At 40.3% G+C, this 72,089-nt stretch overlaps 1 protein-coding gene across 1 annotated transcript; it reads left to right on the top strand.

Moving 5' to 3' along the window:
- The first annotated feature begins 23,154 nt into the window (after positions 1-23,154).
- On the top strand, positions 23,155-45,135 carry LOC145400963 (uncharacterized). Its single transcript, XM_080273328.1, has 4 exons — positions 23,155-23,217; positions 39,066-39,263; positions 41,417-41,569; positions 43,269-45,135. Exons 2-4 carry the CDS (start codon positions 39,066-39,068, stop codon positions 43,410-43,412), a joined length of 495 nt encoding a protein of 164 aa, XP_080129454.1. The 5' UTR covers positions 23,155-23,217; the 3' UTR covers positions 43,413-45,135.
- The last annotated feature ends 26,954 nt before the right edge of the window (positions 45,136-72,089 follow it).

Genomic DNA, 72,089 nt, shown 5'->3' with positions numbered 1-72,089 from the left:
ATCAAAACAACCTTCCTCCCAATTCAAAAGTTGAAAAAGAAATACGAACACCCATTCAGAACAGACTCAAGTAACTTATTCAATGCCCCAACTGAAGCCACGAAACCAAATCAACCTTTATGTTCGAACACTCAACTCAAACCCCACAAACTGAAACAACAAACCAAATCAACATATATGTTCGAACAAAGAATCCATTATTTAATTTAGCTATACTGTTTTCAGGTGTATACTTTTCTATTAATAATTTTTCTCCTAGTAATGCGTCACATGAAGTGCTGAATTTTGCCCTAGCCTGAAAGTAATTATAAGAAAAATTGTGGTAATGAGGTAATGAATGCCCTCTAATAACTGCAAATGTCATCTGACGCAGCTATTGTCCTGTTAAATAGCTCCTCCGCGTATGTTCAGATATTCTTGTGCTCAATGAACAACTTGTACATCCAGTATACCTAGCCTGACCACTAAGACATGTAAATTTGTATACAGCACTGAACATCAAGGGGCAGGCATTCTAGTTTGGTGACTGAAAAAAAATAAAATAAACTTAGAGTCTTTAGTAAATATGATCCTAAAATTTACACATGGGAAGCTGTTTTTTAATTCTTCAAGTACGAATTACGAAACCGATATATAATCACTTTTTTACTTGAAAGCATATATATATATATATATATATATATATATATATATATATATATATATATATATATATATATATATATATATATATATATATATATATATGTGTGTGTGTGTGTGTGTGTGTGTGTTGACTGGCTGTGTTGAGCATAGTACAGCTGCCAGCAGGAACATATTAATTACCCTGTAAAAAAGTAAAATCTTTGTGGTTGCACCGTATCAGTTTAACATCTTCATTACATTGGATGTATCCGGTGCCAAATATAATCAGCTTGAGGAAAAAGATTTTTTTTTTTCTTTTCTACAGCAAGATGGAACCCAAGGATGAGGACGACAAAAGTTTTTCTTAAAGCTAAACAAAATTATAGCCAGATTCAAAGTTGGGGACCATTTAAAAATCAACTAATGATACGCCTAAGGCAACACAATTAAAAACAAAAATAGAATAGAATGAATAGAATGGATACAAGCTGACCAAAAGTTTGCACAACAGAGGTGTGCATACGAAACTGTACTCCATCTAGAACCATCATCGTTTTTTCTTCATGGATCAGCACTAAGTTAACCATGCATCATGCGTCGTGCCTTATGGGGCGTCGTGGTGGATGTCCCTGGCTTGTGGCGTTGGTGGTGGTGGTGGTGGTTGTGGTGGTGGTGGTCCTGAGGGGGTTGCAACCAGGTCTGTCTTACTCAACTGGATTTCCCCTCAAGTTTTTGCTGCTGCGATGAGGGACGCCATGTCAATTGTGGCCTGTGCTATTTTTCCTCTGTGTATGTGAGGTTTACATCAACTGTGCGTGGTGCGTGTATGTGCGAGGACGAGCGTGGGTGTGTGATTTAATGTGTCATCGTGTTACATTTTCAGCGTTTCATTTTCTTGCAGGCTGTTTTATCTTTTCTGTGTGTGTGTGTGTGTGTGTGTGTGTGTATGTGTGTGTGTGTGTGTGTGTGTGTGTGTGTGTGTGTGTGTGTGTGTGTGTGTGTGTGTGTGTGTGTGTGTGTGTGTGTGTGTGTGTGTGTGTGTGTGTGTGTGTGTGTGTGTGTGTGTGTGTGTGTAATTCTACAGGGTTTTATTATTTCTAAACAACAGGTCTGTAAGAGCAACTTTTTTAGCAGTGTTCATGAGGCTTTGTATTCAGCGATGAGACAATTATTTTCAACAACTTATTTACAAAGAAGGTACACAATTGTCTATTGAAAAACATTATTCCTGCTTGATGAGGCGTATGAACTAATGTTGTTTCAGTCAATTAGTTACATACATCACTCTAACCTGATTACCGATGGGCTTTTTCTAAGCTGTAGAAACTCGCTTAGCGATAAATAGAATGAGTCACTGAAGAAGACCCAAAAGAATGACATAAATAGAGAGAGAGAGAGAGAGAGAGCACGCACTTCATCCTGAATGATTGAGTGGATGATGCTGCAGGAGACATGTGAGTGAGAGGTGATGATGTAGATATTAGAGTCTAATATCTACATCATCACCTCTCAATAATTAGACGATACAGGAAAGGCCGAATAAATCTGGAAAAGCTCATACCTCCAAACACCCAGGCATTTTTCGTCCTCCCGTATTTGATCACCTGAGGTCGGTAATCGTCTTCCTTTGTACTGAAGTCACCTGGCAACTTGAAATGACCATTTTTTTTGTGTGTTAATCTGTTTGATCAGGAAACGGTATGTCATCCTCGCTCTTTGTTGCAGCTTTTGGTAAAAATTATATCTCTTATTTCTCAGAAGGTAAAATTCCGGGAGTAACTTTGTATGTTTTGACACTTTATGCATAAACTAGGAATCAATAAAGTCACTGTGCAGTAGGAGACGACATCACGCTTTATTTCACCACACTCACACCCTGAGAGAGAGAGAGAGAGAGAGAGAGAGATTAACGCTGTTGCTTATCATCCACCAATCATATCTTCCTATATCACCGTAATAGACTTTTTCCATATCAGTAACTGTTCTTCTCTATCAACTCACTATATGACTGTATTGGAAATAAAGCAAAAGTGAAAAAGATAGACGTGAATAATGATGCTACTCTCCTCGACATCACAGTATAATAATTATAATCCTTCTCTATCACCGAGCTAATCATAATATCTCCTCTATGACAGTCTCTATCACCATCTTTATCACTTTTTCCTTATCATTTTCTTTCGCCTCCGTCACTGAACTGGATATGGATAACCGTGACGTGAAAAGTATAAAACCCCAATAGGTGTAATTAAGCTCCTCGCCCATCCCTAATCTTCATTGCATAAATCCATTCCCTACCAAGGCGTTCCATTGAGTCAAGGATGTGGCGGATGGGTCTTCCCCAGCATCAGACGTGAATGTGTGGGTGTGCCTCTTCCCGGAACACTGTCTTTCCCCTTTCACTCTCTTCTGTCCATCTATGTGCTTCTGCCTCAAAATTTCAATCTGTATCCAACCTGAAAAATAATAACATCTGATGAAGTATACTTTAGTTCATAAATTCGTAGCAAAATTATCAATATAGATTTCAGATTTTTTGCGTTTGGTGCTCGTTCTCTGTGTAAATCAGTGACATAGAATATTAGAATAATAGCAGAAATGGATTTATTACTCCTTAAAACACATAAAAGGTGGTATTACATGACCAAGTGTGAATTATAGTCACTAAGCTATACATGATCCCCTTGCCGATGGAGGCCATCTTAATTTTTTGTCCCACACGGTTAGCGTAGGTGGAGTGTTTATAATGTTTGGTTTTTGACTTAGGAGACTTCTATGTAGCTTTCCTGAAAAAAATCAGTTTTCTCCAATTTTTTTCCAGGTGTATCCCTGATGCTCCTCGGCTATTAGTCACTCTCTTTCTCTCTCTCTCTCTCTCTATCTATCTATCTATTTCTCTCTCTCTCTCCACATGGCCAAACCACTTCAGTGTATTTCTCCTAATGCATTCTATCACATCCACATTCGCACTACAAAGTTCTTTCACTTCCTCATTGGTCAGTCTGTCTCTGCCTGTAGCTCCACATGCTGCTCTTAAATAACTCATTTCCACTGCTCTCAAACTTGACTTGTGTCCTTCCAACAAGGTCCAAGCTTCACTTCCATACCTTAGAGTTGGTGTTACAATACTATCAATGGTCGACTTTTTGACTTCCATGCTCACTTCCTTATTTCTTATCACTGCTTTCAAAGAACCAGCAATCTTTCTTCCCTGTTGTGCCTTTCAAGCACTTCATCCTCCAGATTTCCATCCTTACTCATCACACTACCTAAGTACTTAAATGCACTCAAATTTTCCATTTCCTTATCATCCCACCTCACTGTACATTAAGTGACTCCATTTCTCTCGAATACCGTACCATAACTTTACTCTTCCCTATCACCTTTAGAATCTGTTTCTTACACACTCTCCAAAAGTCATTTATCAAGCGTTGCAGTTCCCTTTCATCTTTATATACCTGTACAGTATCATCTGCAAACAACGGCATAGGAAGTTTTCAAACGCTGCCCTCTCTCACTAGGGCCGCTCCAACATCCATGTACTACCTTGTATCCTTTTCATAACCCCATCCATATACAGAGTGAACAGCCATGAAGACATGACAGATCCCTGTTTCAATCCAACATTCAGACAGAAAAATTCACTCAGTTCACTATCCACAAGCACTGCAACCTTAGCACCCTCATACATATTCTTCAGTCTTCAAGACATTCAAAAACTTATCATTTTCTCCATTTATTCTTAATATTTTCCAAATTTCTTGTCTATCCACTCTGTCGTATGCTTTCTCCAAATCCATGAAGGCCATATACAACTTCTTTTCCTTCTCTAGAAACTTTTCCACACCTAAAGATGAATATCTGATCGGCACAACCTCTTCAGTTCCTAAAACCTCCCTGTTCTTCTCCAACTAATTCCTCTGTTATTCACACTAACCCTGTCAATAAGTATCCTACCATACACTTTTCCTATTAAACTCAGAAGACGAATGCCCCTGTGATTACCACACACTTCCTTTTCCCCATTTCCTTTGTACAGGGAAATAATTATACCTGGCTTACAATCCTCCGAGACTCTACCTTCCTCCCAGGCCAATTTGCACATCGGCCATATCCATTCTACTACTATCTCTCCCCCATGCTTCAGCATTTTACCATACCCTCCATCAGTTCCTGAGGTATTCTCCTTTTTGACATTCTTCATTGCTTCTGCGACATCCATCCTACTAATTTCCTCCCTTCTCTCATCTCTCCTTTTCTCACCCATTCCCCAGCCACTTATACTCGCAATATTTTCATTCTCTGTGTTTAACAGTTCCTTAAAGTGTTCTCTCAATCTGCTCATTTTTTTCTACCATTTTTATGGTATATATATATATATATATATATATATATATATATATATATATATATATATATATATATATATATATATATATATATATATATAATTAGTAAATTATTTATCTGTCTATCTATCTATTTATATCACCATCATCATCATCATCATCATCATCATCATTTAATCCTTTGTTGCTCTATGGGGAGCGTAGGAGCCCGGGGCTGGGCAAGTTGGTCCTGACATTAAAGATGAGAGTGGCCAGCCTCACTTATCCCTGAGTGGCATTACATGAGCAATAAACCCCAACGACCCCTTGGATATAAAACTGCGCCGGCTCAATCCGACTGGAGTCCCCCACTGAACCTCCAGGCGCCATAATTTGGTTATATGGTTACCACCCAGAGTAGTAAATGGTTTCGTGGTGTACAGGAAGAAGAAAGAAGGAAAAAAGGAATAGAGGAAAGGGCAGTCAGCCAAGAGCAGCGCTACATCGAGTGAATGGATGGTGAGCGCTCCCACCTACCATATATATATATATATATATATATATATATATATATATATATATATATATATATATATATATATATATATATATATATATATTAGCGTGTGTGTGTGTGTGTGTGTTTGTTTAGCTACTGTGACCGACAATAAGAAATAGTACATAGAAATTAATTGAGCATAAACTGTGACCTTTAATTTAAAACTATTTCCAAAAAGTAACTACTGTAATTTGGCGTTCTGTTTAAACATGGGCATAAATATTGCTGTTAAGTGATCAAGCCCTTGAATTTAAATGATTAAATAGAAAATAACTACTTACACTACAGTATGTCCTTGAATATAAATTATTACATTAGCAATAAGTGCATAAAATTTGTGTCCTATAATTTCACTAATAACTCACGTCGAAAAGACCGAGGAGAGGGATGGGAGGAGCATTAGCTTATGAACCTAAGGTCAACACCGCCAAGCCTGTCACTCTAATCACCAGGGAACGATCGATCACGTCAATTACCATGTTGTTACCTCTCAACACAATCAATAACTACGAGAGACGACTTGGCGGCTACAAAGGATGAAGCAGAATGGGTTACAGAGTGAGGTGTTTGAGTGTGGGGAGAGAGGGAGAAAGAGGGGAGGGGATATCTAAATTTGTTGTAATCTTCCAAAATACGGGAGAAGTAGAAGTTACGCGCGGTATGAAGTGACTATTTTGAAGTTAGTTGTGATCTCCGTGAAGAGAGGCTAAGGAAAAGAGGTGGTGTACGTGCACTGACTCTATTGCTTATAGAAGAACGTGAGTGTGAAAACAAAATACAGCTGTGTCATAGCTTAAGAAAAGGGAGGGCGGGTTGAAGAAGTAGATCTATTATTAAGCGGGATGTGTAGGTGTGTGCAGAAGATATTTAGAAGCTTGTTATAACCTTCATGAACAAGGTGGAAGTGAAGGTGCAGGGGGAGAGGGTAACCTAACTGCATCGCGAAGTAGACGTGGTGGTGGTATGAGTGACAGACTCCAGTGATGAGTTGGCATGGAGAGAGTGCCTCGGAGAATTTAATCTTCCTGAATGTGGGTGAAGAAGAGGTGTTAGGGGCGAAGCTACTCCAGTGCTAAGTGAGGTACCGTTAATGAGAGCACATTTTTGAAACTCATTACAATTTTAAATACAAGCGAAAATATAGAGGAGGTGCTTGTATCTGTTAACCTCGAAGCGCCCGAAATATATCGTAGGAGAAGGCTAGACTACATCAAATGAGGCCATCGGATTCAAACGGGAGAGTAAGCCAAAAGTATTTAGTGAAAATAAAGTTGAATTTTCTTCTTTTTTAGTTGTTTCGTATATCAGTATCCTGTCGTATGATTGTCCATAAATTTACCTCAAAATATATAAAATTTGAGTCTTAAAAAGAAAATGTTGTATTACTGGGTCATTCTCTCTCTCTCTAAAAAAAAAAGAAAGTCAAACACCAGAGGATTGGTGATTCGCCCTTCTGTGTTCCGAGGGCCTCAGATTTTTCCTCTCCTCTGTCATCATCCTCATTTCCCAGCCTGTGTCAACCTCCTTTTACTTTTAAGAAAAGAAGAAGAAAAAGAAATAGATTCACGCATACTAATTGCCAGAGGCATATTATACAGGTATATTTTGCTAAGTTCTGGTCTCTCCGTGAAACATGTCCCTCAATAGAAGGCTGAGATTTATGCCTATCAACTGAACGCCAGTCATTAGATCAGACAATTTTTTTACAAAGTTCCAATTTTTCACTAGAAAGGGACTGGCAACAGTGAACAATACAGCTAGTCACCGGTTGCAATTTTGGTTGAACAATGAAGCAACAAATTGTAACCAAAAGTGCAAAGACAAAAACTACGAGTATTAAAGTGAGGCTCATTAGTGTTGCCGAAGTATTGTTTGCTTCAGTAATGGTGCGAGCAATCAGGGGGACCTTATCGTATCCCCCTCATCTAATATCCATATTTCAATTACCAAAGTAGGCTCCCCACTCACACTGTTTATCATATACCAAGGTTACTATACATTCACTTATATCATGATCTGAGCTGATGATCGGCTAAGTAATATCTGAATTCTGAACGATACCAGTTAGTGCTGCATTACTCTTTAGATACCTCCGAGGGACCCACAGTGCTAGATGACCTGAGGCTGAGCTACTGTAATACTTGCTATTTGACGGTAACATACTGATGTTCTGTTGGACAAACATGAACCTGGGACGGTGTATGTGGGAAGTAGAGGCCTAGTTACAGTTTTGGACGTCTATGCATTATAGTTATTTGGCCATTTCAACCAAGATTTGGCACTTGCGTTCATGCATGTCAGTGCCACCAAAAAACATATGATTATGTCATGGTTGTCAAGTGTACCAGATCCTAGACCCTGCTGCACTCTGATGCTGTTCAAGGTTCGTATGTTGCCAACTGCACACCCTGATATCATTGCATGATCGGAAAAAATTCCCAGACCCTCTGATAGTTTCAAAATTATATGCAATATCAGTAACTAGCGCCTTTAAGTTTGTATATCAATGGTATCATTCTTGAGTAGCTTGGAAAAATAATCCCGACTTACTGCAGTCGTCCAAGTGGTGTATATCATGTGGCTGTACGCATATATAATAAGTAAATATATATATATATATATATATATATATATATATATATATATATATATATATAACAGAACAACCGTGAGATTTTATTGCCTGTTTTATAAACGGTCATTGGTTTACTTTCGTATAATTCCTCGTTTCTCCACCCACTGCCTTCAGCAATGGCTAGGTCAGGGAACAATGGGTCCTTTATACCTTCAAGAAGCTATCAAATAGTACCCAGTCTTTCTGAACCCTCTTCACTCCGTTGACTTTTCCTTTTTTTCCTTTATATCTTACCACCTCTCTGTACTGTATATGATTTTAGTTAACCTTTGGTAAATCTACTACAGTAAAGTAATTATTCATAGTCTCTATTGATCTTCTTTGTCATTATGGTCTTATCGAAGCTAAATAACATTGTCTGTTCGTAACAAGAATAAAAAAAAAAAAAAAAAAAATCCTCGATCTTACAGGGCTAAATAGCATGAGTGTTGGAATTTCGCTTTGTACCTTCAGTTCATACCATTGAAAATAATGATAATGATGGTGACGAGTAACAGTTTCCAGAAGCTATTTTATTGTTTCCGACTCTTTGCATAGCTTAACAGCCCGTTCCCTGGGGCCCAGGAGCCCTCCTGTGTTTCACAGAGTTCCACATGTCACCATTTCGGCACTAATACCCACCGTCAATCTTAAGTAAATGATTAAGGGGTCCCATTTAGTACCGGTGCACAATGTTAGGGGGTATATTTTTATTACATGTCAGTGAGTATTGTAGAAGGGTCAGCAAAATCTGTTTTATTGAAATTTAATTAATCAAACTCTTTCCTGCCCCAGCCTAGGATCGAACCCTCTTCATTTCAAACAGCAGGCGACCTTTAACAACTCGTCCGGGATGAAAGGCAGGCGTGGTAGGGGAGGGGTGTTTGGAGTAGCAGCGGTGGCATTGCTGGTCGTCTGTCGCTGGTCTGAAGCTTCCGCAACACCCACCAGCAACAACAGTGGACACCAGGGTTAGTGAAGATTATCATTTTCGTTAGTACCATTACCAATAAGGTCTTTCCTAAGTGACGTATTTGCAGCTGCTATAAAGCTCAAACTGGGAAAAGTTATATAGTAGGCTACCATCTCAGCACTTTTGCGGCTCCTCTGTTTGGGTTACCACTCCTAGAATGGTAGTCAACTTGTACCAAACCTGCTCGTGGTGACCTCCCAGACACCTTTTTTTTTTTTTTTTTTTTTTCCTAATTTAGGGTGACACAAATGGGGGAGGTGCTACCCGGGTTTATCCCGGGTAATATATATATATATATATATATATATATATATATATATATATATATATATATATATATATATATATATATATATATATATATATATATATCTTTTTTTTTGCCTTTTTCACGAGCAAACAACACCAGTGCCCTCGATGCAGTAAGTCTGTGGCAAAAAGTGCACAAGCACTGAAATGCGCTTACTGCAGTGAGTGGGTTCACGTAGTATGTCAAAAGTATGCATGCAAACGACTATCCATTTATGAAGAGCCAACGGCTGGGCTTTCCATGACTGTGTAGCCAATGTGTTCTACCTGCAGATGAGGTCTTTGCTTGTGAAGGAAGCAGAGTCACAAAGGAGGTGGAAGATGAGGTAGTTGGGCCTATTTTTCAGGCTATCTTTGATGCTTCAAACAGACTGGAGGCTCTAGAGACCAAGATCTCATCACCCATGGCTGTCATCCAAGACCAGGCCAAGTCATCTGCGGATGTTGTTCGGGGATCTCTCGTGAGGGATATAAAGGAGTGCTCAAGGCCAGAAAAAATGGCCATCCGTAGTCAACAGGTACTGAGCGCAAAACCTAAAAGCGGTGCTGGCGCTCCAACGAGTCAAATGGGACCAGATGACATCAAAGTGTTGAAATCAAGAAAAATAAGTCGTCTTATTCTGAAAGAGTTGAAAATCTACTCCATTTACCGCATTTCCTCTCTGTTCCTACTGTTTGCCGACGATTATATTGAGTCTGGGGAGACATTTTTGAACTGGAGGGGTTGGATAATACCTTCATTGACCCCTGCATTAACACAGGCTCTTTCTTACAAAAAAAAAAAAAATAAATAAATACATAAATAAAAGTCGTTTGAAGTTAGTAAGAAATAAAGTACAAAAGGAGGTTCTCGTGGTGAAAGTATCATCAATATCCCACTAACAGGCTGGTCTGTTTACTCCTTAAGAGGTGAGAGTGAAATTAATCGATGTATAAACATGAACCCTTGATCCAGTGACGTCATATTTAGTTTATTCTTGGTATATTAGGAATGTTTTATTCAACTCTGAAGATCCCCCTCCAAGTGAAGGGTTTATTCAAGGCTACAGCTAACCCCTTAAATCCAGAATGTTTCTCCAAAACTAACAAAAATCCTGTGGAAATAGCAGAAATTTAGTTAAAACACACACACACACACACACACACACACACACACACACACACACACACACACACCTAGGCAATGCATAACCCCTAAAGCACGAAAAATCTGTCCAAAGCCGAATCAGATCGTCTAAACATTTCAGGAACATAATGTAAAATGCATCAATGTTTTATATCTCACTCCCATCGACAATCTGGCCCATCAGATTCGAAAAGAATCTCCTTGAGGTTGAATAAAATCTCTCAGAACATTTAGGAATATAATGAATAAATATGTCAACGATTAATGCCTCCAATCTCCAAGGCTGGGTCGTGTACTCGCTGTGGCCGGGGCAAGGAGAGGGTGACAATGAGACCCGACTGAAGCTCCGACTAGGAGATGATTCGAATCCCGTGACGCCTTCAGCCCTGCCCGCCTTCACCCTGTGCTTCTGGTTCCGGGCAATAACTTTCCTAGACGCCAGTACCCTCGTCAGCTACGCCATTTCAGATGACAATGACGACTGCATCAGAATCAGTGAGTTTTTGATAGTGTCTAGGAAATGCATCCATTTACTCTGATTTTTTGAAGCATAAAGACATGGAATTGTCTAGTAAGTCAGGACTGTTTTAAAGGCATTGATTTTACTCCTGGATGGTAGGTGGTGCCGACCATCATCCACTCATTTGATGTAGTGCTGCCTACTTCTTCTTGCACCTTTATCATTATTTTTCTTTGTCTTCCCTCCTCTCTTCCTACTTCTCCCATCTGTCCTGTCTCATTTTAGTACTCTTCTTTCCTTTTCAGGTGGCTTTATATTAAGTAAGAAACCTAATGGTTTCCTGTAAGCCAGGAAACCATTTACAACTTTGGGTGATAACCATATTACCAACCCATACGTGTTCCATATGTGTCAACCAGTGGGTTGGCAGAGGGTTAGTACCCCTCCCAGTAAATCAACTAACTCAAAGACAAACGGCCACCCCTTACAAGATTATAGCGTCTGGCTATAGATAGATAGAGAGACAGAGAGATAGATTTTACTTCTTTTTGTTTTTTGCTGCCATAGACACAGCTTTTTTTTCTTACCAGATAATATTATACAGCTGATCAACATCCTTACATTGAAGGAAATTTATCTTGCATCCATCAATACTTTCGTTGTTTTGAACACATTTAGTGAGTACAACGTTCAGACTAACTTAAGCATGAATAGTAGCATCAAAAGGTTAATAGCAAAGCGATATCAATCATCTGTGGCTGTTCACACTTACACTTTTTGCAGAACGAATTGAACTAAACTGACTGTGAATTACATTATCAGGATTCCTTCTATATACAACACTAAGTGGACAGTAATGTATTTTGTAGTGCTAAGAAAGTTTTTTTTCTATTTTCAGGACTAAATGCTCAGGAATTGTCCATTAAGTACCGTGGAAAACTTTTGGATGTGACACAAGAACTCTTAAGCGTCACACCGCTGCGTTGGCACTCACTCTGCCTGGTGGTGGAGCCAGACGGATGGGCAGTGTGGGTGGACGAGGAAGCTGTTAAACTGCAGGAGACCCTTTCGCCTCTCCCACTCACCGGTCTCATGGTCCTAGGGCAAGACCAGGTGCAGTAATCGTAAACTTTCTTGAGCCGCAGTTATATATAAGATTGCTTGTTTGTACCCTAATATTACACTGCTACCTAGAACTTCACAACAAAACTAGAGAAAAATAAATAGTACGAGGAAAGGGCTACTTTTATCCGTACTCATATACTAGAGTTAATAATACAGTAAAAAGTATGCAGACAGATTTTTTTTTCTTGTCCAGACACATTTAGCTACCAGATACTTCACACTCAAACTAAAGTGAATAATGAAACAATTTTCCCCTAAACTGTATTATTTTTTTAACTTGATATTGTCTTCTCGTTTTCCGTTTCTATTCCAATGTTAGTTATAAATCTTTGCTTTGAATTGTTGCCACACGCTCCAATAATAATTAAAACTAAAATTATTTGTTTCTCGTACACACTGGCTTAGACCCTTTATGATTACTACCCCAGGATGAGGTGGACGGAGGGTACACCAAAGAGCAGTCCTTCGTGGGGCAGATGACGGGCCTCACCTTGTGGCAGACGGCCCTCACCACACAACAACTCCTAAGCTGGGCCACGTGCATTCTGCCTGACACCCCACCCTTGTTGTCCTGGAATAATCACCAAGTCATCCCCCAAAATAACACTGGTGGCATTACGATACAGCCTGAAGGACCATGTAGTAAGGAAAACGAGGTTAAGAGGAACATATTTTTATTCACTTTAAGACTGGTCCCCAATGACGCAAACGCATACCTCGACAAGTACGGATTAGATTTCATTATTCCTAAGAATGACGAGGATGTCAATGTTATATCATCTCTTATCACAGCAAATAAAGAGCATTGTGAAGTCAAAGTTAAGAATGAATATGGCGCCTGGATAGGTATTGCATATGACAGTCAAAACGACATCTTTACTGACTTCCATGGCAAAACACTTTCGTACGAAGAGATCGACGAGAGAGTAGAAGAGAAAAGGTGGAAGCCAAACTTAATACAAACTAACAAAGGCCAGTGGATTCAAGTCCAAAGTGAACTGAAGCAATGCTTCATAGGAAGACAACGAAATAAGCTTTCGGTTTTTCGATTACGGGGGCTAGAAGAGGAGAATTTCGAACTCCTCTCTACTGCAGCGCTATCGTTTGTCCTGGCGTCGGACCTGGGCAATGGCATATATCTCCATGGTTTCAAGGACCTGCACATCAGGAAACGTGAGAATTACCTATGGTGTCTTTCAGGGGTTCAGCTGGAATCAGGAATTTGCATCACAACCATAGGTCCCCCGATAGGACGGCAAATATGGAACATACGCCCATTAAACCAAGACATTTCAACCTCATCCACTCTTACCCTTACCCTCAGCAAGTGTTCGGACGAAGAGTACACGTGCTCGGATGCTGCCTGTATAGACCTACGAAGACTGTGCAACAGGAAGTTTGACTGTAATGATAGATCGGACGAAATCTCTTGCGCCACGGCCAAAATACCTGACGGGTACCTCCATAATTATCCTCCGTCCGAACCACTTCCCCTTCTTGCAGAGATAAATATACTTAGGATCACGAAGTTTGACCTTCTGAGCATGATCTTTCACGTCAACCTCAAGATGACGCTGTACTGGTTTGACTCCTGGGTAACCTTCTTTCACCTTGGGCACGTAACCAGAAGCAAAGTTGTAACAGCAGACTCTGAAGGGGTTAGTAACACGTCTTATGCGCACCAGTTTGTCCACCTTAACCTGGCTGAAATTTCATCGTTTTGCAGAGTATTTCCAGCAACTCAGTGACGTAATAGACAATATAATGGTTCCATATCCCTTCCATGGAACTTTCTTATGACTAGCACCATATGTTAATCTTTTCCTACAGTTCAACATTTAAGTTGGAGAGATGGCAATTTTAGACTAAGTTAGACATAACATTCTTAGAGCAGACTCCAATGCATTCGTTAATATACATAGTATGGTCTATCCCGATTGAAAGCCACTTACCACAGCATGACGTAAACTATAATTAATCCTCTCAACCCGACGATGTCGTTGTAAATTCATTCTTTGTAGCTCCAGATATTTTTCTTCAACTAGGAAAGGCAGCGGCCCTTGGAGAGTATAGATACACTCATCATTAACCCCTTCGTTACCAAAGTGCTCTCCTAAGGTAAATAATATCGTCTGGTAGTAGTAAAAACATGCTTGAAATATGTCACTGCGGTAAAGGAAGTAAAATGAATAAATCTAATGTTAGACTCCGGGAGTTTCAAAAAAGCTCTTGATGGAGAGGCTAGCCTTTTTCAATATATACGCACGCTGTTGACAGTTTCTTCTTTTTGTGCTCTTTCTTTTCTTATTTTCTGGCTCCTTCCTGAAGAGGGAAAAAGATAAATTTTCACACAGGAAGCTGATAAATTTCCCTCTCAACTTTCCAAGCCTTCAGATTGATTATGTCTTTTACACGTTATTCATGCAACCTCCGGACTATATTATTCAGCTTAGGATAGACTTGTCATACAGTCAGTATTACCTTCTGTAACTCCTTCACTACCAGGCTGCTCTCCGAAGGTAAACAACATAGTCAGGAGGTAGCAAGAATGGACTAAAATAAATAAATAAATAAATAAGACGTCCTGGTAGTGAACGGGGAAGGTGGTCGTGAGATTAGCCCATATGCTGTTCCTGACTGTTAATAAACCTCTTCCATTCAAGAACCCGGATTTTGTATTCGTGCCATTATGGACATTTCATTCAGCTCAGAGCAGTATTTTCGAAATGGGGGAGTTAAAAAGCTCCTTCATTAATCCCTTCTACAATATAAATTAGTTTGCAATCCTACTACGGATTTTTAAAGTCATGATACCTCCAAATCATTTTATTCAACTGAAGGAGATTTTTTTTTTTTTTTTTGCATTAGTGGAATAAACCGAAAAAAATGTCCTCGGGTTGAAGAGTTATAGTTTCCCTATCATTGACATTTTTTTCTGCCCAGTGGAAGATGTTTAGCTTAGACAAGGAAATCGGTAAGAGTGGAAATGCGAAAAAAATAAAAATCGATTTAGGTCAGTTGACATAAACCATAGCAGTATGAAAATAAAAATCCCTATAAATTTTCTTTTGGTCTGCAATAATGTTTCAGGTGTGGCGTCCTGAAGTGACAGTGATCAACAACCTAGAAGGAGGAGATGTGTTGTATGAGCTGGAGGTGGAGAGGCGAGGGAGAGGAAAGCCGACAGAAAAGGGTAAGTTGGGTAGCTCGTTTGTTTCTCTCTCTCTCTCTCTCTCTCTCTCTGGTACCTTTGTCAACATATCGAGCCCACAACTAGAAGATCCTGCATTCGATTCTCAGGCCAGTAAACTCTTGGACAAAGGCCTTAGAAAGTATTAGTTGTCTGCCTTACTCACTCTCTTGCAGTCGATAGGCACTGATCTAAGCCTTATTCTTCTTCTTCCTGCCAGGCTTCATGTACGCCGGCTCAGAGAATCCCTTGGTGGCGACGGTGACGGTGAAGTCTAACATTTACTGTGATTATAAGCTGCACTGGTACCCCTGGGACGAGCAGCACTGTTACATCAAGCTCAAGGTGGGTGCTGGGAGATGTAGTGTGATAGTGGTGGTAGTTGTAGTGTATTGGTGGTGTTAGCTGTAGTGTAGTCGCTGTGGTAGTACTGTGGTTGCGTGGTAGCTGTGATGGTAGTTGTAGAGTAGTGAGGTGGGCGTTGTAGTGTAGTAGTTGTGGCAGTAGTTGTGTGGTAATGGTGGTAGTAGTTGTAGTGGCAGTAGTTGCAATGTAGTGGATAAGGTAGCAATTGTAGGTGAGTTTGGAGGTCAGCCTAAATTTCTGAAAAAAGTAATGCTATACTCCGCGCCGGCCACCTTGTCCACAGATTTCCTAACAGTTACTCCAGTTGCTGTGAGGTAGTTCAGTTTTTCTCCTCTTGATGAAGCGGTGATATGTCTTACTCTCTTTATGTTCATATTTATTCGCAAATTTGGTTGAGAGGGTGCGGCTGTACGGAAAAGTTGGATGGCGCGGAGTATAACTGCCGTATTAGTAGTATTAACTTAATAAGAGTAGTGCTACTGGTAGTAACATCCTATGGTTCCCAGTCTTTTAAACGCCATGTGTCGGGGCATAAGGAAATAAACGGTTTTTGAATTTTACCTTCCCTTTGTTCATGGTTCTTTGGAATGGGTAAATCTTACAGACTCTCGTCTAGAGTTCAGTCTTAATTAATAATTTTCTTTGCCGAAATCGAGCAGCTTTTAATTTCATTTCTTATAATAATCAATTGGCTCAGTGATAATATACTAAAAGAACCGTGTAAATAGCATTATCTTTTTTTACCATCCATCCATTCATCATCCAATCCTATGTTTCCCCCTGAGGAGCGTAGGAGCCCGGGGCTAGGCAAGTTGGTCCTGATATTTAAGATGAGAGTGACCAACCTCACTCATCCCTTAGTGGCATTACGTGAACAATAAAACCCAACCACTCCCTGGATATAAACCTACACAGGCTCAGTCCGATTGGAGCGCCTTAATTACCCACTAAACCACCAGGAACAATACATTCATTCGATCTGTAATGGGTCCACAGGTATCCAACGTTGGAGACAGAGGTCTGAAAGTGAACGAATCTTCGCGAGTGGAGCTGTGTCCATCGCTGCTGGAGGACTACAGGGTGGTGGAGTGTGGGCTGGAGCAGGTGACCCAACCCAACGACACACTCTGGCTCCACCTTCACCTGGCACGACGCTATGAGTACCATCTTTGGACCACCTTCCTCCCTACGTCACTGCTCCTCATCCTAGGGTGAGTCTTGATTAATTTTGGGCTTGCTAAGTCCATTCAGTTTTATTAAAGGGTTGGTGGTGTCGCGAGACATCCACTCACTCTATGTACTGCTGCCTTCAGATGAACTTAAACTGTATAACGAAACAGTTTTCTGTAACCTTAGAAACCATTTATTACGCAGGGTTTCTAGAGAAGGGGAAGAAGTTGCATGGGGCCTTCATAGATTTGGAGAAAGTATATGACAGGGTTGATAGACAAGGAGTGTGGAAAATATTAAGGATAAATGGAGTGAATGGGAAATTGTTAAATACCGTGAAGAGTATGTATGAGGGTGCTAAGGCTGCAGTGCGCGTGGACTGTGAACTGAGTGAATTTTTCTATCTGGATCACTCTCATCTTAAATTTACTCTCATCTTAAATTCACTCTCATCTTAAATGTGGGGACCAACTGCCTAGCCCCGGGCTCCTACGCTCCTCATGGGGCAATATAGGATTGGATGATGGATAAATGGATGGATGGATGAATGTTTGATTGAAACTCTAACTTTTGGACGTGAAGCTTGAACCTTGTTGGAAGGACACTAGTCAAGAGTGAAAGCAGTGGAAATGAGTCATTTGTGAGGAACATGTGGAGTTACATGGAGAGACAGACTGACAAATGAGGAAATCAAGGAGCGTTGTGATGTGGATGTGGATGTGGATGTGATAGAAAGAGTTAGGAGAAATACACTGAGGTGGTTTGGTCATGTGGAGAGGATGGAGAGCAAGAGACTAACGAGGAGAGTGTATGCGAGTGAGGTGGAGGAGGGGAGAGGGAGGGGGAGGTCGAGGATGAGATGGAGGGATGGAGTGGAGAGGTATATGAGAGTGGTCGGGTGTGAGCTGGGAGCAAGGCAGTGAAGTGGCATTGGATAGGGAGACATGGAGGCAATTTGTCTGTGGCCACCTCTTAAGGGATTGAGGCGTCTGGCGATAGAGAGATAGATTGTACTCATATGACAAAAAAATGGTCTAGCGATCCAGTATCAGTTGGATATTCCTTACAGAGCTTTTAATCCAAAGTATTGCTCACATAATGCCACTCACGGACAATCAACTGCACTAGTTATCTGAACAGAGCAGCCTAGATCGGGGCTCCTACGTCACTAATGGGGCAATGGTGATTTAGGTGAGGAGAGGATTTATTTATATATGCATTATTTATGTGTTTCTTTATTATTATGTCTGATTTCTGGCCAGTTACGGAACACTGCTGCTGCCTGCTCAGTCCTTCAACGAGAGAGGTACGATGAGCCTCACAACCCTGCTGGTGTTCATCTCCCTGTACACGGAGACCAGCAACTCCCTCCCCAGCACCGCCTACCTCAAGCACATCGACGTGTGGTTCGTCTTCAGCCTCACTTACTTGTCCTTCATCATCAGCGTTCATCTGGCCACCTTCCCCACCAGTCCACAGTCCAACAAAACGACAACTTTTACCGGTCGTCGGATCCGATGTCGTCCGGTGTCCCTTAGTTGTGCCCGTCCCTCCACCGGACCCAAAGATGCGGAGGAACGACACGTCATCGAATCCAAGGATGAGGAAGGCAGACCCACTGCCCCTGAAAGGAACCTAAAGGCCGCTAGACTTATTCTGGCCCCTGTTTTCTTCTTGTTTGTGTTCTGCTATGGAATTATGATAATATATTCCAAATAAAACCTGGACATCTTTCCCGTCAGTCGACGTCTTTGAAAACTTTCATCGTATCCGGTTTCCGTCGTCGTCACACCATTGTACCATCTGTCGCTCTCCATTGTCTAAGGTAATCTAGAACGACAAATTCATAGACCCAACGATTAGACAGAAATATCCACCACCCGTAAGATTAACCAAAAGAATGTTAGACCCTTTCGGGTTCCTGCTTTCCTCTTGTTTGTGCACTGTCATGGAATAATGATAATACACTCAAAGTAGTCAATGGTCAGGCCATATTCCAACTACCAGGACGGCTTTCCGTCTCGTAGGATTTTTATTCATTTATTTAATTATTTTATTTTCTTTTTGCGAGGAAGAAGGAACTTAAGCCCAGGAGCCTGCAAATTGTTCCCTCAAAGGAAAAAAAGAAATGATAACAGAGAGCTAAAGTCAAGATCCGTTCATTTCGAGATGACACACTGCGTTTGAAAGACTAGAGATCATAGGCAGTAGGAAATACAGACAGAGTGAGACAGTTCCAGAGTTGACCTGTTGCATACATGAAAGACTGGGAGTAACGCATTTATCAACTATTCATCATGTATTCATCAACTATTAGTACAGGAAAGTAGCTAAGCACTGATTCATGGCCCTTATGCTTGTTAAACAGTTGCATAGTAGTACAGTATATATCAACGATATTAAGGTAAACGAAATCGATGTATAATCTGTTACTCTTTCTACTGTTATATCGTTTAATTTAGGCATGATCACTAGTCAGTAACACTTTTACTCATGTGCAGGTTTTGAATGGATGGAGATAGATTCAGACAAGTTTCATGATTATTGTTTTGTGCAGATGGTTTCTGTACAACACTTGTAAGATCTAGACTGTACAAAATGGATTACAGCAATGTAATGCACATCACAGATGTGATACTTTACTGAGCATATTGTGTCGCACCTTTCAGTTGCATTGTGTTGTTTATTTCATGCTCTTTAGCACACAATTCTAAAACTCTATTTACATACTATAGTTTGATTTATGGGAATAATACCCGACGTATTTGGGTAATAGTTGGAATGTATTTATTAAATATAAATATAAATAAAAACACCTGCAGTAAAGTATATATAGACCTTCAATTTCTTTCATTTAATTCTATGATACCTTTTTTTCATCTCTATATATGAGCTTTATTTTACCATAATGCAGCTCTACATTACCCTTCTAAAGCACTCTATATCAGGCAATGTATTCTGGTAGGACCGTTCACCACTTTTGGATGCAGAAGCATCTTTGAGAACTGCTCGGTCAGTCATTCCCACGGTAAGGATTTTCAGTCTAACGCAGCGCCATATGGTGTTTCACTTCAGTAAAGCTCCATTTGGTCCTGCATCTGTCTGGGGTTTCTGCACCTTGCGTGTGTGTGTGTGTGTGTGTGTGTGTGTGTGTGTGTCCGACGCTGGGCATAGGCTTCACAGCCTACCCCCAAGGCCCAGTAGTCCTCCTACATTCCATACACCTCTATATGTCACCACTTCGGCGCTAACACCCACCGTCCATATTGAATACATGCTAGGGCCATATCATTTAGGCCTGGTGTATTGGTATTAGCGGGGATATTTTTACGACATGTCGGCGGGTCGTCTGGTAGATCAGTCAAATCTGCTCTTTATGAAATTCATATCCTTAAACTGTTCCCCGACCCAACCAGGATTCAAACCTGGGTCCATTAGGACTGCAGGCCGCCTCTCTACCGGTTCAGCCACTGCCATTTGGTTTACCCACCTTTACTCTGAGCAGTGTCTGCAGCCTTCAGCCTGTTCTCAAGACTCAGCAACCCATCATTTTTCTTCCAGTCTAAAGACGATTACAGTATTTCGAAGTGTAGCAGATTGATGCAGGCTTCTTTAACCCCTCCAGTGCGAAAGGTCTTTCCAGAGCTGAATATAATGGCCTGAAAGTACTGCAACAAATGATCAAAGGCGTCATCTTACAACAACAAAAGTGTTAACGCCTTCTTGGGCTGAATATTCTAATATATGAAGAATATTCTTTTTTCTGAGAGCATGTATGCAAATCCGAGTCGGATAGTGAATAACGGAACACATTTAACCCTTAATCACCGTGGCCTTTTTTTTACGCTTCAGTCACCCTTCCACCACATGATTTTACAGAGCGATTGGAACTACATTGATGGAGGGATGAAATAAAGCAAATTCAAATTTAACCTTTCCATTTCGAATGCCTCCCCCAAGCTGAATAAAAACACAACATTTGTCGTCATGATATTGAAAATGTTAACTATAAGAAGCGGTTGGCCTTCACGTTATGGTGCAAAGCCTCACACCTTCATGTAAAGCCTCACAGGAGAGAAGAAATCACGGCAGAGAGGCAAAGTTTATATTTTTTCCCATTGATTTACTGGAAAAAAATGGGTAAAAAAACATACTTTGCTTCTCTACCGCGATTTCTTCTCTCCTGTGAGGCTTTACCCCAGGACTAACTTGCCTAGCCCCAGGCCCCTACGCTCCTTATGGGGCAATGTAGGATTGGATGATGGATGGATGGATGTGTTATTGCAAAAAATTGTCGCCAAAATTGGAGCCTTGTTTTTTCCTTATCGATCTCTGTTTTATGATAAACCCACAGGTCTCTGTCTCTGCCTGTCTGTCTGTCTGCCTCTGTCTGTCTCTCTCACTTTCTCTCTCTCTCTCTCTCTCTCTCTCTCACACACACACACACACACACACACACACACACACACATACGTAGCTAGTAGTAGACCCGTGGTTAGAAACCGTCCCCATTAACCCATACACTGTCACCCTTCTCTTCCAATACTGAATACAATAGCTGAAGTTTGCATCAATAGTATACAAACAATGCCATCTTAGTAGAGCGGTTAATTTTCGCTGCTGCCAAACGATTCACCTCAGCTAAGGGAAGACGTCTTGTAGAAAGGTGTTACTGGAAACTGTTTGTACTCCCTTCAGTGCGGGAGGCTTCTGCTACTTTAAATACTACCAGTGCTACTAATACTACCACTACTACTTAATCATATTTCCTGACAAATTAGATAAGGCCGGAAGTCCACTATCGCACTAACAAGGACAGTGAGTAAAATGTTTTAGGGTATATTTTATCGGCTTCAAAAATACGCATCAATTTTTGTTTACCCCTCCCACATCTGCCCCTCCCGATAAACAGAGCCGATTAACGCGTCAGACCGGTTTCCTGTTGATACGGGGAACGGCGCAGCGGCACACCCAGCGCTTACGTCCCTCCGGCAGCCCATGTACTGAAATGATGGGATGAAGGCTTTACTTTTTCTCCGTTGCATTAACACTCTCACAGCCTTCAAATTTGGTAATGCTTCACTTGGTCAGTATCTATTTTTTAGCATTTTACCTCGACCACTTCACTCTAATGAAGTTACGCCTCACTCCCTCTTCCCCTTTTCTCCCTCCCTCCCTCCCTCTCTCTCTCTCTAGTAATGCTTCAGTTCGTCAGTCAGTATCTATTTCTGACCATATAATCTCAACTGTTTTACATCGATGAACTCACTCACTCTCTCTCTCTCTCTCTCTCTCTCTCTCGACTGAATTCGGATTAGGATTTTCTTTTTTTCAACTTGTGGGCATAGATATAGCTTTCATTGGGGCATTTATACTAAATGCTTCTTTTAAGCTGCATGTAGTCACTAGAAGGTAGTAAAAATACAATTAAAAAGAGGCAGAGAGCTTAAGGGGATAGCTCCTCTGTTAATGAAATGATGAGTAGATATTTTATTTTTTCATGGTAACAGAAATACTGTCAAGACGTTGAATTTTAGCAAAACCACAATTGGTCAATACCTTGTTTAGAGACTTTTTCGGTCGTTCATTTTATCTTAACTCCGTTTTATCCGGTAAACCTTGTCTTTTACTAAAAGGGTCGATTGGAAGTTAGAAGTAGTCATTTGGAAATGTTGACGAAGCCATCATATAAATAATGACGCTAGTACTTGGCTTTAGGGGTGTAGTAGGTTGTTATTTTAGCCCCACTGCCATGATTGGTTTATTTAATGATCATCTCGCTGTGTGTTTGAGGGTTAGGATGAGCAAGTCTTATTAACTGTCTCCTCAAAAGCTTACTAGATGAACTGCAACTAACATGTAGTACCATTCTCATAATCTTGGCTACTAATTTCTGAAATCCATTGTAATTATTGCTAACTTACTAAATTATACGAATCATAAAGAGTTAAAGATAATGTTTAAATCCACTTAAAACTTTCCCAGACGCTGAATGCCTTTAGATACACTGCCACCATACGATTTACTCAGGGAAAAAAAAAAATCAGAAACAAGGTTAAAGATGCACCATGCTACTTGTTGCTCTCCCAGGGATTACATCAGCAACCCGGCTTTTCAGTTCACTTATCGATCCAACCATAACTTTTCTGAACGCGCTAAGTCCAAGATACACGTACGTCGCAAAAAACTTTCAGATTCCATGACGAACACCTTAGAATGAACGACACGACAAGCTACACGTGTACTTGGCAGCCGGAGAAGAAGCGCCCGTGAAGAGGGAAAATCTGGCATCTTCCTCCGACTGGCAACTGCGTGGATAAAACCGGGTTGGGTTGTGGGTGGCGCAGTCTCTTCCTCCACACAGCAGACAAAGGTTAGCCAGTGTTGTGTACCGGCCTGTTGTAGAGTGTAGCACAGCACCTCAATCACCTTGTAGCCGCGGTAGGAGGCGGTGTCGGGGTGTGGGGTGATCGTGTGGGAGGTGCAGAGTTCAGGGTGTGTGCGGTGTGATGTCTCTAGGGGCGAATATCGATCGCTGCTGCTCCCGTCCTGTCTGAGGACACTCCCGTTTTTGCCAAGGACTGTCTAAAAATGAGGATCATCTCATACTCACGGAGATTTCCGTGCCATTCTAAATTCTTGACTCAACCATTATGGATGCAGTAGACGCGGCAGTTATTTTGTGCCTTTTTGCAGATGACATTCAGTTATTATACTTTCGAAAGTCATTGTTCCCCCCACCCCCAAATCAGTAAACACTGTGATATACAGTGTACATTAACATCCGTGGTATCAGCCAACATTGCTGGCTGGATTAGTTTTTCGTCAGTCAGTGCCGAATATGTTTAATCTAACAAAAATAGAATGACGCCAGTATGGGAGTGGTGAGGTGTATCAGTTTTGCGCAGTAATGTCTGTAATTAATAAATAATGTATATGATTAGGAATGTCAGTCATTAATATTTACAATTTTATAGTAAAATATTTATTTGTTATGCACACCTCTAAACTCGTACGTAAATTATTATAAAATGTGTGTGTGTGTGTGTGTGTGTGTGTGTGTGTGTGTGTGTGTGTGTGTGATAATAAAAATTAGACATGACACATACACTGACCTACTTACAAACAAAAGTGAACCTAAAGAAAATTGTTAAAATAGAAAAGATAATCATGTTCGGTGACTTCAACGCCATATCAGGGGTAGGTCGGAGGTTCAGGTCCCGGTCAATAATTCGTTTACACATCTGGGACTCAAGCCAATGCAGCGAGGTAACAGTCAAATTCTCGTTCTTGAATTTAGCAAGATGTCACTAGATTTTGACACTGATTCGAAACAGTGTAAAAGAACGATGGAGTGTAAATGTAAGGTCGCAGGATAGATTAATGAATCTGGGAAAGTGACACTAAACCTTCATAATGATGTCTTTTTCTTATTTATTTTAATTTTGTGGTTATTATTTTTTTTAATTATTAGTCTGGGTGACGTTCTTTTTAGTTTGATTTTGCTTCTTTCAAACAGTTTTATATGATAGCCCTACCATATTGAAGGGGTTTATAAAGGCTAACTCTAACGCCTCTAGTCCAGCGAGTCCACCCTAAGCTGCATAAAGTGGTTAGTGGACAAGAATATATATATATATATATATATATATATATATATATATATATATATATATATATATATATATATATATATATATATATATATATATATATATATATATATATATATATATATATATATATATATATATATATTGGTAAACAAAGAGCGATCCTACCAGTCAAAGAGTATGTGAAGATCGTGTCCATAATGAATGTTTTTAATGTATACAGTATAATGCAATAATGAATAAAGCTGAAAAATGCAACAGATGATACGCGGCTTCTTAGATGATGAAGTCCTCAAGAATAATAAGTCCTTGATATAACTGGCAAATGAGTGGTGAAAATTTGAAAAATTCATAAAACAAAGGTAAAAAAATAAAAAAATGGAGCGATAAGGAAGCGAAAACTTAGATCCCTCTCTCTCTCTCTCTCTCTCTCTCTCTCTCTCTCTCCTCATTACAAAAGCATGGAAGGTTCGGGTAATGAGAGGACGTAGGTGTGGCCCTTTTGTTGTAGATACTCAAACAGTGTAATCATGTCGGTATAAATAGTTCCATTATCTTGAATGTGATTATTTTCTCGTTTTACTTAAATCACTTCCACTCCGTTTATTATTGGGGATAAACAGGGATAGTAAAGATGATGATGATGATGATTCCATTGGTGTTAATCCCTTCAGTACGATAGTGTCTGTATAATCGTATTGTTGCTACAGTCATACGCACTCTTTTTCAACTAAGGGAAGAATTCTCGTAAGAGTAGTAGTAGTAGTAGTAGTAGTAGTAGCAGTAGCCCCAGGCTCATTGGACTGCAGGCTCAAACTCCCCCCCCCCTTCTGAAGTCCACCAGCCTCCATTTGGGTGATAATGAAGTAGACGAAGTACATTTGCATATGCTGGCGGATGAACCACCGCGTTATATCAGTACCACTACATGAAGGCGTCCCTCTCCAGCACCACTCATAATGAAATTAAACGTTTGCGGCTCGAAGAATCCTTGGATAAAATTTTAACAGCTGTCTGGAACAGCAGGAGGATTTGCGAGAGAATGTGTAATCAATAGAGAGTGGGCGGGTGGGGCTCCATGGAAAAAAAAAAAAAAAAAACAGCCCCAGCCCTAGAAAGAGAGAGGATTATTTCGAAATATATCGGAGAGCTTGGAGAGGGCTGAATCTTCTATATTATTGTTAGTAAATTTTGCACATTTTTATCATAATTGACTCTACGTAGTGAAGGGGTTCATGAAGTCTTTATCTAACTTTTCCAGTTCGAAGTCTTTCCAAAGCTGCATAAAATTACAGGAATTAAAATATTATGAGGTGACAGCAACTTGGAAGAGAGAAATACTGCGATTACGGGCTCTGCAAACCGTGTAATTGAGGACTAGCAATATTGCATTTTTTTTTTCTACAGACTGTTTATTCAGGACAGGGAAGACCTCATAGATAAAAGAGACGGAAACAAGTGCTGTAGGATTAACAAAGAATAAAATATCAGTGTCAGATTAGTAACAGGATTAAAACAAGAGTGTGGTTTGTTTCCGTAGGTGGGAAACACACTCAGTAATCCCGTCCTCTGCAAAAAGAAGGCAAAAACGACGATGACGTGCTGGAGTCGTGTGTGCAGAAATAGGAATATGAAAAATATGACTGCTTGTTGGTGACGTGGTGCTTTTGTAAGAGAAATAAAGAAAACTGTGAAAAAATCTTGGATATATTTATGGAGCAATATTATATAAAAATAAAATAAATAAATTTATTTATATTTAAGTTATATATTTATACGAGTATATAATGTGTGTGTGTGTGTGTGAGAGAGAGAGAGAGAGAGAGAGAGAGAGAGAGAGAGAGAGGGAACACCTTGCAAATGTGGGGAATAAAGTTGTTATTGTATGTAGCTGAAAAAGTCCGATGGCAAATGTTAAGGGGAAGTGGGTGAGACTAAGGGAAAGGGGCACACAGACTTCTTCCTGTTGCAGAAAATGTGGTTTATCATTGGAAAGCGAGTAGGTGCAAGAACAATTCCTAAGTTAAAGTTGGAAAAACAACGCGTTAGTGTAAAGTTTATAAGAGAATTGGGAATCTGGTACTTGAAAGTGCTGATATAGTAAGAAAAGTAAATTAGAGTTGTATTTTTTCACCGAATGTTGGCTAGCAACATTGCCAGAAAACTGGATCTCTGAAATAATTGACGAAATAAAAGTAATTATGGAACATGTGTAGAAGTTATTGCATGAAAAGCAGAAACTACGAAAAAGTGAAGGATGCTGGAATAAGGGTAATTATTAAAGAGGTGTAGACGTTACTGGATGAAAAAGAAACTACTAAGCTATTGCAGCACAGAGATGAAACTAGACTGGACAATCAGTTAGACTGTTTTATGAACTGGTTCAGTATAGTGATACTTTTATATGTATTCTTGCTCCCCTGATGTATTCATTTTCAACAGAAGAGAAACTTTCCGTACTAGGAGCGGTCAGATATCTCTTTCCATAACTCCTTTTAGATTAGGGGGTTTACCGGACCCAAACAAATTCGTGTAGCAAGAGCCGAATTGAAGGTTCAGTCTATATTATGTACTGTTAAGAGCTTGTGAGACAGCTGAAGGCGTAAGTTAGGAATCCGCTTTTTATCTCCAGCCAGACATCTAATCCTATAGTTAAACTGAGGTGTTCGTGATAAAAATAGCTCCAAATCACTTTCTCCGTGATCATCACCACTTCCTTCCTCTAGTTAAAGCCACCTTTCTTCACGTACTCCTTCATTTTATCATATTCTTCCTTTACGTCTTCCATTTTTTATTTTCCTGTCACCTTTACTTTTGTATATATCTTCTCTATCTATCTATCTATTGCCAGACGCCTCAATCCCGTTTGGGGTGGCCACAAACAAATCGCCTCCAAGTCGCCCTGTCCCCCGCCATTTCACTGCCCTGCTCCCAACTCACACCCCCCTCTCTCATATACCTCTCCACCCCATCCCTCCATCTCATCCTCGGTCTCCCCCTCCCTCTTCCACCCTCCACCTCACTCACATACACTCTCTTCGTCAATCTTTCACCCTCCATCCTCTCCACATGGCCAAACCACCTCAGTGTGTTCCTCACAACGCTTCCTATCACATCATCTTACTATGAATTATTCCTTTGTTCCATTCTTATGTTAGCATGTGCAAAAAAATATAACATAAAATTGTGTGTATGGCTTTGAAGATACTAATGTTCTTTGGGAATAATGTATGGAGAAAGAACTACTTCTGAAGAGAGAGAGAGAGAGAGAGAGAGAGAGAGAGAGAATGAAAGTTTAGAAAGCTGCCTGAGAACATGAAGGCGATAGGTAAGTCAGGATAAGATTAAGTGAAGATTATACTAAATGGATGACCACCTTCTAAACACCCAAACGGTATCGTGTCACGAGAGAGAGAGAGAGAGAGAGAGAGAGAGAGAGAGAGAGAGAGAGAGAGAGAGAGAGAGTTCGCATACAAGTATCCATTCAGTCCGAGAATATCTTGGTTTTGCAAGACGATTACACACACACACACACACACACACTTACTAGAGCAAACAGTTTCAGGAACAGAAACCCAGAGTCCCGGTTCATAAAATCCTCGTATTCTCTCGGTGCCTGCAGCTTCAAAATCCGTCAGCAAAGATACAAAAGTGCTCACGTGACTCGCACCTCCAACTTTCCCCTTCCCCTCTGATGCAAGGCGTAATTCCGGGGACGGCCGCTCGTGTGTGTGTGTGTGTGTGTGTGTGTGTGTGTGTGTAGGACGGGATGCGCAGTTTGCTTGGGCTGTGGCGATATACAGTCAACAGGAAACATTAGCTTCAACTTTTCCTATATTTTCCCTGTGATTGGTAACACTGTATGGTAAGGAATTTACTCTCGTGCTTTTATAACTATATATATGTAGTTATTATTTGCTGACTGGGCTACAACTACGAGCTAATTTCTTGCCTGTAAGGGACTATGAAACCCACATCAAATAGGTACACCTGAAGTAAATTTCTGCTGTCTACCACAGACTCAGTCAAAAATGCATCTTCAGACAGGTGATCGATGGCTACACAGTGAACATTGTTATTGTTCTCATGTTTTCACAAAGACATGAGCTTTTTGAAAGCATATTGTATACAGTATGTTGTATAAATTTCTTCTTTTATACTATATTGATAAAATCAGCAGGCATGCATATTCATGAAAAGTTACTGGAGATTATTTCCAAACAGTTCCTTCACAGTTTCAGATGTAAGATAGAAAAATTTCACATATTTGTTAATGAAGATAACAGCTGGGGACGGTAATATCACCCCACTTTTTAGCTGAGTAATCATTAAACTCTCATATAATATTCTGAAAAATGTCTTGGGCTGCAAAGAACGCGCTACCGAGTTTCGAAAGGTATTGCTCACTCCCCGTTTGTCGTAATATCTAGTCATTTATCATAATGAAGGGAATCGGTAATTATGTCCTATACGCTACAGTCCAGAGCCTTGACACACAAACCATCATATGACCAATTTCCTGTCATAACCATTATTTGTTTTTGCATGAAGAACAAAGGACATAGCAAGACTATAGCTACTCTGCTTCCACTGTCCTTCTACAGAACAAAATAACTGGGAGATTTTACTCTCGAAACTAAATCTGTTTTTGCAAGAACAGCAGGCAACAAGGGAAGTAGATTCTGGACTTTACTTCTTCACAGCAATATACATCATAGTCCCGATAAGGAATCGATCATAAGCTTCTTGGTGCATCGGGACCAGTCAATATGTCACTTAGACTTTTGGGAGTTAAGCGATAGTGGAGCAAAATTTAAAAGTAATTATCATTCATATATTTTAACAAGATCTTCCCAAGGCCTTGGCTGTATGGCCATATTCCTTCCGAAAAAGAAGCTCATTCATTACTCTTACGTTCATGATTTTTCTTTTGTTTTTCTTTCTGCTACTCAACGAGCTTGTTCATCGTAGCGAAAATGTTTTTGTGATGAAACAGATTGACACACTCTATATTACCGTGTTCAGTGGTGTTTGCTTTTTCCGTGCTATCATCAGATGAACTCATATACTCGTGGTTTGTATACTTCTGACTGAAAGTACGAGTAATATCAACGCATAAATAACTATAGCACTGGAGCGTTAAACTCTTTCACTGTCATGACTGGATTTAAGTATCGCATTCGGGGTAAAATATGATGTCTCTGTTCAGCTTGGTGAAATCGTTGCAGCCATAGGGTTAGAAACTTCCCTTTGCTGACTCGTACGCTTAAGGCATTTTACTCAGGCTGAAAACTAGATCTTTATACTGGGGGAGAGAAATTTTGACGGTCGGAATCTTTATCTCTTTGATACAAGAAATTCACATGTATTTTGTCACTTGCTACATCTTGATTCCCCCCCCCCTCTCTCTCTCTCTCTCTCTCTCTCTCAGCTGAGGAGAGACTTTTCCCAGCTGGAGGGATTAGTTAAATCTTCAATAATCCCTTCACTACAAGATATCCCACCCAAAATGATGTCAGATCGACTTTCAGGAAGCCACAGTAGTAGTTGGAACCCTAGCCTCAAGTGAACATGAACCCAGTCAACTGCTGGCTGAAGCTACTCTTTAGCCTGCAGTCTCACATCCTTCTTCTGGGGAGGGAGGAAGGGAACAGACGAACGCTTGTATAACCGAGCGTCGGAGTCACTCGGTCATATCGGTGCCACCACGTGAAGGCGTCCCTCTCCAGCACCAAATCATATAGAATAAAAATAGATATCCTTACGAACAGACCCAGGACAGAAAATATGGAGTTGCAGGTGCGAATACTGCTTTTATGGCTGTTTTGACAATTGATTTAACTCACGTCGTGAAGGGGAAGGCAGACCTCAAGATTTTGTATTACTGAAAAACATGATTAAAAAAAACTTTGACTTTTGCACGTCATTGCTAACTGCATTATGAAAACTGAAATGCAAGTTAATCATTTGCCATTCTTATGTTATATAAAAATGACAATCCAAAATCATGGGCTGGCCTACACTTTCCTTACGCGGTTTTTAAAATGCCGTCGATAAATAATTCACTGTGGAACGGTTTACCAGGGAGATATAAAGGGTAGCAAGTGCGTGGTGGCAGGACCGCCTAGATGTTTCCATATTAATGCCACTGTAGATGGAAAGAAAAGTTATGAGATTGGACGTTAAATGCAGAGAGAGAGAGAGAGAGAAAGAGGAGAGTAATTTACAAGGTAGGCTTTGTTAGAGGAGAGACAGAGGGAAATGAGAGGTTTGTTACATCACACCACAAGGCAGTTGCATGGTTAGTTTTTGCCAATGATTCCCCGAGGCTCAATAGCGGGACTGTGGAATTGTAGGGCATATATTTTTTTTCTTTGCATATTGATACCGGTGTTTGGAAATTATACCTTCATCTCATTAACGTTACCTTACAAATTTATCTTTCTGTTTACATGTCTCTCCATCTACCCATCTTTATAAGTCAGTCAGTCTATCTGTCTGTCTGTCTAGCTATCTATTTATCTGTCTGTCTGTCTATCTGTCTTTATTTCTGTCTGTCTGTCTATTTCTCTGTCTGCTGGTGTGTCTGTCTGTCTCATATTGTTCCCACCTGAACATCTTCATTTACATACTATACATGCGTGTGTGTGTGTGTGTGTGTGTGTGTGTGTGTGTGTGTGTGTGTGTGTGTGTGTGTGTGTGTGTGTGTGTGTGTAAGAGCTTAGCTTAACGCCTGTGACCCCGAGATCCTAGTTGAACTACGATGTATATCAGGAAGGAAGAGTCAAAAAAATGAATCTGTGTAACCCCCCTAAACATCATTTACTTTTTCCTCAGGCATAAGGAAAAGAAGGCTACACACACAAACACACAGACACACACACACGCGTCCGAACATACGTGTTGAATGCATGTGAAAGTTTGGGAGGCGTGAACGTGTGTGACGTTTGCTTGTGTGTGTGTGTGTGTGTGTGTGTGTGTGTGTGTGTGTGTGTGTGTGATAGGGGTGTAATGATGGCAGGGGAAGGGGTGAGGCTTAAAAAGATGAGACTTAGGTAGGGCGACTTTCGGTTGTTCGCTGGAATTACCGGTGTCGCTACCAGTGTCACCTGTTTCGTCGTCTCAGCTAATGATGCCCTTGCCACCTCAGTCACCAGCTTCCATTTTACCATCTCATGCTGCCTTGTATTTGCCCTACTGTCACTTACAATACTACTCTCTAATGTTCCTCTGTCTGTGTCCCGTCTCTACCATGTCTTCCTCCACACCCAGTACCTTTTTTGTTACCATCTGCGCCTTGTATCTTTTCAACCCTCTTCCCCTCCTCTGCTTCCCTTATCTTATGCAGGGGCGCACCCAGGAATATTTTTCGGGGGGGGGAGGGGGGCAGATTGCCAGAACTTAAAATCATGTTTTTTTAAAAGAGACTGTCAGCGTATTTCGTTTCTTACAAGGAAGGAAATTTCGGGGGGGAACGATGGCCCTCTTGGCCCCCCCTGGGTGCGCCCCTGATCTTATGTGTTACCGTCTTAGTCTTGTGTCCACCATATCCTTCTCTACTTCGACAATCTTCACTTTCACCTTCTATCTCATGTATCTATCCTGCCCTCCTCCTAACTACTCTATGGCGTGACGGAGTGAGAAAGGGAAAGTGATGTACGGTATTCCCTCCTCGCTTAGTGCAGGATGGGGAACTCTCCTTCGCTGGCCTGAAAGTGAGAGTGAGTCCGCCAGCTGTATGATGCGTTCTTTTAGCAGACATCTCGCTCTCCCTCTCCCTCACCCCATCTCTCTCTCTCTGTCTCTGTCTCTCTCTTTCTCTCTCTCTCTCTCTCTCTCTCTCTCTCTCTCTCTCTCTCTCTCTGTTGTTTGTTTAAGTTCTTTTAGCATTTACTTATCCGTTCATTTCAATTCATTGTATGAGAGAGACAGACAGACAGACAGACAGACAGAGACAGAGACAGAGAGACACCATGACAAACTGACTGACGGCAACCATCTTCAATTCCTTTACGGTGAGGAGTGGGGGTGGGAGTGGGGAGGGTAATGGTGAGGTCAAGGTTCTATTCCCTGACCGGTCCGACTAATCGACAAAGTCTGTTTCCACCTTGTCGTTCCCTGTTTACCTAAACATACAATCAGGTTATGCATATGAAACTGTCATGTACGGGTCGATGAAACTAAGCTTTTATTAATTGTCAGTAACATTGGCCCTCGTTCTGTTTACAACCTACATCGTTTTTATTTTCATTTTTTTATTTTCTTACATTATATTCTTTTTGGTGGGGAGGGAGAGATTGAAAAGGTGAAAGAAGCCCTTGTCCTACGGTGAATCACAACTGACAGGTGATGATGGCTATAATGCTGATCTGTTAATCATGCCTTCCCAAGCAGGTACGAAGGTTGTGATGTATGAAGTAGTGGTGGAGAGAGTGCCCGTAAATCGTTGTTTTGCTGTGAAGTTTTGTAAGAAATGGTGGAAGCAGTGTGGCTGGTATTTTTAAGATGCTTTTATACTGTACTGTAAAAGTGAGGGAAGATTTTAAATATTTCGTTTTTCAGTCTTTGTCCTCTATTCCTAGTTGGCTTGAAACAAATTCATTCAGCTTAAATCAACGCCCCCATATTGTTCAGAGGAGTACGATACCATGAATAAACTAAAAATCATAACATCGCACTGAAATAGCAAAAAGGAAAAGTTCCTAGAAAGTAAAGTTTACGGTCATAATTATTTTACGATATCATAAAAGTATATTCATCGCAATTATCATTACCATTAATATAAAGTGTTAAAAGATTAGTGCAGTAATATTTCTTTGGGCAAGGAATTCTTCACTCCCCCTCTTATATCTTTTAAGGGTAACCTGAATCAACAGACGTTATTGTAACTACTCGATGTGTTAATGAATATTGTTTTTACCTCTACCTATCTATGAATCTGCCAGCCTGTCAGAATATAGCCAGACCCCTTAATCCCGGAAGGGGTGGCCACAGACGAATCATCATGGCACCCTGTCCTCCACCGTCAAGCTGCCTTTTCTCAAGCTCGCACCTCCCCACTCAAATTACCTCTCCATTCCATCCTTCCATCTCGTTGTCCCTCTCCTCCCTCCTCGACCTCACTCATAGACATTCATCAAGTCAGAAGAGGTATATACTAAGCATTTTACTAGAAGGATTCTCTCTTAGGCTAAATATAATCGTGTTGCGACATCACAAAAAAATAAATAAATAAAATGAAGACGTTCTCTACAGAAAGGCTTATGGATAGAGTTTATAATGATGGTTTTTAATTCTATACGAGTTATTCATCTTAAGCTGAATATAATCAATTGCTAGTAGTAGGGATGAAATTGAAATACATAACTATCTATCTATCTATCTATTGCCAGACGCCTCAGTCCCGTTTGGGGTGGCCACAAACAAATCGCCTCCAAGTTGCCCTGTCCCCCGCCATTTCACTCCCCTGCTCCCAACTCACACCCCCCTCTCTCATATACCTCTCCACCCCATCCCTCCATCTCATCCTCGGCCTCCCCCTCCCTCTTTCCCCCTCATAACTGCACTTGGGAAATTGAAGTTCTTAGGGGTCTGCCGGATGTGCTTTGGGAATGATCAATAGCTTTTGTTTGCCCGAGTGCTAGGAAGTTGTCTCCTCCCTTTCAGACCCGCAGCTGGGGATGGGGGTACATTGGTTCCAAGTAGGTGACGAGGTGGGACAACGTTTCCCTATATAGTGATACAGTAGAATGCTGCCTGGCTCTCATTTTAGTCCCGGGTTCGATTCCAGGCACAGTATTGGTAATATGTTAGTTTCTCTAATGGAGGTGATTTTCGAGCGAGTAAGTTTCAAACCTCTTCACCACAAGATGTTTCTCAGTCAGAATCAAATCGCATGGAATTGGCAAGAGGGCGGAACTGTGGAGCAATATGGTGGTGTGAATAATCCGGTGGGAGAAAGTTTGCAGACCAGGCAGAGTGCCGGCAGGCTCTTGAAAAGCAAGGTCTGGTGAGGAAACTGCTGGGGAAAAAATTAAATATATATATATATATATATATATATATATATATATATATATATACTGTATATGTGACATGGAAAACGGAACTGTCACGCATAACCATTTCATTATGATGACGTAAAGACATCCATTTCCAGACCGTAATTAGCTCAGAAGAGGCTTTTCAAACTGCAGGTTTTAGATGTAGTTTTCAGTAACCCCGTCAGTACCCTGCTGCATTTCTTAGCCGATTAAAATTGTCTGGTACCGACAAGATTATGATCTAACTGAAGTTTTCAGGTTATAGGAAGTTAAATATGAAGAACTGTCACGTACGTCAGAGGAAATGTTAGATACAAAAAAGAAAACTATCTTACAGGTACACAGTACACGATAGACTCTGGGAACTGAATAGTTACGGTATATTCATGAGAAGGAAAATGCTTTTTGTACAGAACACAGTCTACTCTGCTGAGGTCTTTCTAGTCACTGGCAGCTTAGGACACAGAGAAATATAATGTGATATGCGTGGCATGTGAAGACATCATCCACATGCCAAAACAAAGAAAAGAAACAGTATTATATTCACCTATAATCAGAATAATCATTGAAATTGGGTGTATGTTGATCAGTTCAGTAACCTCATATAATTTTTTTTATTATTCGCTGATTATTGGTGGACGACTTTATTCATTTTATATGATTCTTCTCTAACATGCGGGGTTAAAACATCCTTCAGTTACCCAGACAGTACGATGACGTCTGTTCATCTGTTTTATAACTGAATTTCAAATATTTCAGCTTGTAAGAGATCCATCTGACTGAAAAGGTTAGTAAATACATTTCCTAAATCTCTGGAATATATGGCAGCTGTGATGGCGACCAGCTATGCAAGGTTGTATGCTTTTTTATTTTTATTTTTTTTTTTTTATTTTTTTTTTTTTACAAATGTGCCTCGGGAATGTGGCAGGAAAAAATTATGGTGTGTAAGCAGCGATGCGTAAAAAAGGGCAGAGGATGTAAGTCACACATCAGTTATTTTGTGCCTGGTGTTATTTGAATTTATAGATAATAATTATTTTGAAGGTTTAATACATTGGTAGTCAGCTGGAATGTATGGCAGGTGTATAGTCGGCCAAAATGATGAATAAACATTAGGAGAAAGGTGAGATGAATAATGAATACTGACGACTGAGTTTAGGCCTATCATAGACATAGTTGTTTCTGTAGCGAGCGCGTGCGTGCGTGCGTTTGTAATTCACCGGGTCGGTCAGGATCAGTTGATGGTCGTGATCTAGGTCAAGAGGTCGTGATCGTCAGCTTTTACCCTCCCGGAAGGGAGCTGAGAGCTCATATAGTCCGATCTAAGGGCAAGGCTGTGACCTTGATACACGCACACGCCCATCCCCTTGCTCAAGGGGGACAGTATCCATCTACTTCGTCAGTGAAACTTTTCGCAATCTGAGCGAGGCGCGAACTCCCGTCCACCAGATGGCGAGCGAGAAGGTTACCACTGAGCCAGCGAGCGGTGTGTGTGTGTGTGTGTGTGTGTGTGTGTGTGTGTGTGTGTGTGTGTGTGTGTGTGTGTTTTAAATTATTTACGTATGTACGTTTGTGTATACAGCATATTTGTGTGCGTATATCTGTATTTTTGTGTGTGCAGGTGCGTGTTGCTTGTTTATGAGCATGTTTGTGAAAAATAACTTAGACATACTACTGAACCCCATCACTGAGTGGGATCTCTCGTGAGCTGAGTACAATCATGTGCCTGAAGCAAGAGCTCACAGACGTCCAACAATCGTGGAATGCCAACCCAAAATCTACCACACTTCCATTCTTTCATCAGTATCAAATTTTACTTTTGTCGTTATACTCTCGTCTTCTTTATATCTGTTTTATTACCTGAAAATTACGAGTATTCTATCATCAACTGTATATTTCCTTTTCGTGGCCTATCTACCTATTTTATCAATGAGTCCTTTATGGTGTACGGTCTCGGGGCTAGGCCATTTGGTCGCATCATTTAAGGCGAAGATGACCTGTCGCTTTTCATGAATGGCGCTTTATGTTCAGTAAACCCCATTCGCCCCTAAGATGTATACCACTAAGGACCCTCCCCCCGTACCCCCGAACCCAACAAAGAATAAAATTTAAATGGTGTCCTCGAACTGAAGAAATGAGAACATATGAATAACTCATTACTCTTCGAAGATCCGTCTCTCTGAGGAAGTGTCGAAGATTTTCAAAGCGTGAATGATGACTGAACAGATTCATGATCCATTTCACTAAGCACGGCATCCTCCTCACAGTTCTCCACGTTGTGCTTTCCTTTTCCTGTGTCTAGATCGCACTCTGTTTATTAGTAATACGGTGGCCCAGGATAATGATGTTGATGTTGATGATGATGGCTCAGATTTATGCTTATCGCCTATGAGGGGTCGTAAAGGTAGACTGTCATTCTTTGCCAACTCCTAATCTTCTTTTAAACACCTTGCAGCAGTTGATTCTCCATCCAGGTCCCCGGTTGTACGGCTGGGTGGGTAGGAAAAAACGTGGTATATAATGATGCTCATATCCTTGTACTTTATCTTGATCCCAATTTTCGTCGTTTTATAGCTTCCTTCATGGTGCTCAGCGACGGAAAAAGACAATACTCCCATTCCGTGTCCTTTCCATAGCACATTTACGCGATTACTACCACGTTTTAGTACTTATCTCTTAGTACAAATCAGTACATAAGAAGGAGATCCAGTAAAATGTAAAATCAATATGGTAGTCTAGCCGGGCGAGGAGTCGATCTCAGGCTTTTCCTGCTGCGAGCTGGATGAGCTAACCTTCACACCACCGGCCCTCCCCCCACACCCATGGTGTTAATGTTGTTTGTCCTCAGCTACAGACAGCCAAACGGAACTCTAAGTCCCCATTTTCACGCTCCTTGCCCGCTCTCTGTCACGGTCTGATTATAAGGTTTCTCAGACGGTGCTCATCAGAGAGGAGAGGTTGGGGAGAGGATGTAATAGGTCACATTAGCTGTGGGTAAAAGCTGTGTTATCTCCCGGGCCTGCGTGTTTACTCCCTCTCTCAAGGTAAAAGAAAACACGATTCCCAAGCTTTCAAGGCTCTGAGGGATAGCTGAACAGATGGCTGATGTTTGAGAAGTCGCGAAGAGCATTTTGGACTTGTTTATGCCGGTACTTATGATTAAATTGTCGTGATTACAAATTACAAACAATAATTTTACATATCTTTACCACAATGAACTGCAATTTTTAAAAGCAAGGCACCGAATGACAAAAATCATTTTTCATTCAGACCAAAAAGTTATATATACAAGACAACTGTTTTCAGTGCCTCACACAAATTATGCATTTCTCTGTATTTCCACTGGAACAGGGAGATAAGGATCCTGCGTAGTACATAACTACGTGAATAACATGGAATCTTCATGCTCTCTCTCTCTCTCTCTCTCTCTCTCTCTAACATACACACACACACACACACGACCTGAAGAAACGACCAGAAACTGAAACGATTGGGAGAAATAATATGAAAGGATACAGGTAACAACATATCTGTCGTTAGTTTGATTGCAGCTAACATCATCATCATCATCATCATCACCAGCAGGAGTAGCAGCAGCACCATAACCATGTTTCTCATTAATACGTGGTGGGGGAGCTTCTAGTAAATAGCAAATGAAAAACACCTAAGTTAGGGACGTATCAACAAGGTGCCAATGAACCGTACTTTACATCCACTTACATCCATGCCTTCAAAAAGTTACGATGAATACAGGATTCTTTTTAGTTCAGAAAAATACCATGGGACAGAGGGTTAAAAGCTGCTGGACGACGTAAGAAAATGTTTCCTAACGAATGATGGACAAATATGTGCAAAGCTGTCAGGTATAGAGTAAGTGGATTTCACTCCATACCATTAAAATCTGTATTATCATTGTTCGTACGAGCAAGTGCGTACGTGCCTGTGCATGCGTGTTCGTGTGTTCATGAGCGCGCTAATTTGTGTGTGTGTGTGTGTGTGTGTGTGTGTGTGTGTGTGTGTGTGTGTTTTATTACGGGAAACGTAGCGTTGCATTAATCCCGGAGGAGTTGATTACGACGCTAATTGGTATTGTATTTCAATAAAAGCTATGGGAATCACGCCATTTTTGTCTTTAATTCCACACAAGGTTTGGGGTCTTTTCTAATTGATAAATTTTCCTATGCAGTGGTTTTAAAATGTTACAAAGATTAAAGCCGTCTTCTGAACTGAATCCCTGTCACAAAACATGTTAATCTTTATTTTTGGCATTTTAGCCTATGGCTTTTGTGTATAGATTTTGAATATATATACTCGTGTGTGTATATATATATATATATATATATATATATATATATATATATACAATCAATCACTTTCCACTGTTTTGTGTACTACATTTCATTGGTAATATTCCATTCAATATGACCGGACTGTGCCGATGCGTTATTGCTACTTTGGTCTGTTAACCCCTTTAGCTTGGTAACGTCAAGCACGTCTGTGTGGAGAAGGGGTGAAGAAGGTCATCACTGATGTACTGCTATTAACACCACATCCCAACCCTACAGATGGTGTGTGAAGGCATACTGAAGATGGTGTCGGTGGTGGCCCTGATGCACTTCACGGTGGGTCAGGAGGCCGGCGTGGTCTCCTCCTGCACTAACGGGCTGTGTGGCTCGGGGGTGGCACATAGCCAGAGCACAGATGCCAATGGGATTACTACAGGGGAGTGTGCCTACATCAATGCACGGGGACAGCAGGTCAAGGTAAGTTTGGATTTCATTAATGAGTCGTCATACAGGTATTATTAACACTTTTACTGTAACATGATTCCAGAAAATCTGCAGTCACTACGATGGTAACTTTTCTGTGACATTCGTATTACAGTCACTGTAATTTTAATCAGCTTAGCAAGATCATCTAGAACTGGAGGGTGTAGAAGCAGTCTCAAGCAATTCTTCACTACACTGAAGGCTTTGTGTTCTTGCTACTACAAGACGATGATTTCAATTAAATGTGGACCACTCGGATGAAAGGTGTTAAGAGTCTTCGTTTCAAAGAGTGCCCAACAAAAGGAGATCACACGTGACTATCAGTGTGTTGCCTCTCTTTGGTAGGTAAAGTTGCTTATCCTAAGTGTTAACTACTGATATGGGGGGGGGGGGTTATTTGCATTTTAGCAAAAATTTTCTATAATTCAGTTGCAATGTCATACGATGTACGAATATATATTCATTCAACCCTTTATACTCTGTATGGTCCAAATCACACAGATTAGAAAATCATCACTGATGTGAAAAAATGAGCGCTTCGCATTTTACTTAAGAAGGTCGCAGTATATGATTTCCGCTCCTCTAGTATTTTTAAATTTAGGTTAACTTCCCGCAGCTCTCAGGCTGACAACCACAAAATGCTTTTACGGTGAGACACCAATCTGCAACACCCATACCTATCCTCTCACAAACACACCATGTCTAGAGGTACAGAGAGTTAATTGCCAGTGACCACAAATCCTCTCTTGCCACACCTTGATGCCACCTCAGATCCAGTGAAATCTCACAGCGTATCGAAGAGAATGCTGTCATGGAGAAACTGAAGGTTGTACTCGGAAATTCGCAATGACAGTCCCTTAATAACTCTAAATAACCAGAGCACGATATCAGTATCTCATAAGTAATTTTGTATACATGAACCAGCAGCCCTCTTCTCTCTGTGATATTATCTGTAGATTAAAAACTCGTGAGTCAGGGTACTTTTTATAATGTAGAGGTGTTGTTTATGAAGGACTACGTAATCATTTCACCATCAAACCATAGACACTGCTTACATTCTTTTCCCAGTTTAATCTGTCGATGAATACGAAGACGTTACTGTGATATTCAAGCATTTCCAGAACTAATGTGAGTACGGTTGATCATCAAAATTCAAGACAGGGAAAAATATATATACAGAATGGATGAAAATACGACCTGTATATGGAAAATACTTGAAATATTTAACAGCATAGGAAGGAAAATCTTCACAAACGCCGACAGCATAATATACACATTAAATCATACTCGTAAATTCCTTTTAAAAAATCAGAAACGAGCTGAACACTGATGGTATAGTTAATTTGAACGTTGGAGAGAGAGAGAGAGAGAGAGAGAGAGAGAGAGAGAGAGAGAGAGAGAAAGGGAGACGCAATAGTGCTTTGACCAGTTGGCGATTCAAGGCTGTGAGAAAGATCGGGAAAACCAATTAGTCCTCTCATTTAACTTGGATTAGCCTACATCACAGGTAGCGTTTAATATGCTGAAGGCTTAAATGACGATTGCATGTAGCATAGGTGTGGCTGATTTTCCCGCGTCACTCTGATTACGGTTCCCTTATTTATGTCTTTTTTCTATTTTTTTGCTGTTGTTGGATTCCACTCCCCCCATTTGAAGTGGTGGTAGGTGGGACGCTAACCATCTTCTATGTCAGTGTAGTGCTTGCTTACACGTTGCCCCACAATGAGTGACATGCAAAGTGAGCATTTTTGTTCTCCGAGTAACTATTTACTGTGTTGGGTGTCAAGCATACCCATTACATAGATGCCTGATTTTCCAGTGGCTCAAGGCGCTTTGACTGGATACGGCTCACTGGGGTACGTTATCAAAGGGAAAGTTGGGGTTTAGTTCTTACCCAATGGCACACTAGACTGATCCCTTCCATTTTATTATTACGTTTGGCTGCAAAAAATTATAAGTTTTTGTACAGTTTTAGTGGCGTTAATGTTAGCATTCTTTTTGTGTTTTTCTCGATTTTTTTTTTCCTATATAGTGCCTAATAATTTTGAGAGAAGTTTTAGTGATCTTTATTTTTATTTATTCTTTTGGCAGAGCAGTAATTCGCACACCCAAAGATGTCATTCACCTAATGCCTCTTGCTCTTTCAGATCAAATACCGCCAGACCCCCGACGGACGGATTGATGCCAAGGCCAGCGAGCCGTATGTGCAGGACCCCAGGGCTGAGCTGAGGGCGTGCAGGGAGGCGGTCAAGCATGTCTCTCACAACGTACAGCAGAATATTTTCAAGACTCAGGAGCAGGTTAGTCTCTCATATCTCACAGATCCAGGAGCAGGTGAGTCCCTCATATCTCACAGATTCGAGAACAGGCTCGCCATTTACATCCTGCAGATTCAGTGGTACTTGTATTTCGTATCATCCTCCGACCTGTTTACAGAACAGTCCCTTACAATTTACATCAACAGTTTTGCAGACTATGGAGCACGTCAGTGTCTCTCCCACTGCAAACCACAAGTCAGTCTGTCACAGTCTGCTGAATTAGATGTTCAAACTGTTAGAACATCGACTGGAATATTTTTGCATACTTTAGAAAAGTTAAGTTTTTCTATCTCATAGATGCAGGAACAGAATCAGTCTTTCCTATTTTGCAGATATATGAGCAAGTCTGCTTCTCACGAAGTTGAATAGAACATAAAAAAAACCAGCAACATGTCAGTCTCTCATACTTTACAGATTTGGGGAGTAGTCTGACTCTCACAACATCCGCCAGAATATAATTCAGATTAAAGAGCAAGTAAATCTTCCTTATTTCGTGGACTTTGGAGTATATCATCTCTTTCACTTTGCAGAATTAGGGGCAAGTCAAACTCACATACCTCGATGACTTATGACCAAGTCAGACTCTCTCATTTTGTACATTTAAAAGCTCAGACTCTCACATGTTGGTGACTGTGAGGAAGGTCAGACTTTCACATGTTACAGACTCTGAGGCAGGTTAGACTCACATCACATTTTGCAGTACCGCTGTTAGTCATAATTTTACAAGTTTTGCAGTACTGTTTGGTAGTCATAAATATCACTCCATACATTAAAACAGGTGTTTATACGAGTACTATATACTGTAATTATTTCTGAACAGAACTTAATTTTTAAAAAACGATAAAGATGGATGAAATAATGAAATCCAGTTGAATTTGCAGAATGATTGTTGCAAATTGAATCAGATATAGATTTTTTTTTCACATTTCTTATATTTTCTCTTATAATAGTACTAGTACGTTGAACAGGGATGGGCAGGAGGGTCACATGGGATCCTCCAGCATAACTTGTTATTTTCATACCGTGACATTATAATACCAATAGCTTATCTACAGATCAGTCCAGGTTTTAAATGTTTTTACTTAACTGATGATACGTGAAACAAAGAAAACTAAAGTCATATTAACATATCTGTCATTAATATTATGATAGCCAAATACGGTAGTGGGGCCCTCTTTTTGAGCGGGCCATGGGCAGTTTCCCAGTTTGCCCACCACTACAGCCACCACTGATGTTGAAGATAAACTTTGAATAATGCGTGAATCAGGTCGCCGTCCATTTTGGCAGGACTCTTTAGTGGTATATATATATATATATATATATATATATATATATATATATATATATATATATATATATATATATATATATATATATACAGTATATTTTCATCCTATCCACCGCATTTGAATGCTAGGAACAGGGTCAGAATGATGGCATCTATGATAAATGCTGTAAGGTGGGAATGCTAACGGCAGTGATGATGATGATGGATGGTTGAATGATGATCAGATGGATGGATAATGGATGATTAGCCAGTGACAGTGATGAATGATGGTTGATGGAGATCATGATGGCGATAACGATGGTAATGGAAATGATAATAGTGATGATGACGACAATGATGATTATGATGATTGATGATGATGATGATGGTAACGGTATTTTTCCTCCTCAACAGCTACAGCGGCAACAGGAGCAGCTTCAGAAGGAAATTTTCCGCACACAACAGGCCATCTTCGGCCAAGGGGGTTTCGCCTTCCCTCCACTCTTTGCCTTCCCAAATCGCTTCCCATTCCACAACATCCCACGCCCTCAGTTCTAAGGAGCTGAAAGGGCAAGGCTTCCATACCCTCACAAGAGAGCAACACTTCCATATCCTTAGACACCCAGCTTCAACTCCATACGCTGCTGCTTCGCTTGTAATAGACATTCCAGTACCGCAGTAATCAAAAGGTGTCTATGCAGTAATATACATTGATATAAAGAATGGTGTACTAACCCGCTGAGCCGCAAGGACGTCTCTGGATTATATTCTTGGCGCCTCCAGACAATTCTGTTCAGCTTAGTAAAGGTTTTCTAGAGTTGAGGGGTTAATGGCGTTTGTATCTAACCCATCCAGTTCGAAAAGTCACTGCGAGGCTGAATAACACCCTCTAGTTAGGCTAGTAACAAGAACATGACATAACAGATGTTCTCGGGTTGAAGTAAATAATGTGAAATGCTGCTTATTAGTTTTTTTTTTTTTTTTCAGTCAAATTAATGGTCCAGCTGACAAATTTATTAGCATCCTGTGGTTAAGCAGCGGATGCCCGTATATAATAAATATATACTATATTTCTTAATAACTGTTCAAAGGAGGTTCAAAAGTTCAATATCCAGTGAATACTCAAAAATTTGTCCTGCAGATTTAGTAAGGTATAGGCGGGGTCTGTGGTGGGATCCCTTGTTTCCTCACAGATGATGGGAGAGACATCAGTGATAAGCCTTAATTGACGAGTAGCAGTTGGTTGAAATGAATCAAATTAAGATTGTAGCTAAAAGCAGTGATGTCAAGAGATCAGTGACCTAACCTTACTACACCGACATTTCTTATATGAGAGATGACGGTGTTTCCTAAATACAGTATAAAAATAACGTGTCTCTTGCATGAAACAACTGCAGGTGTGCATAACAAAAGAAGTCAGCCTTACATTACAGGTGTCAATAATTTGAACTTCTGTGCCGTCAGCAAAATCACAATCAGTTACTCAATCAGTCCTAAATTCTGAAGTCAAGGACGTCTCTCCTAAGATGAACAAAATCGTACGGGAATGGGCAGAATGAAAGAGTGACCATAAAAACTGGTCCTATATTAAAATCAAACTAACTGCCTTGTAAAACTGATCTGTGTGTTGCATTTAGTCTCCCTCAAGTCTGATCAGTAGAATCTGGTTGGGTTCTTCCAACCATTCTTTAGCGAGATGACTGGAGACTCAAACCATATCACAACGAATGTGATCCATATTCTTCCCTATATTCAACCGTACCAAAAGTTATCAGGTCGAGCACTAACTTCGAGGTCTGGTGAAGAAACTATGCATGAGATTAGTGATAATAATAACTGGTGAAGACGAGACGCCGGCTCTTGTCGCTTATCTATTCACTCGGTATGTCGCCATGTACCCTGAATTGATCGTGCTTGCAAAACTGCTGTCACGTAGTTTAGAGTCGCTTAGGCAGAGCTAGAGCTGTTACTGTGATCGTGCTGTCATCCAGTCCTCCCTTCTTTTCTTCCACACGAAATATACTTAAATAAATAAAACTAAAGCATGTATTAATGGAAGAGTATAATTATCTGCATTGCAACTCGAACCTTTGATGTAGGGAGGAATGAATTTATAATCTACACAGTGATTTGTATTTCGAATAACTCCATATGTGTAAGGAGCTGGCATCAAACATTAATGCAGATCCTCATCAGACTGATTATTTCATATATTCATATCACGCTAAATATAATTTGGAACCCACTGCTGTTTTTCTGTCCAGAATATCCAACCAAAACACAGTATTTTGTCTATGAAATGCAGAAAGCTGAATAATCGTTTGGATATACAAGGACCAGCGGTACATAAAAGGAACAGAATTTATCATACAAAATAAAGTAATGGTGATTGTTTCAAGCACTTTCACTGGGAGGTTCCCTCAAGACTGAAAAGTACTAGCAATGGAAGTGATGGGGTTAATGCACTTTTTTTTTTTTTAGCAGCCTTAAAAAAGCAACAGATGATCGAGTGTTTACTTAATGGCCTGTGGATTTACACGAAGGAACAATGAGAGGAAGTTTCATTCACATTTATTCTATGAGCTATTTTAGTTTTGTTGTTGGTGTTGCCTTTGATCCATGAAATCATAAAACTAATAGGCAGATATCATTCCATTTCAGAATGCTAAGTCCTTTTAGGCAAATTTTAGGACCACAGACATTCCCGGAGATGGTTTTAGAAGTTGCATGAACGGACTCTGTGTTGTAAGTATATGTCTGAGGTGAACAAACGAAATGGAAAATGATAGCCAATCCCAGATTACCCACTTCAAGGTGTATGAGACCAAGACAAAGGCAACCGTAGCCGAGTATGTTTACAGGTAAGTGATCATCCTACTTCCCCTGATGGCATTACATGATCGAAATACCTCCAGCCGACTCCTGGGAATCGAATCTATACCCGGCCGTCACTCCGACAAGGGCATTCTAACTACTAGACTCTGATGAACTGCAAATATCCAACAGCTTCAGCCTGGCTTTGCCAGTTCAGAAGGAGTGCTTGTGTTATGAGTACAGGGTGACTAAGCGTGTTGTGACGTGAGGGCAGCATTCCACTGGATGAAGGTTTAATAAGATACCAACTACATGTGCGTCTTGAAGGCAAACAGTCATTGTTTTATTAAATCCCAATTTTCCCTTAGGACACATCCCGCAACTAACGAATTTATACAACGAGGTACAAAGGAAAGCAAGCAGTAACAAACCTGTTGGTTCTCTCGTGGCTGTTTGTTACAGGAGTTATAACAAACAAAACTATTATATGAATTAAAGACAAGTGTTGGAAAGCAGGTCCCCAGATGTACTACTGGGTGTATAGAGAAAGGTGAAAATAAATGGATGAGAGGACAGAGATGTATACTGTGTTGATACTGAAAGATTATGGTCATGTTGTAGTCTGGTAAGGTAAGTTTTCTCTCTCTTTGGACAATACAACTTTTATGAGATGTAGCTCAGGAGGAGATAAATTCTGAGTGGATGACATAATGAAAGGAGGAAAAAAAATAGCTAGAGATGGAAGGGTACAGTGGAAGAGTGCATAGGGGAAGATGCCTGGGACTCACAGGAATAAGTAAAGATAAACTGCGATAAAAGAGAAGGAAACGAAGAAAAAGATGAATGGATGAAGTGGGAGAATACAGGAGAGACGGTTGACTGATGGAAGGAAAAACTAGGAGGGCGCAGAAGGGGAAGGTTGCATGCTAGGAGTTAATTACTGAAGAAAGGAAATCGGGAACGAACAGAAAGAACAACGTGGGGAGGCACTGAACATTACAGACAGTAGTTTAGACTGAGGTGGATGTATGTAGATGAGCTGTGATGGAGAAAAGGGGCAGCAGAAGGGAAATGGTAAGATAAAATGTGAGAGTACAGAAGGGAAGATTGCTTGGGCTAACTGGATTGACAAAGGAAAAGTAAGTCCATGAATGAGATGGAAGAATAGAATGGGAAAGTACAGGGACGAAGATTGTTTGGACTGACGAATTATAAAGGAAGAAGAAAACCAAGAACGGGACAGAATGGTAAAGATACAGTTCCCTCGATTACAACGGGTCCGTTTAGTCAGAGTCAGTTTTTCTTAAGTCCCAGTCTTCCTCTAAATGTAACTCACAATAGTCTGTTTACAATCAGATCCCCAGTTGTATTGTTGGATGAACAAGGACAAGAGGGAAACAAACTGACTTTCATTTTAGTTAGTTAAGAGATTTATATCAGTTGTAATCGAGACTGTAAATGCCCGCTTTGCCCGTAACTTATGCAGATAATATCTCTGGCTCAGCGGTAACGTGCGTGCGGTTGTAGCAGAAGGGCCGAGGATCGAATCTCGGCTAGACTAGTGATTAATTTATTAAGTTTCACTTCGGTAATTACGCTGTCAATTGCAAAAGGCTCATTAAGATATCAAACCGTTTCAGGATTGCAGGTACAGAGACCTTCACCTCTCTAATTCACCACAGATGAAGCAGAAGGCGGCTTAGATTTGTACGTATACACTGCATTCCTTTTGATCTACGTTACGAGAGTTCGTTTACATCTAGGCTTCCAGAGATACTGCTGAATGAACAGTGGCTATTATGCTATACCTCTTAATATTTTGTTGATCGACTATCAAGGAGAAAGGCAAAAGAAAACGATAGCAACAGGAATCAGAAAGAGCGTAACAAGGGAGACTGCTGTACGGTACGTCAGCTGTTATTTCCAACGTTCATTGTCTATTTGTTTATCTATAGCCATAATCCCGTAAGGGGTGACCGTTTGACTTTGAGCTAGTTGTTTTACGGGGAGGGCCATTAACCCTTCGCCAACCCACTTGTTGACACGTAGGGAACACGTATGGGTTTGTTTTATGGTTACCACCTAGCGTTGTAAATGGTTTCCTGGCTTACAGGAAACCATTAGGCTTGTCAGTCAATGTAAAGTTATCTGAAAAGGAAAGAATGGTAATAAACAGTGACAGGAAAGAGGAGAGTAACAGGAAAATAGGAAGGTAGACATAAAAAAAAGAATGATAAAGATGAAGAAGCAGGCAGCACTACATCAAATAAGTGGATGATGGTCACCTGCACATACCACCACTTTCTTTTTAATATTCATCGTTTTTTGGTCGTCGTAAACGCTGTTTTCGTAGCATAAGCAAGCATTATTGCGCTACTAAATCAACGACAAAATTTTCACTTTCTTTAATTATAGCCATTGCTGGTTGACCTTCACTAACATTGTTTCCCAGAGTGCTGGGGCTGGCACTTAGTGGCAAAGCTAAATTACAAAGTAAATTTAAAAAATAAGTAAATAGATAAAAGATCTTCACTAGTGTCTGAAGTCATGTATCACTGATTAAAGTTAACAGAGTTTGAGCCGGTCGCTTGCGAGAAGTAATTAAGGACCGAAGTAAGAATGGTTCCTGGGAAGGATTAATGCTGTTAACCCCTCCATTGTTCTTTGGTCCAGCCCTTGCCATCGAAACCGCCGTTGGGAGACTGCGTTGGCCCGTCTACGATTGGCCATACCCATCTCCCCCCATAATTATGGCCGTTTAATGTCCAGGGATCCACCTCCGACCTGTTCGAGTTGCGACACCGCCTTGTCTTTTTAGCATACACTTTTAGACTGCCCTCTTTATGGGGCTATCCGTTGTCAGTGCTTCCCTTTTTTAACAGATCTTGGTCGTTCCCCACTTTTGGGAGATGTGTTAAATGAGTCTCAGACCTTTTCTACAGCACTGGCTTTGTATCTCATCTTTAGCTAAGTCTCTCTCTCTCTCTCTCTCTCTCTCTCTGAACATACATCATTTTTTTATTGACGGTCTTTCAGCTGTAGTTATGGGAAGGTTATTGCTGAGACTTCTGGGAGATGTTATCAGATCGGTTCCCATCGGTGACTGCTCTCCTAATATTAAGAAAAGAGAGAGAGAGAGAAAAAAAATCTGGGGTTTAGTGAGTTGTCAGATCTTGCCAACAAGTCCGTGGGTGAGGACAGCTGTTGCAGTTAATGATGCTGAAAACCAACTAATCACGTTAATTAAACAGAATCTATACAAGAAATTATATATGAAAAATACACAATTTTCGTGTTTCCTTCAGAACGTTGGTAACATGTGGCAACTCATCAGCTGCTGTAACCTTGACGTCAGTGTCCAAGCAGCGCTTACAGCATTATCTACTGTATACAGATATTCCTGTTGTGCAGAGGCAGAGTCTATATAAATAAATAAACAGAATTCAACATTAGTGGAATTCAAGATATCTTTTTGCAAAGATGGATCAATGTAATATTTTAGCAGCAGACTTCTGTACTTGGTAACTTTCGTGCTACTTTTTTTCTTTTTCTTTACAGGCAACATTGCCAGTGCCTACGCCTTGCTCAGTGCCAGCATCACCACACACATACGTACTCCGATTTCGCACATTTTCATCCTCGTTATCATCAATTATTCATTCTTCCGCGGTTAAGGTACTGTACAACAGGGTTCTCTGTGTGTGTGTGTGTGTGTGTGTGTGTGTGTGTGTGTCCATACTTCTCTGTCAGATAAGTACCTTTATTTGTCCTCATAAAGGGAATTTTTTCTATTAAACGCCTGGAAAAACTGTACAATCAAAGACAAAAGCCGTGTCATGTAATTTGGTTAAAACTTCTGGTGAAAGGCTATAGTTTTGGTTCGCTCTACTTGTGCCATACAGACGTGTGGTAGCTCTGACATGAGATGCAGTTTACTCCAAGTGAGAAACCTGTGGATGATTGCGTTATTTTGGTGTGCGAAACAGATCTATAAATTGTGTTTTCTCGACTGCTGCTTTTACTTGAGATATATGAACCGTTTCTTGTGTGTTCTCTTTCTTACTGTCATGTCAGCAACATTGCAATTCTATTAGCTAGGGAACAGTCCTGAAATCAGTTCTCCTTTTATTGAACTTCTACCGTACTTAGCTCTAGTCGGTGATAGTTATGAGTTGTGATTGTCAGTACCTGTCAGTGTTAGTTAAAAAATTTCCAAACTACAGTATTATGAGGATAGAGGTACTGTTTAATGATAATTGATTGTTTTGAGTTGCGAATTCATAGGCTGGAGTATGAACACAGCCCAAAAGGCGGAGGTCGATTGATTGAAATATTTATTGTTGAAAGGTATAGAGAGTACTTATACAAGAGAAGTCTTCGCACAACTATTCGTGTGCTTCATTCTAGGTGCAGTTCGTATCTTAGGCATAAACACTGCTTGAAAGTGCTGCCTTCCATTGTTGTGATTATTTCCTGATCTTGTATTGCGGTGCTAACACTAGGGCGATCTGAACAATGACCGCACTCCATTGTCTCTCCCTCCAGAAGTCGCCTAATCCACCTTTCTGCGGGTTTGCCTTCACAGGGTGTTTCCACTATCTGTTCGGGATTCTTCCTTTCCCCCCACCTTCCCCCCAGAAAAAAGATATAATGTCCTTTTTTATCTCCCTAGTAGTATAATGCACATGCTTGCTCTTTCCATACTGAAGTATATCATAGGTCTGCTTGACGTTTTGTGGTATAATGTCAGATGTAACGGCCAGGCAGTCATCGCCTGACCTAATATGGTCCACAAATTTTCGTCTCTTGGATGCAGCAGTTTTCACGAATCAGTGTTGAGGCTTCGGAATTTCCAGGGTTCATTTGTACCCTCATCCCATCAGCAGCAGATATGAAGCTTGAAAAAGTCAGGCTAGGTCAACCACGAATCTGTAACTGTTGGAGCTCATATAATGCGTCACATGTTACGCTTATTCTTCGGACAAAACAGCGACACGACTTTTGCCTTTGTATGTCGTTAGCAGTAATAATAATAATAATAATAATAATAATAATAATAATCAAATCACGCAATGGCTCGCACTCCCATCCTGATTATCCGCCCATTACAGTATATAACTTCAAGGCCTGTGCAGTGGAAATGATCGCCGCGCTTAGGGTGAGGACAATATAGATTTGGCTGTGTTTATTTCATTGTGTCCATAATATTGGCTTTTGTTCCACCGAACATTTATTGTTTACCTTTTAAGTAGTGATACTAAAAGCAAACACGTCATCGCTATCATCACAGCCCAAATTCCCGCCCAAAAGCTAGGGCGAAGACGCAGAAACTATGAGACAGCAAATTAGTACAGCTTATCATCTTATCGGCGAGTTGGGCCACGCAACCATTCACAGATCTCTGAAGCAATTCCAACTGGGTATCATGCACATTTCTACATAAACGCTAATAACATGGACGTATCGTATTACAGAGATGCCAAGTTAGAGGGAGCTCAAAAAGGGTGATGAATGTTCGCTAGTATGGCCCGCAGCGACTGAAGGTCAGCGACCAAAAGTCATTATGTGCAGGAAACATATATTTTCAGATGACCATGTTAATGTTACCTCCAAAAACACAAACTCAGTCTCACAGATTATTACGAAACTCTAGACTGGAAAGATCTTGCTGTCTACAAAGTAAAACAGCCAAACTTTATACTTATAAAAACCGTCCAGAAAATTAACACAGACAAAGAAATTGTTGTGTTTGCAGGGTGTGATGGCATCAGTACTGATGGCCGGTCGTGGTGGCCTCCTGCAGCAAATGGTGAGGCGTTGTACCCTGGCCGGCAACACCTCAACTGCTTCCATCCTTACACACCGCCGTCACAACACACACACCAAGTCAGTTATATTACTTGCCATTATTAGCACCTCTCAGTCTGTTACCCTATCTGTCAATCTATCTGTCTGTCTGCCTCTCTATCTATATGTCTGTCTGTTTATCTGTCTATTCATTTTGCTATATATACTCCTCGTACTTGGGCCTTCCATTATCTTATCACTGCAGTCCTTGCTCTCTGTACACCCTTTATTATCACACTGCTGCACCATCTTACCTACCGTCAGTGTCCTTAAACTGGATGTCACGGTACTCCAGTTTGCCTCTCTGTTTATGTCAGTGCTTCTTAAAATATGGCCAAGTGCCTGTGTCCCTTACTACCCCTCTGTTTCGTAGCTCGAAGATGCTTTCCATTGGCACTGTTCTTATTCCTGTTCCATCCTTCCTTACAGTTCCACCTTGTTCTCTTTTTGCGACCCTGTGGGACACCATCAATAACATCCCTTATCCTGATCTACGAGTTCAGACCTCATGAGTAATTTTTGAACGGATTGTATATCCTAAAGCTGTCATTAACGTTTTTGAGTGTTAAAAAATACTCAGGCTGAAAACTAATTTTTTCAGATCAGGATTCAGCGACGATGTCACGTGGTTGTTCCCAGCCACCAGCGCCATCGAGAGGTACCATGGCGCGGCCATACATGGAATACTTAATGCCGCTTACTGCTTGACCATCAACAGTGCTCAGCCACTGCCAACGTCAGCCTTCGAGGAAATGGCTCATCACCTGGGCAGGTTAGATTATCTATACGTACTTCACCAAGGTTATTCACTTGGCCCTCTTATAAAGGAAGTAGTCTTTGCAATCGCCTTTTCAATTTAATTTTTTTTAAATATAAAACAGTTAATTACAACAATATTTTAAACTGCAGATTCATTGCTACCTTCAAATCTAATCTGACGACTTCCTACAGTGTATTTTACTAATTGCTTGAATATAATTACAGTATCATGCAACACATGCACAACTCAAAATGCGGACTGCCATTACCCACGTTTTTAGACCACATACGATTTAATTTTACCAACTAAGCACACTCCTTATATTGACGGATTATTTGCTTTTGTAGATAAATTTTAGGTTAGGACAGAACTCTATTATTAAAATGTAATGCAGGTTAGTAAATCACTGGCAGACATCATATAACTATTGGTTCTTCCCATGACAAATCAAAATAAAAGAGCGCTAATCAAGTTCATTTATTCTGGTACACATCAAAAAATATGTGTGTAAAGACATTGTTATTTATCCCTCACCCTGAGCAGCTTAGTGACAAGTAAAACAAAATGCAAGATATCAGGGAAAGAATGGAGCCCTTCTGCAATAAAGACGTGTGTGCGTGTGGGTGGGTGTGAGCAGAATAACTCAAACAGTTTTTACACGATTTTAGCCAATCATGGTGGGTGGGTTGAGAGTAAGGCAAGACCGAAGGGATTCAATTTTGAGAGTAACCAGTTAAAGGCCAAGGTCAAGGGGAAAGTCATGTTTCGACCCATATGTCTGTGTGTGAACAAAATAAATAGAACGGTTATTATCTGATATGCAGCGTTCTTGGTGGAAGGGTTGAGAGTCAGCCAAGTGGTTGACCTATTATTTCTGAGTATACTAGGCAAAGAGCAATGTATGACAAGGTTAGATACAACAGTTTTTATCTGATATAGACCAGACTTGGGGGAATGTTTCAGAGTTTGGCAAAAATAAAAGGATTCTGTTTTGAGAACAGTCGATGAATGATTAGAATCACAAGGAAAGGTCAAAAGTCTTGGTCATAGTGTAAGGTCAACTCTACTGATTTTGGAATTATTTGGATCAAACTTGATGGAACGGTTAAGGGTGTGATATGAATGAAGTATGTCAATTTTGAAAGCATTCGGTCCAGGGTCAAGGTCACAGGACAAAGTTCATTATTAGGCTTGTAGATCAATTGGTGGATGACAATATTGCACTCTCAGAATGCTCCTTATTATTTTTATTAGAAAAGTATTATGCCAGGACAAACTCGCTATTGAAAGAGAATAGTTACATAAAGAAACACTTTCTTTTCTACATTTACGTTACAGGGCCTATAATAATTCTTTATACTGCCCATGAAGGGATATTAGAGGTCTTTTACACACACACACACACACACACACACACACACACACACACACACACACACACACAGGCACTACCACCTGCCCTTATTCGTTTTGTTACTGGCACTGTCCTTCTACAGGAAAGTTCCAGCACTAAGGACCTGCCTGCGCTACCGGGATGGCCAGCTGTGGGTTGGGGAGTTGGCACATCCCAAAGTTGATTTTAAGGTAACAGCAAGTTAAATTTGAGTTTTTCTTTAATGTACTTTAATGTAATCTGTACTGAGGTCTGAGGTCTTTTCTGTATTCCGTAAATGCTGGAATTGGTACAGAATTCCTCCCTGCTTGTTTAATGGCAGATGCAAGGAATGATTAATAATTTATGTTTTGTGCCAGTGTTTGAATGTTTTAGCTGCTACAGGGTGGCTTGTGGCAGCTGGCATGTTTCTTTCTGCTGCCTGGGACATGGAGCCTTTCGTGACCATCCTGCCCTAGTGTTGCATCAGAGTTGCCATAAAAGGATGTGATAACATCCCCTTCAGCTACTAACTGCAGACAACGAAAATGTTACTACATTAAAAGCACCTGATGTATTATGTATGAGTTAACTAAAAGTATGTATAAAAATCAATGACAGTTATGCAATTTTATAAAGATTTCAAGTTATATTGGTAATGATATCTTGTATACTGTACTGTAATTTTTGGCGTGTGTGTGTGTGTGTGTGTGTGTGTGTGTGTGTGTGTGTGTGTGTGTGTGTGTGTGTGTAATCCGTTCTTATGTAATATAAAGTAAATTAGGCGCATTGGTTGCGGGGGACCCATTTGTGAGACCTCCTCTTTTTTACACCAATTGGTCTAAGGTTAAAATCACATGACCATGTCACATGGTGATTTATCAAAATCACCTCTAACAATTTTTATCCAATTTGCAACAGATTTGTTGGAAATACTGAGGGTAATGCAAAAATGAAGTGATTCACTTTTGAAAATAATCAGTTAAAGACCAAGGTCACAAGGCAGAGTCAAAGTTCCAGCTGTGCATGTGTAGCTTTAACAAATTAACTTGAACACCTTTGATCAAATTGTAACTAGAGTTGGTGGAAGGACTGAGGGGTACCCATCCAGTAAAACTTTTATTTTTCAACAAAAAATCAAAGGTCAAGGTTACCAGGTAAGAAAAACTTAGTCAGTTTCTCTTTCACGTACGAAAAGAACTCTGTCGAGCGGTAAAGTATAACAAGAATAACAATATTCCAGACTGAGAAACATCAGGCAAAGGTCAAGACCATAGGGAAAGATCAAAGGTCAAAATCTCTGGACATAGTCAAGTCAAACAGTTTTTATCCGATTTGAACCAGACTTGGTGAACGGTCTCATGGTTAGGCAGGAATGAGGAATTTCCATTTTGGGAGTAATCTATCGAAGGTCAGTGTCACAGCGCACAGTCAAATACGCAGCTCTTAGACCAGTTAGTGTCTGTGGGTGTTGCATTCTCTGAGTTCCCCTTGCTTTACGTGTTTTACTTTAATTAATATTAACTGAAAACACTCAATGATGTGATTTATTGGTGAATGAGTGACTATTTCACTATATTTACGCCATCGTAGTGGCTGGGTGACTGTCAAAGTAATTGTGGAAATGGACGCTGTTAGAAATGGGTCAAGAAGAGGAATCATCCATATATGAATGAATAGGGCAAGATGTGTAGTTTAGATCATTGATAAAAAACAGGAAGAAAGTGGTGATGACAGAACCCTTAGGAACAACACTGTTGATAGTTCAGAAGAACAGTGGTTGTCTACAACAGCAGACACTGAATGGCCAGAAAGGGAGCTATTTGGTGTATTGTGTAACTGACCAATGTAACTTAAAGGAATGAAAAAAGAAGAAAAAAAGCAGTGAAGCTTCGCCGACAGAACCAGTAATAGTAATCAGAGGGAAAGAAATATCAAAATCTGACTGATGCTAGATTCAAAGGCTTTTGAAGAAGAAGAAGAAAAAAAAAAAGCAACTGAGCGTTATCTAGAGTTATGGGAAAGTTTTCTCTTTTTCGGGACAAGCTGAATAAGAACGAATAGTGCAAATTGACAGCCTGAAATGAAAGAGTTTCGGCAAGCAACGTGTCAGAATGGAAGCAGTTTTTGAGAATTTCATCAGAACTGTACGACTTCTCATTATCGATATAAATATCAGTCATTGTCGCCAGTTTCATGATTTTTTTTTAATATTGCTTTTTAAAGAATTTTTCATCTCAACAGGTGTCGCATGGTGATCCAGATGCTGCGATGCCTGCGTTGGCGGCACAACTGTTTGACCACAATGAAGGTCCTGTATGGCGTGTCAGACTGCTGCCCTGTGACGACACCGACCCCTGTCCAATGCCGGAGCTGAAAGCCGCATTTCCATATCAGTATCATTTAGGTCTCAGCTTCCATCATGGGATAGTCGATGGTCTTTCAGTTTGTGTTATAGGCGCGTTATCACTACGGCTTTTGGGGGATGTTATCAGATCAGTTCCCATTGATAATTCTCAGATCTACAAACTAATCGATCATCGTCCGAATCAGATGATTGAGCAACAAATCAGAGAAGAATTGGAAAAGGATCCTGAAAGGCTTTCTAATCTGCTGAAGGAGATTCCTGATCAAAATTTCTGCCCCCTTGTCAAATGTGCATTTGGGGATCCAGATGTGAGCCAACCAACATCAAAATCGCTTCGATCTGATATATATCCTACAATCTTAGAAGCATTCACTAAAAAATGTCGAGCTGTTGGAATCACGGTGAGCTCTGGACTCAAGTGCGTGCTAGACAGGGCGCTGGTGGAGCTGGTGAGAGAGGCGGGATTGCACAGTGATTTCTATAGCGTCACCAGCCGTCACTCCGTCAGTGAACGCCGCTACTTCAACAGCAACCCTGTGACGGACTGTGGGTGTTTTGTCGGATCAATTTCTCACACAATGACCGCAAGTTACCGTGACAGACAAGAGTTCTGGGCAAATGCTAAAGTATTTGATAGACAGTTTCGCGAGAAAATGGATAAGAAGTACAGCTACGTGGAGCGAGTTCTCCAAGCCAAGCTTCGTCCAAAGACCTTTTCATATGAATCATTCTATGCTTCTCAACCTCCACTTGCTTGTGATTATAATTATAGCAATGTTGATGCACCCTATTTCGCTATGTGGGGAGCCGATGATGAGCTAATACAACTCACTTCAATGAAAGTATTCCTCGAGATCAGGCACACTGATATTCCGATTTTTAACGTCATGGGAAAGTACCGAGATCGTTATTTTTTTGACGTAAATTATTCGACGGCAACTTTAACCGATGATGTGGCCCAGAGGTATCAGAAATTGTTTTTTAGATTCCTAGCTGACTTAACGGGGTAAAAGAATTTTGGGGAGAAAGCAAGTATGTTAAGTGTTTGAGATTTGATTTTTTTTTTTTTTTTTTTTTACTGCTACACAGTTTGGCAAGTACTATGCTGGAATTCATAACATATTGGCGCTCACTTCCTCTGTCAGTGGACTCCTCCTCATCATCATCATAAACAAAATCATTATGATCAAATCACTATAATATTTCCTCGGGATATTTGAGCTCCACGTCATCATGATTGTCATCATCATTATCATCACTCAAAAATGCCTCGGGACATTTGAGATCTCATCATCGTCCTCAAGCTTCTCCTCCCCAGCATCTTCGTCGTCGTCGTCGTCGCCGTCGTCATTGCCATCATCGTGGTTACCATCATCTTCATTATAATATAATCCCTTCAGCCATTTCAGCTATCATTCATCATCATCGATTAGTTTGTTATTAATATTTCCGAGAAATTTGGTACCCACTACAGTTGGTTAGAATTATTTTCGTCATTCAGAGTATTTAGTTCCTTTGGTATGTTATAATGTGAGATAAGCATTATGTCTACTTAACAATTAAATACTATGCAATATGAAACGTTACACGCACATCGGGGAATTTAATATATATGACTGGATTAGTAACGCAATTGAATACAGTAAAGAAATAAAAGAAAAGCGCTGGCCACTACGTACAGCATTTTGTTTTCGTAAATGGCCTTGTAACTTATAATACAATTTGTGTAAAAATTTGCGAGAAGTAAATTACATTGTTATAGTAATGAAGCAGCACTGGTTGCTACCATCCCCTCTGCTCAGTTCCGCCAATTTCTTTGTGAGTCCAGTAATGATAATTATCTCGCTAGTATTTCACAATGGTACATACAAGATGTGAGATATGATCAACCCATCAGACCACCAGATTTTTTATTCTATCTCACTCGCAAACTGTTCCAGCCCCATGATCCTCTGCTCCTTGATGAAGCAGTCCCAAATGAGTGTGATGTGACATTCTGGGAGTTAAATCGATTCTAGATTGTCTTTTGAAAACCATAATCGTTCTATAGTTTCTTCAGTTTCTTGTAAAATCGGCATACTAAGGAAGTCGTATAAAGTTCTTTCGTGCTCTTCCATTTCTGCTAATTGTTTTCATTTTTTCATCTTCACACTTCTCGAGCGTTATGCGCTGTCTGAGCATCTGCCTCTGCTTGGCATCTTTATCTGATCGACAGGGTTGTCTGCACAGTAAGTTTTCTGTGTGATGGTAAAGTTGCGTATTTTCGCGCAGTAAGCGGTTTGTGTATGTTGTTCATTGTTCGTTCTAATAATGCCCATTCTTTTGCATTCCCGGCTACCTTAGCAATATGAGCCTTGAGTGCCGGAAGTACAGTACATGTTTATTATCGGCAATGCACCCGTTATCTCTATTGCCGATAAGGAGTAGGATCAGTTAGATGTTTCCCTCCCAGCACGGTTTGTCTTGGGAATTCCCACGACAGTCAGATTATGTGCTGCAGACAGTGTTATTTTTTTCAGATCTAAGGTCAGTTTTTTAAATGGCAGAATTAAGCTTTCTTGGCTGCATGTTTTTTTGTTGTTACGCTTCCATTCTTCATATTTAGTTGTTGTTAATTCTGTAGCATGTGCTGTTGTTTGTTGTTAGAAATTTTATATCCGTTGTTATTATTAAAACTCTGTATCACCGAACTTTAATTTATATACCACTGCCGTTGTGTTTACTGATGTTCTTACTTTTTTATATTACTGTTCCCTCTTCTAAAGTTCTCTTTTCTGATGATGTAAAATTTCTTCCTTTTTATTTTTTTTTCTCTCAACATCTTTTTTTCCTCCATCGATGCTTCAGGTGTGTAAAGATTGCTAATTAGCAACTTATAATGCTTGCATTCTTCCTGCAATATCTGTTGCATATTGTTTCATATAATAATAATAATAATAATAATAATAATAATAATTAATAAAAACAATAATAATAATAATAATGGCAATAATAATAATGTAATATTTAGATTTTTGTTTCTGTCAGTTACCCACAGGAGTGCCATTTTTTTCATTCATTCATTGCCAGACGCCATGTATCCTTCGCTAATTCATTTTTAGCTTTCCTTTAGCATTAGCGTATAGCTCATTTCAGTTATTATTATGATTTCGGATAGTTATAAGTCAGTTTGGATATTTACAAGTTACTTTGTAACTTGGATTTCAAACACAAAGATGTACATAAATATACATGATATAGAGAGAACGGGGATCGTGCTGAATGGAGCCTGATTGATTACGTGCTTGAAGAGGGATCGATGCTGGGAATGGTTGCTGATATTGTATCAGCTGAATAATTTTTATGTTTCTTTTAACAGTATTCTTAGATATTTTAAGCATGTAAATATTTATACTTTTACTTAGGGCATCATGTTTGATATAAATGTAGTTATTTTAATTATATACACTCCGACTGAGTAATTTTTATGTTTCTTTTAACAGTATTCTAAGATACTTTAAGCATGTAAATACTGATACTTTTTTATTCTTATTTACTTCATATTGTGCCCTACAGTATGCTCATCCCGTACGGAACGAAAATCCAAATTTTAAAACAAATAATTTAAATGTTTTGAAGTGCAGTACAGTAAGGCTCTTAAAAAGAAAAAGAAAAAAAAAAAACTGTGTGGTGTTCGTATTTGGGCTTGGAGAAAGTTTGGATGCCATAGCCTCCGGCATAAAGTGGGTACAGTGGCATGAGAATAGGAGGGGCCTTTGAATTTTCTGTGGATGTTAATGCACTTGTCATTTGCGTGTGGGATTGATGTAGTTTTTAATAATGATTTTAAATTTTGTAAGAGCGATTTTTTTTCATCATATGTTTAAAATGGTTTTATGTATTTTACGTGACACTGAACTTTATTTTATATGTATGTTATAGTATCTATTATTAGTTTTTACTAGATGTTTATTTTGATTTTTTTCTTAGCAAGATTTTTATCGTTCTGCGTCCAGTATTTTCAGTCATAGATATTTTAAAAATATGCTTTTAGTCATTTTTTTTTAAATTAGACATTTTTAGCATTTTTCCCTGATTTTTGTGATGGAGTGAAATTCGTTGTTATTATTATGTCTTTTTTTGTGTGTGTGTTATTTCTAAATAGAATATTTCAATGTTTGTCAGTTAACTTCTGATTATGTAAACATACATGCCTTTGTAGACAAGAAAAAATGTATTAAGAGTAGACTGAAACAATGATAACAGTGCAGTGGGATGATGTCAGGCACTTTTAAGTACAGTTTTACCTGGAGGGTAAAATAAAAAATGGTAATTACTGAACACTGGTATTGATATTGTAATTAGAATCTTAATAATAACATGTACTGAATATAATATATAATGATGATGTTACCAAGCAATTTAATTATATTACGAAATGAAATGAAACTAAAGACGACTACTACTATTACTACTACTACTACTGTTCATAGTCACTACTGTTAGGTTAGGGATACTGGCAAGTCAGCTTGGCGGGTAGCAATGGAACTTCACGAGTTAATTTTATCGTAGCTTAGGGTTGACTTAACTAAAAGATACAATACGAAGCAGTATATTACCGGGACTCGGTATATTTTTCACATTTATCTTTACTAATAATGGCAAAGTAAACTCTTGGAATACAAACATACAGCTACAAGATCAACAATACCATTTTGCTTCATCATCATCATGTAATAAATGGTTAATGACACGAGCTTTGTGTAAACATACTTTATTAACATAAATCTTAATTATGCATATACTACAGGATACTGTTTGTACTTTAAGTTATTCATGAATTGGAAACATGTTACAGTTCAGATAGTGTTCTGAAAACTAGCGGAAGGTTTATACTGAATCCATACAGACCATCATCGTTTATATGCCTTAGTAACTTTCAGACATACCATACATGTAATGAGAAGTCTGGATACTTAGCACTATTCATTACCGTAAGGCTTTTTTCTTAAAGAAAACATGGCGATTAGAATAATAGGCTACAAAAAGATAATCTTTGCGAGCAATTGCAAAACAATTTATGAAACTCATTTAAAAAATCACGGAATAACCTGGCCAGAGAGCAGATTATAATAAACATAGCCCTATATCGAAATTACTCGTACGTTTGAAGTCAGGAAGACAAGTACTTTCAGAGTCCGTTCTTGCATTTGTTGGTTTTGTGTCTGTCTTTAAGAGGTTCCGTACCTGCATTTCGCAGTTTGGGGGCTGTAAATTCATTTTAAATGCCAAGATAACAAATTTTAAAAATCTATCTATCTACAGTATATACCTAGGCTGCTTCCCCCAAGGAAAGGGAGGTAGCCGAGACAGGACGACACACTCCCCATTTACTCATCCATTCAAATATATTCATTCGCATCTTATCCTCAAAGGGGAGAACGGACAGATCCTCACCGCACCACACCGCACAAGGGTCAACTGGCAATGCAATCAGTGACATCCGCAGCAGGGCCCGACAGCAGAACTGGTTTACCCCTGCCACATCATAACATACTAGGCTCACGTACAGACGATTAGAGAGAGAGAGAAAAAAAAATAGGCGCATACTTGACGCAAAAGAATTTTACACCACCAAGATGGGTTACTGGAAGATATTCGATTGTATTTTACTTGTACACCTGCATACACAATGATGCTGTACAGCGCTTGCTTGTGATATTGTATAATCGGTTTTGTTCTTGTATGGTAATGAGATGATAAATATTTGTTGGACTTTAGAGGCGGTAATGATAAATTCAGATATCATCATAACCCTCGTGCGCTATACCTTTTTGACCAACTGGACATGCAGTGAACTATTCTGGTCAATCACGCTAGAAATACAGGATTTAAGGCATTTCGTAAGAAGGAGAACAACAAAAAACTATAGAGAAAACTTCCATTTCTGAAAAATAATTCTTTCCCAGTCTGAATAAACATGACAGAAGGGACAAAGATTTAATCTAAAAGGACGTCGCTGTCATACAAAGCTTAAGCAAGAAAAGATAAGAAATCCACAAATCCATTACAATTACATCTAACGGCTACAGAAGATTCTATCAAAATGCACCAATCTAAGCCCGTGTCAAAAGCTCAATTGAATCTAGTTAGCTAGTTCATTTAAGGACTGAAGGATTAAACGTTGGAAGTTCAAAGCAATATCTTCAGTCAGGTTGGCAGTAGAATAATTTAATATGTACTTGTAACCATTATGGATACTTGTAATGGCGTGCAAGTTGGAAGTATCACTGTTTATGAGCCATGACATGGCTCGAAAGTCAGTAACTTGCATCAAAGTGCTATCACTTACCCACTTGTTGAATTGGGGTCTGTTTAGATTGCTATAATCATAATCACAAATAAGAGGAGGCTGTGATGAATAGTATGATTCATACGAGAAATCCTTAGGACGAAGCATTGATCTGATAATTCGTTCTATGTACGTGGACTTCTGGCTGAGTTTTTTTCTGAACTGCTCATCGCAGAGTTTAGCGTACTGCCAGAACTCCTTTCTGCCAAGGTAGCTCTCTGTCCTCGTGTGATTCATGCTTCCTACAAAACAACCACAGTCAGTCATAGGGTTGCCGTGGATGTAGCGACGCTCATCAATGGCGTGACGACTGATGACGCTGTACACATCACTCTCCATCCCCGCCTCTCTCACCAACTCCACCAGTGCTCTGTCTATCACGCAGCTTAACCCAGTGTTCAGTGTGATTCCAGCAGCCTGACATTTGGCAGAGAAATTTTTCATTAAGGAAGTGCTTATATTCTTGGAAATTTGTCGAGTTTCAGGTTGAGACACATCCTGATCTCCAAATGCTTGCTTGATCAGCGGTGTGAAGTTCTCCTGTGCGAGTTCATTTAATAAAATATGGAGTTTCTCGGGTTCCTTTTCCAGATATTCTTTGATATTCTGTTCCACACTTTCAGTAAGCTTGAGATTGGGTAATGTGGTGATATCAGAATCATCGATGGGAACAGACTTCAATATATCTGACAGGAGCTTCAGTAATGACATTACTATAAAATAGGCTGAGGTTCCATCATTCATGACATGGAAGAAGCCCATGGTCACATGGTACTGATGTGGAAAGGCAGCTCTTAATTCTGGAATTGAAGAGGGGTCGCTGTCAACACAGGGGACCAACCTGACGCGCACCACCGGACCTTCATTTTGGTCAAAGACCGGCTTCATCGCAGCATGAAGCTCATAATCTGGGTCATTGTTTGTCACCTGTAAGAACGCAAGATTAGTCAGTAACGTTAGAAATCATTCATGTTCAGTAAGAAAACGTGTATTTCTTTGGAGTTTATTATTGTTGCTAATAGAAGACTTAATCAGGTCAGGGGGGCCAGCTACTGGAAGAATTAATGAAGATGCTCCAGTTCGAAAGCTTTCTAACGAAAACAAAATCTTCTAAAGGCATGAAAATTAAGCTGAAGATTACAATTGCAAGCTGAATGGGTTAAAAATACACTGTACATCATCATAAAGCTACATAAGGCTATCAGTAAAGAGCCTATGGTCGGCCGGAAGTGTTACAAACATTACATTACCTGACTACGGGCTTATTCAGAGTAAGTTTGGAGATTTCCTATTACAGCTGTCTCAGCGATTTCATCTGGATATTACATTTTAATATCCTCTTGCATATAACTGATATTGTAATGGCGAGATAGTATATAGGCACGAGTTTGCCGTATTTGCACATTTTTTCCACACAAAAATCAGTATTTCGTTAAGGTTCTTTTTTTGAAATCCTAACCTGTCAGAATTGCGAGGAAGTTGTAAGGCTGTTTGTATGTTTGTGTGGGTGGCAGAGGTACACTAACACTAACCCTACCAAAATCTTTTTAGATTTCAGGGTATCTAAGTAACTGGTTAACTGCCCAGTTCTATGTATTTTTTGAAAGTAGTCAAAATGCTGTTATTTGTAGCAATCCTAATGAGAGTTAGGCTAAAGTAATAAGCTATAAAAGATGGCGCCAGATATCCACGAAAGTCAACTCCAAACGGGGCTTTTGGTGTGGGCGTGGTGGGTAGGTGGGTGAGAGGGGTGAGGTAGGTGGTTGGGTGCACAGGGTGGGTTGGTTGATGAATGAGTGGACTATAGTCTATATGATTGACCTGTGCAGGTGAGATGTATGCGGCAAGTAGGGTGTGTTTGATACGCTTCTGCTGATTGGCCGCCGACGATGTCATTGAAGTAAATGGAGGCATGTATTGTTGTGCGACATGCGGACGTACCTGTACGCCGTGAGTGGATGCAGTGCAACATGCGGACGTGGTTGTACACCGTGGGTGGATTTTAAACGTCACTCATCGTTTTATGAAACTTTATAATCATCTTTAATTTTCTTTGATAATGGTAAACTTTTCAAGCTAATTTAAGCCTCTTTAGCTTCCGAAATTATTCCATATTTAAACTGGCTGCTTATAGTGCAAGGAATTTAAAAACATAGATATATATATGTTAAAATAAGAAGAGCTGTAGATTTACATCATCGGCGGCCAATCAGCAGCCGCCAGTCAAACACAACCTGCTCGGCCCATGCATCTCAGCTGCACGGGTCAATCAAATAGGCTATAGCGGGGTGGCCAAAGTGGGCCAGTTGATTTGGTGTGGTGGGCAGAGTGAGTGGGAAGGATGGATAGGAACTGGTGAGTGGAATGTCTGGGGAGTATGGGTAGGTTGGGCTGTGTAGGGGAGGGTGTATGGAGCTTTGTGGAAGGGGATTTGTGGGTGCGGATTTGCGGGGGAGAATTTGTGGATAGGGTCAATGGGTTGATGGGGAGGGTGGGTAGGTAGGTGGGGTCGACTGGTGGGCCGAATGGATGCGTGGGTAGGTGGGTGTGTTGACTGGAGGGTGGGTGGACTTTGTGGATGGATGGATGGGTAAGCAGGTAAGTACGTTTCGTGGTTGGGTGGATGAGTGGGCTTTCTGGGTGCTTAGGCGGGTGGATGGATAGTTTGGTGGGCTTCGTGGTTAGGTGGGTTGGTGGGTTTTATGAGGGGATGGGCTTTGTGGATGGGTGTGGTTAGGTGGGTTGGTGGGTTTTATGAGGGGATGGGCTTTGTGGGTGGATGTGGTTGGTTGGTCGGTGGGTGTGTGGTTGTGGTTGGTGGATGGGTGAGTGAAAATCTGTCTTCCCGGAGTAAAAGGTAGGAGACCAGCTTATTTTACTAATCAAAGAGAAAAGCTAAAGTATGTTCATGTGCGAGTAACTACGTTGCCAGCTGTTATTCCTCAGTTTGTATATCAACGCGTTTAAACCATAAAGAGAACTGATTGACATCGTTCTAAGAAGTGCAGGCTATTTATGGGGATTTAAAAATTGGGCCTTTCGATCTTACTCAAAGTGGTAAAAACGATGGGTGCATATGCTTTTATTTTTCTGAAGCCACAAGTAAAAGTTATTACAACTGTTTAATACGTCAAGAGCGTATTCTCAGGGAAAATAATGCATTATTCTTACCTTAAAGTCAGTTTTTGGTCGTTTCAGTTCACAGACCCAAAGACGGCCTTCCCGACGACGTAGGCAGGTTCTCATTGACTGCACCTTCCTGTGGAGACGACAAGGTCCATAGTGGAATGGAGTTTATGAACGAAAGGAAGGCGGTAGTGACACATTATTGGTTACACGCTGTTCACCATAGCTATGGGATTTTCGTGTGTGTTTTTTTTTTTAGCTATTATTTGTAACTCAGCTGCCGTAACAAGACAGTGCAACTGCGTTTCATTCTAATTGAAACAGTTTTTCACAGCCAGCATCATGTTTTACTGTTAAACCCATGCTACATTTTTATGATGGGACAATGGCATTTTTAGGCCTGGTTAAAGTGAACACAGTATAGTGTGTGTGTGTGTGTGTGTGTGTGTGAGTGTGAGAGAGAGAGAGAGAGAGAGATCATTTTACTCGCAAGTAGTGTAAATATATGTGTAATTATGTGGGTATATATTATGCTTTCGAGCATGAGGGATTTAGCAGAATAGTTGGCATATATCCTATAAGGTGATTATGGAATTTTAACAGAAACGTTGGAAAGACATGTATCATTATTTAAAAAGTTATTAAAGTGGAAATTATCGTTTTACAGAAAGATGTAATTAGAAGATAACGCTAGATTTTTTTTTAGTTCATTATGAGCAATTGCAAGACCTGATGAGGTGATGATATGCTTCCTCGAACGCAGAAGATGGCACTGGTTGAGCTGAGTTGATAGTTACTTGAAATGCAAAGTTGGACACTCCGTACTTGGCTGCTGATGAATACCTCTCCATGGTGGCAGTGGCAGGGAAAAGCCACCTCACGTCGTCATCCAGGGCCTCACCAGACCTGGGGAGCGTATGGCTCTGTAATATTCCACTAAGCTTATACTTCGGTTATGGGAGGTCGTTCAGTATATTATCAACGTCACTTTAATGATATACTCGTAAAAGTTACACGCATGTGCATACCGCCAGGGGGTTATTAATTTAGTTCTGCTCACTTGCCTCCCAATTAGGCTCTTCGTAACCTCGTGGAAGGAGAATTGGATAGATCCGCAACAAGGTTTGGATAATGATTAATTACCATCAGATGAAAAAGGTATTAATTTTTGGACGATTTACTAGGCTCAAAACATTTTGATCTGTCTTAGACCAAAGTTGGTGTAAGGATTGAGGGCGCCGTAAAAGTCATTGTGCATGCTTAGGTGTTTAGTTCTATAATGCAGTTTTTTTTTTTTTTTTTTTTGATGATGTGAACTAAACAGCATGGAAATGTTAAACATCAGCCATTGATAAGAAGATTCTACAGTATCTTGAGGACATTAGATTTAATCTTTAGATCGCGTGTCTTGAACTCATTAATTACCTCCAAGATAATATACGTGCTAATTCCTTTATTATGTTCAGTGCACTTAGCCACTTAGTGCAGACACACTTTGGATAACATAAACAAAATCTCTCTCTTCTCTGTATACAATATATAAAATCAGTGAGGTCCGGTGCTTCCCCGGTAAGGGCTCTCATCTAATCTAAAACCCACTACAAAACCTCTCAGAAGATCCAGAACAACGCCCTACATATCATCAGTGGCTCTACCAATACTACCTCCATAGCTCACTTACATTCTAAAACTACAGTCCTCTTTGTTAGGGAATATCTCGATATGAGAGGCAGACACTTTTATGTGAAAGCCTGTCATAACGTACAACTCCCCGGCTGTTATAAGACAAAGCCACACAACACAACTTGGGACATAAAATCTTCCGTAAGTAAACATTACCAGACCGTCTTCAAAAATATCCCACCATCAGATACTTGTATATTAACAATGAATAACACCTACATGCCCACTTCATGCACAGGACAGTACAACACCTCGATCAGAGCACTATTTTAGAAGACCCCTCTCCCGCCCGGCCACCCACCTGAGGTATCGTTAAATAGAGGTGATCGACATCGCCTAGCCAGGTTTATATCAGAACATCATCCAGCCCTCCTAAATTACCAACTTAGAATTGGGTTGGGTGGAATAACAGACAACAATTGCCCCCCGTATAGAAGAGGCGCACATGGCACAACGCACATGGTGGAACACTGCACGGCATAAGTTACACTAGAACGTATAGATGACATCAAAGGCGTTGGGAACCTACGGGATAGTCTCATAGGGGCAGTTGCTTATCTGCGGTCGACGGGTTTACTTGGCCGGACAAACCGGGGGTCATGAAACAGCAACAACAACAACATTTCTGATTTTTAAAAACTGACCTAACCAGTCACTTTTGCCTGGGAATATACAAGGTGTCCTGCGAGGTTTGGGGAACCTCAAAAGGTTATTCTGGAGCTAGTTTTGATTATATATATATATATATATATATATATATATATATATATATATATATATATATATATATATATATATATATATATATATATAAAATCTACATCAGCATGGGTCAGTTTCAGTCATTACAGAACTACAGTCACTGATGGCCCAATTGGCTAATTATGAGGGAGACCATTTTCGTCCACAAGTTCATCTGCATGTAACTGTAGATACGGAACCGTTGCTATAACTGTTGATAAATAATTATTTACTCAAAATTAACCCTAGAATGGCTTACAAAAGTTTCCACCAAAACTGCAAGGGACATCCTGTATCTAAAATGGTAATTAGTCTCAAAACAAAGAGGTGAATCTTAAGTGAAATATTATTAAAGTCCGGTGATTCTTTATGGAAGAAATGGAGGCATAACAAAAAGACAAGTATCTCCTGCCAGGGCATGGTAGTCACTTGTCTGTCATAAATGTCCAAAACGAATTCAACAAAACTTAGGACTTTCCCGAGCAATGGACATGCAAAGTGCATAGTTTAAGATGCCTCTATGTTTTCACTGACAATAGAAAAACACTCATACAAGGAAAATGTGCTCATGGACTTACCATACCTTTGGGCAGCAAGGCTGTGATGAGACGTTGATATTGCTGCCAAGTTTTGTAAACTGAGGAAACACTCCCAAACAAATGGCAAGAGCAGAATGGAATAATTGTTTTTGTTTGCTGGTAATTACTATTTTACACTTAATTGTATGATCAAAAGTAACTGGACTTCAGACTTATAAAAGCCTCGGTACCGGGTGTGTGTGTATCTATGATGATGTGTAAGGATGGCGGCGGGGTGTGAGAGTGGAGTTGTTGAGGTGTATCTGATCAAGGTACAACGCCGTGCCACTTGCCGCAGCAGACCGCCACCGCGACAAACCATCACTGCTAATGCCATCACACCCTGCAAATACAACTATAGTCATAACGGTGTCACATCTGTCTGGACTCCTATGACACAATACTGAAAATGCCTTGTATTCACAGATGTTCGGTGTTTTCACCATTATGAATATCTGCAAGTACTGATGAGATATAGTTAGAAGTCACACGGCCTCTGGTATCTGGGGTGATGGTGTTGCCTGTAATGATACTCAGATGTGCAGCAATGAATTTCTCCACATAGATCAACACTTTCAAGTGATCCCACAGACAGCACCATCCCTGCTGATACCATATATAACTGCATACAAGATATCTCCTCCTCATGTCTGTGTCAGTCATATTGTGGTCACATTGGCCCTGATCTGTGAACTCGACTTATGATATACAGACGTATAGGACAATTATCTATCTATCTGTCTATCTCTCTATCTGTCTCTGTTTGTTAGTCTGTCTGTCTGTCTCTGTCTCTGTCTGTCTGTCTGTCTGTCTGTCTGTCTGTCTCTGTCTGTCTGTCTGTCTCTCTCTCTCTCTCTCTCTCTCTCTCTCTTAGTTAATGCACAACGAGAGATGTTCAGTCACACCACTCTTCCCTTGATGCAGTATGTTGCCTAAACTACAGGGTAACAAAAATGTGATGGAAAGCAAGAAGTAATCAGATAGTGCAACATCTGCCCCCACAAATGAGTTTTGACCTTTTCTAGTGACCTTGAACTCTGATTGTTCTGACCTTGAACCCTGAACCTTCTACAAACGGTGGTGTAAATCGGATAAAAATTGTTTAAGCTGACCTACCCACGTGGTCGTCACGTTTCACTTGTTGATAAAATAAGGTCAGGCCATAGGCTGATCCTGAGCTCTTCCCCCGAGTTTGTTCTAAATAAATAAACAAATAAAAGTTCTAGTTATTTTGTTCACACAAAGACGAATGAGTCGAACCTTGACCTTACCCTGTGACATTTACCTTTGATTGTTGTCATACTTGAACCCTTTCGTTCTTGCATTACCATCAACACTTCCACGACTTTTTAATGCAGAGAAAAAGGAACGAAAGGCTAGAAGACGGCAAAAATTGTTCCCTCCAAGATAAGAAAAAACAAATATGAACCAAATTCACAATCCTTTCATTTCAAGATTCCTAGACACGTTGCCATTAAAAGACTGGAGGACAGAGGCAGAGGGAAATAAAGAATGAGACCGACACTTCCAGCGTTGACCTGTTGAACACATAAATGACCATGAGTATCGGTTAACTCTTGCATTAGTCAGTTAACGGAAAGGGATGAGAATGTAATGCCAGACGGGTGTTACGCGCCCGTCATAATGAAGGAGGAATACAAGCAGGATACCTTGTATTCTGCTTGTATGCGATAGTTGTTGTTGTTCATCTACCTCAATCTGTTTGGCCGAGACGACACATCAACCTCAGGCAAGCAGCCGCCCCTGCAGGATCATCCCTGCAGTGTGAGGAGATAAAGATACAGTGGTGGGGTCTAAGTAAAGTAAAAACATCAACTCTCTGTTCACAAGCTCGGGTGTAAACATCAGGATGTGGAGCAAGTAGGACAATCATAGGCAGGTTGTCTTCACCTAACGGAACTGGCCATTCCCGCAATTTGGATGCTAGGTGGTGTTTACATGAAATACATGAAGCGGTGCCAAGGCACAGCAAACCCGTCCCCGGCAGTCATTTTAGTACTGACGTATAAACACAACAGGATATCTAGTCAAAGATGTCACATATCAAAGTTGGAGTAAATGGGGTGAAAATTGACGATTTTCTGCCCACTTTAAATTTTCGGCCCGACCCGCCTAAATTGACCCCCCTACCGCTAAATGAGAAGTGACCCCCCTGACGTAGCTAAGCATGTTATAGGAAGCAGATTTGAAAGATGCACCTTTAAGTTTTGGTTTCATGTCAATATGACGAATTAGAATGGAGTTATGGCGAGAAATCGATTTTTCTTTGTTTTTTACCTTTTTTTCAGGCATACAGTCTGGGCCTTGGCCCAATTTGACTAAAAATTTAATCAGGCGATCAGAAGGTCATAGTACATCATTCCTGTAATTTTATTCAAAGTCGCACCTGTCGTTTTCACAGACAGTTACAGTTGTTAACAAACAGACAGACCGACAGACAACAAACAAAGTGAAAACAATACTCGTCCCTGATCCCCTCCGGTGCGTGGACGGGTAATAATGAGGCTTCGTCATGAGGCTTGTATAAGGCTTTGTGGTTACTACGGGCAGGTTGTTTTCACCTGACGCAAGCGGGCCACTACCACCAGCTGTCTCGAAATGAACAGATTGAATTTGGCTCTCTGTTTTCTTGTTAGAGACTTTTCTTGGAGAGAACAATCTTGCGAGCTCCTGGCTCTTGGTTCCTTCTTCTTAGGAAAGAAAAAAAAACTTCAATACAATTTTTTTTTAACATGAAATTCGAGTAGCCTTTGTTATGAGGTAGCAGCGAAATGTGCACTAAGGTATAATCATCTTTGTCTTGTGTTGAGCACTCTAGCACAAACTAAATACACTTATCCTTCAGCTCCACTGAAGGTTAAAATATAGGCCTTCTAGTCGATAAACCAACACGACAGAGGAAGTCAGATGTAACATAGTCTTCCGGAGAGAGTGTTCCACCGAGTATGTGGTATGTCAAATTTGTTTTTCTTTTTTCTTAACCTCTGTCTGTCCTGTGTTCTGAGCAGTGCACGTTGATTATAATACAAAGAAATTGAACATTTATGGTACTTACAGGAGAAAGAAACAGCCAAAGGTAGATGGTGCGCTGTGGGATTGAAAAAAAAAAAAAAAAGTGGTTCCTCTGTGATAGCTTCAGAAGATATTGTGAGAGCGAGAGGATTAGGTGAAGATATATATCCCGGACCTTCAGTTGCCACTTCTTGCTACTTCAGTTGAATTTCATGCATCTGCAGTTCTGTAAAGCCTTGGAAAATTTTCTAAAGAATCAGTCCATCATCTCTCGTTTCCTCTTCTGGTAGAGCAAAATATATAAATGAATAACTAAACAAAATAGCAATATGCAGATACTATTATGTTTTGTACCTGGGGACCTGACTCCCAACGCATTAGATGCCAGAAAGGAGTAGGAGGGCAGGTTTAACTAGGCAGCATGACAAGCTTCGTGGCGCCTCTTCCTCTGTGATTGATTTTGGATATTGTATCCGAACTTTACCGGATTTTGCTTACATCGAATTATTGTCGACATTGTTTTCCATCAATAACATCCAAGAAAAGAAACACTCAGAGACTTAAACACCCGCATCCACCAAT

Source organism: Coenobita brevimanus, chromosome 54 (genome assembly GCF_032717465.1).
Source record: "Coenobita brevimanus isolate Jiangsu-jjx chromosome 54, ASM3271746v2, whole genome shotgun sequence".
Lineage (NCBI taxonomy): Eukaryota > Metazoa > Arthropoda > Malacostraca > Decapoda > Coenobitidae > Coenobita > Coenobita brevimanus.
This window is presented reverse-complemented; position numbering and strand designations above follow the sequence as displayed.

Coding starts and splice junctions, on each gene's coding strand:
- LOC145400963 (XM_080273328.1), top strand. CDS start 39,066: ATGGTGTGTGAAGGCATACTGAAGATGGTGTCGGTGGTGGCCCTGATG. Junction 39,264..41,416: donor CACGGGGACAGCAGGTCAAG/GTAAGTTTGGAT, acceptor TTGCTCTTTCAG/ATCAAATACCGCCAGACCCC. Junction 41,570..43,268: donor TTTTCAAGACTCAGGAGCAG/GTTAGTCTCTCA, acceptor CCTCCTCAACAG/CTACAGCGGCAACAGGAGCA.